The 71,783-nt window shown below is 48.8% G+C and overlaps 1 long non-coding RNA gene and 1 other non-coding gene across 2 annotated transcripts; both read right to left on the bottom strand.

Annotated features, from left to right (window-relative positions):
- Nucleotides 1-21,867: 21,867 nt before the first annotated feature.
- On the bottom strand, nucleotides 21,868-21,970 carry LOC131811966 (U6 spliceosomal RNA). Its single transcript, XR_009346205.1, has one exon. It is a non-coding gene; the product is annotated as a U6 spliceosomal RNA (small nuclear RNA).
- Nucleotides 21,971-36,069: 14,099 nt separating this feature from the next.
- On the bottom strand, nucleotides 36,070-47,380 carry LOC131811570 (uncharacterized). Its single transcript, XR_009345997.1, has 3 exons — nucleotides 47,245-47,380; nucleotides 41,875-41,997; nucleotides 36,070-37,144 (listed from the first exon to the last, which is right to left on the bottom strand). It is a non-coding gene; the product is annotated as an uncharacterized LOC131811570 (long non-coding RNA).
- Between the last annotated feature and the right edge of the window lie 24,403 nt (nucleotides 47,381-71,783).

The following is a 71,783-nucleotide window of genomic DNA, read 5'->3' as shown; positions in this document are numbered from 1 at the left end:
GCCCCACAAGGAGGGGGCTGTGCTATTCTCCTGTTTGGAGCCTGGCACGGGGCCTCCCCTGCACACACACACAGTCCCTGCTGGTCGAGAAGGGAGGGATGGAGGAGTCGTTTGAACATTAATGAAAACATCGGGGCTGAGGACACCCTTCCCATGACGGTGCCGAGAGCAACCAGACTGCTCTCTCTGTCTGATAACCCTGTGGCTTGTTGGCGGCCTTTTTGTAAATTTTTTGAGCAGCTGGAAGTCTGGGGTTGGGGGATTGCGCTGCCTGTGTTCCTGCATCTTCTACGAAGAACCTGCCTGCGTCGCGCCAGCAGGGCGCCAGAGGGCCTGCCCCGGCGAACTGTAGGAGCGCTACCTGGCCACCTTGCAAACGACACCCTTCTTCATTCTCGACATGCCCCCCTGACATGATGATCCGTTTCCTGGGGCTGCTGGGACACAGCACCACAACTTGTGGCTGAAAACAACAGACACTGATTCCCTCACAGTTCTGGAAGCCAGAAATCCAACATCAACGTGTCGGCAGGGCCGGGCTCCTTCCAAAGACTCCTGGGAGGACCCTTTCTTGCCTCTTCAGCTTTTGATGCTCCCCGTGCTCCTTGGCTTGTGGCCGCATCCCTCCAGACTCTGCCCAATCTTCACGGGGCCATTTCCCAAACCTCTGTCTGCCTTTCTCTCACACGGGCTCTCGTCATTGGATCTAGGGATCCGGGAAGATCTCCTCTTAAGAGCCTTAACTTGATCATATCTGCAAAGACCTTATTTCCAAAAAAAGATCACATTCACTGGTTCTGGGTATTCCGAGCTTCTGTCTCCAGAAAGGTCTGAGCGGTTCAAGACAAACCGTCCCGCCGTATCCCACACGGAATATGCAGCACGCCCCGGCACACCTGCAGCCCGCATGGGTTTTCGTTTCTGGCTCCAGGAAGCGTGCTGTGGAAAAGCAGGGCCTCTATTTTCAATTCGCTGGCCTAAAGCCAGGACACCTGAAGGGACCTTTGTACCTTCAGCCCCTCCTTCTAAAGTCCCCATCCCGATGCAGCCTGGGATAGGAGGAGAAGTCCGAATTCTCTGGTGGGAGGCCCGGATTCAAGTCCCTGGAGTGTCTCTGAGGCACCACGTAGCCTTAGGCAAACCTCAGTTTCTTCATCTGAAAAATGAGGATGACCACAATATCACAACATTAATAATCATTTCACCCGCCCTCTCCGGACCAGGAGGTGTCAATGAGAACTTAAATCTTCAAGAATTCTAAAGTATATCCAAAAATTCTGTATTATGGAAGTTGTAGAGTTAAATAGAGCCTAAGAGTCGGGCTGCCTGAGTTTGAACCTGACGCTGTGTGACCTTGACCCATTTTGCTGATTTTCTCTGCCTCAGTTTCCTCATCTTGTCAACCATTACTCCTAATTACTCATAACACTTTATAATGAAATCATTTTATAGAGTTGCTGCCAAACATTTAGATGAAGTGCTTGTTTTAAAATAAGCATGCGGGGCACCTGGGTGGCTCAGTGGGTTAAAGCCTCTGCCTTCAGCTCAGGTCATGATCCCAGGGTCCTGGGATCGAGCCCCGCATCGGGCTCTCTGCTCAACAAGGAGCCTGCTTCCTCCTCTCTCTCTGCCTGCCTCTCTGCCTACTTGTGATCTCTCTCTGTCAAATAAATAAATAAAATCTTTAAAAAATAAAATAAAATAAGCATGCAATAAATTGTCGTCGCCATGATTACTTTTACTTCCCATCCAACAGAGGGGACACAGCAGCGGTGGTGAAGAACCGTGAATTTGGAAGTATCACAGGGGTGACTGTGCGTGACTGGGTGCTTCTTTCACCTGGCGAAGGGAAACCAGGTGTGTGTAGACCAGCGGGGCCCAGCTGGAGGCAATTCTGCCCTTCCAGAGAATTGTGGGCAATGTCTGGAGACACTTTTGTTTGCCACGCGGAGTGGAAGGTGCTCTTGGCCTACGATGCTGCTGAATGCCAACAATTCATGGGACAGATGCCCAACAAAGAATCGACCAGCTCCAGGTGTCCGCGGTGCCGAAGCTGAGAACCCCAGGGGGTAGACAGACTCCTCATGTTTCTGTGTGTGTCCAGGATGGCACACAGCAGGCAGTGTTGGCAGAGAAGCCAACACTGACCCGTGTTCCCATCAGCAGAAGGAGGCCCCTAGTGCGGTCCTGATTATGTGAGGTATCCGCACTCAGCTCAGACTATTAGAAGGTAAGACTGACGCCTTCCCAAAGACTGCTGTGCTCCCCGATCGCGCTGGGTTCAAGTATAGCTGCTCCTCCTGTCCCTCCTCCGTATGCAACTCTGGGAACTGGGACCAGAAGATGCCAGAACGTCAGCAGGTCATTCTCTCATCGGCGACTGGCTCGCTGGGGGACCAGAAGTCAGGATGTGCTCATTTCTGACAGTTCTGTGAAAATCAACTCTGGATCAGAAATGAGTCTTTGGAGTTCCTGGAACATGAGATTATTCTTATGGACCCTTTGGATTTGACTCGTTAGTGGTGACGGCCTTCCTTGCTAGGCTCCAGGTGGGAACTGAACCAAACCACTGTCCCAGGACACACTGAGGACAAGTGGCTTGCCCCATGGGCACCTGCGCTGCACTGGGAGACCCGCTCGTGGCCCAGAGGAAGCAGTCCTGCATCTCTAGGCAACTCCTCTGTAGCTAAGACCTAGGCCTCTTTAGGTAGAGGACACTGCTAGGCGGCCGGCTGGGTCTCTGGGACGGGTTATGAGTTCTAGCATCGGGGTTCCGCAGTGGCCCCCCTCCTCCCCTCCTTCCGGGCCACCAGAAGGGACCACTTTCAATGGCTGCCATCGTCCCCGTCCCTGAGCTTCGGGAATGGCTCTCTGGGTAGCATAGGGCTCCCCTTCCTCACCTCTGGGAGAGACGAGGCGGGATGTGACACGCTACACGCTGGACGCAGAGCCAGGATGCCTGCTCTACCATCCATATGTGCTGGGAGTTCGTGCACCTCCTGTATTAGCTTCCGGGGGTGGTTGTAACACGTTTCCACCAGCTTGAGGGGCGTAAGACAACAAAATGATTTAAGGAGCCCAGACGTCCAAAATCAAGGCATTCGCAGGGCGGTGCTCCCGCTGAAGGTTCCAGGGCAGGGGTGGGGGGTATCTGCCTTGACCCTTCCAGCTTCTGGTGGCTGCAGCCATCCGCGGTCTGCCTCTGGTGACACGGCTTGTCTTCTGAGTGTGTCTGTTCCCTGGGTGATCCAGGATGACCGCCTCATCTCAAGATCCTTAACTTCCTCACCTTGGCAAAGACCCCCTTCCCAAATACGACAACATTCACAGGCTCACGGAGTTATCCTGGGGGGCGGGGCAGGGAGGCATTTTTTAGCCAATCGCAGTCACCCATTTCCTCTGTCCTCTTCTGGAAAATGACAGGCCAATGGGGCTTGAGTGACCCTCTGGCTCGGAAATTCTACCTGTGAGCCTGAGAGAGGGGTCGGCTCCGCTCCAGAGTCCCAGATGGATGGATGCTTTTCAAAGCACCTTCACACCTGTTATTTCGCTTCGTGCCTCAGACCTCCTAATGAGGCCCCTAGAGGGGCTAATGTGAAACCCATCTAATTGACAAAGCAGCCGAGGCCTGGAAACTCCCGACTCACGCTCTCCTTGGGTTATTCAGCAAATGAGAGCCAGGAGCAAAGCTCTTGGTTCCCCCCAGGGCCATCCTCCTTCTACGGTGGAGACTCTCACCACCGTGGTGCGCTTTGTTCTGGAAGCCAAGGAAGGCATGAGTCAAAGCCTGCAGTACAGATGCAAACCCGCCCAGAATCCTTAACTCACAAGCATTTAAGGTGGGGTGTTAGAGGGGCTACATTTGAATTCACTGTGGCCCGGGGCGGCAGCAAGTTCCCAGGGTCTGGCTGCGCAGGGACCGGGTCAGAGACCTCTTCTTCCCTGTGGGAATCTTCCTAACAAGCGGATTTCCCCCAGACCCAGGAACTGAGAGGCCATTAGGGACGTTGGCATAATTAGAAAGACCTGCTTTGCCTCCAGATGAGAAAGACTTCAAGAGTCTTAGGACTGATCAAATTCAGGGATGGGCAAGGGGTTGGGGGTGGGGTCCTTTTGCCGGGGTGGGGGGAATAGGGGGGGTAGGGGTAGAACACCCACCGCTGCCTTTTTAATCTAACTCAGAAATGAGGATGAGGGGATAATTACAGCCAAGTAATTTTGGAGACCTTGAGAAGGAACAGGCAACCTCAACGCAAGGTATCATTACGTTCCTGACTCGTCAGGAAGAGGTGGGGGAACCAGTTAGGAATGGGCTAGGTGAGAAGCGAGAGTACCGCCTAAAGATCCCGGGAGGGCGTGGTGGGTGTGGGCTGGAGAGGACCATTATTTATTTATTGCTTTTGTTAGGTGACTGGGTGCTATAGGGGATGTGTGTGTCACACAGGCGGAGATAAACCACCCAAGGGTCAACCCTCAGTAGGTGGGTGGAAGTTTAAAATTCTCCCCTCCTCTTCCTGCCACCTTCCTCACAGGCCTAATATGGTGCCAGAAATCCCCACCATTAGCGACTGCACCCTGCGGGGCGGGGGACGGGGGACTGCAGAAGCCCTGCGTCTAGGAGAAGGCATCTGGTGACCCGGGAGGAGGAAAGCAATTGCTGGTTCTACGATAGTATACCCTGATTTAGCTCCTTTCACCCAGTCCTGGCCACTGGAGCAGCAGAGACCTGGGGGCCTCCTGGTGTGCTCGGTGGGGAAGAGCTTGACCCCAGGCTGCTGGATCTCTGCTGGGTGCATCTGTGGGAAGCCGGGGGTGGGGGTGGGTGGAGGTTAGGGGGGGTGGGGGGGAGGTCAGCAAGATTGGAAGGTGGGGAGGGAAGGGTCCGTGCACACAGACTCCAGCCACCAAATGGTTTACAGATTCCGGGGAGGAGATAAGACACCACCACCAAGCAGGTGTTTAACCAGCTCTCAGAGCAAGGGAGCAACTTCAAGGGCCAACACCAGTCCCAGCCACCAAGCGGGGGGGTGGGGGGTACTCTTAACCGTTGGCGGTTCACGGGTCTCTGAGAAACCGAGGAGAGAATTTCGGAACCCCTCCTTTGAACGACGCACTCCCCTGTGTACACCAGGCATGCACACACAATACTTTGCATGTGTTTCCGGGGGCCGCTGGTCCCTGCAGCCCACGCCAGGACCTCCCGGTCGGAGACACTTCTTTACACCTTCAAAGACCTTGCTTTCACTTCCTCAGTTTGAAAGTTCTCAGCAACCCTGGGAGGTCAGTGCAGCATTGCCCACTTCCTCAGATCACAAAACAGAGACCCAGACAGACCAGCTGCAGGTCTTAAAAGCAGCTTGTGAGTGTCAGAGCTGGGGCCAGGACCCCTCCCTGCACAACTCGAGGGGACCCCACCTCATCCGACTCTGTGTTGTGCTCCAAGAAATGTCCTTTACAGAGAACACGAGGAGAGTGGTTTCCCTCTGGAGCCGGGCGATGCGGCTGCCTGGGCCAGCCCAAGCCCGGGTCTTCTGAAACCATTTCTGTAGAGCTTGTTTATAAGCAAATATGCAAAAGGGCCAACTGAGTGATAGAGTTAATGAGTCCTGGGGGGATTGAGACGGGGATGTAATTGCTGAAGTTTTGATGGCTAAGCTTCCAAATGGGAAACTATTTCTAAATCCCCTATTCATCTAACAAATCTGTATGTGGAGCACCTCCCAGGTAAATTACAGCTCCCTCACTTGCCCCGTTGAGTAAAACCCAAACACTCTGCAATGGTCTCCATGCTCCAGCAGGGCCTCTGTCTTGCCTTCTTCCTCTCCTCACCTCTTGCCACTCGCTTCCTGATGCGTTACACTCACCGACCGTGATCTTCTGTCAGTTCCTAGCTCTTGCCAAGCTTTTTCCACCCCAGGGCCTTTGCACTTGCTGTTCCTCCTGCCTTGGAATCTTTTTGCCCTGGCTCTTCCCATGGCTGGCTCAGTCTCATCCTTTAGGTCTTAGCTTGAAGAATGTCACTTTCCCAGAGAGCTCTTCTTTGACTTTATCTAAGAATATCCCTTCATGATTCTCCAGCCATCTGTTTCTTTCTTCTTAGCGCTTATAACAATCTGTAGCTGTTTCATGTCTTTATTTGCTTATGTACTTATTATCTGCAGCTCCTCTGACCATCTACAGTTCTATGAAGGTGGCAATCTTGTTGTCTTTATATTCTCAGCCCCCCGCACATAATAAGGGCTTAATTACTGAAGAATGAATGAAAAGTATGTTCAGAAGCAGGATTATTCCTTAGCCACCACTTACCCGTACTTAGTGCAGTAATACAACCACCATTTGGCTCCAGAGTGGAGGGTGACCCTGCCCTCATCTTGAGCTGGTGGGATCATGTCTTGCCAAATGGTGGGGCCACCCGAGAAACCAAGATAAAGGTCCTATCACGGCAGTTTTGGGAAGCAAGAAGAAATGCAATGTCAGGGGGAGGTCATGATGCTCCTAGCTTAAGACAGTGATGCTAGCTTTAAAAAAAAAAAAAAAGGTCTTATCAATCAGATCCGTCATCTAAGGAAATTGCCCTATGGACAGTTTGGTGACAAAGCCTGAAGAATGCGCAGTGGGCAACACAAGGGTGGCAGGGGACTTTTGGAAATTGTATTGCTTTCTCAGGAAAATGCTGCTGGCTTCTGGAATTGCAGTTTAATTAAATTCAGTTGGCTGGATACCTTCAAAGGCTGTTCCAGGTTCTTACCAGCCCTCACAGACACAGGCATCTTCCAAGCAAATGTGGGAGCGGGAGAGGGGTGAAGCAATCCCTGGCAAGATAAGGCAGGCACCCTCCAATCACGGATCATACCCCCCAGGCGTGCGGCGGGGGCGGTGGGGGGGGAGCAGCCGAGGGACCTGAGCGCCCCATCCTTCCTCCACCCACCTTATTCTGCCACCCAGGGACCATGAAGGGTGAGGCAGTGCTCTCTGCACAGAGGTAATGTGGGGCATCGGGGCTCTCAGAGAAATGCCGAAAGGGGCAGACAGACCCACGTCCCCTGATTTCTCAGACCCTCTTCTGATTTCTTCAGATGTGGACTCTCCCAGGGTGACTCACCTCTTACCCACGGGGTGGAGCCTACAGGGTAGGTTTCTCAGGGTTGATCTTTCTAGAAGAGAGGTTTGGGCTGCTGCCAGACTGAGCTGACCTTTGCCACGCAAGTAGCCCAGGACTACACGAGGTGCACACACGCCTTCTGTCTCATTTGATTTTTGTCAACAGTGTCTGGGGAAAGGTCTTGTTCAACCCATTTTCCAGATGAGGAAATCGAGGCACAGAAAGGCAATCGTCACTTACCCAAGATCACTCAGCTTCTACCCCCAGCGGTGTAGGTGGGGATGGTTGAGCTCATGCATTCGGCACTATGTCTTGATCACCTATCACTATAGATTATCAGGCACTATTTTGGGCTCCATGATAGGATTTTTTTAAAAATGCAGGCCTTGACCTCAAAGAGTTTACTTTTTCATTTACAGTACAGATTGCATCTGACATATCCATGTGTGTATTTGTCTCTTTCCCTGTTAGGCTACACACTTTTTAAGAGAGGGAGCCTCACTTCAGCTTCCCAGAACCCCTTGGGCTGTTTGGTGAAGCCTATGATCCCTTTTCAAAACCCTGCTTTTCAGTGCATAAAATAAAGCATACAGGATTGCAAAGGAAACCAATTATTCCATAACACAGATATCAAAACCTGAAAAGCCAACTGTGTGAAGAAGTAATATATGAGCTTCTTTATTATGTCCGGAGTAATAAGACCTCATCACTAGTCTATCTGTGCGGTTTCTAACTTTTCAGAAGCACAAATGATATTTTGCAACAACTGTTAGTGATAGGGAAGGCTCTGAGTGTGTGAGGGCTGAAGTCATACTACCATGGTTTGTTACCTGCGTTCCCAAGAGAAGAAAATACTGCCTTTCTAGGAGAGGTTACTGGAAGTAAAAATGGTATTTTTCTTCCCAGCTCTATGCATGAACCCCTGAATTCTAGCTATGCACCTACAAAGAGTTGTCCACGCCAGACTGATGACCCTTGTGAGCCAGGGGCATTTCCCCAGCACTGTGAGGGCCACAGTAACTCAGCCGGGAACGACACCTCCCATGGTCGCTGTCCTAGCTCCTTCTGATTGAGGGCAGGACTGTCTGGGTTTTCCAAGTTATCGGGGACTGTTCGGTGGTGACTTGCGGAGATCAAGCCAGAAATAAAGGCGGGAGGGCACCATGGTCCAGCGGATGGGCCCTGGGGGCACTAGAGACCAGATTCACATGCAGATGCCCGGGCTCACTCTTAAGGGTCAGGGCTCAGAGCTCTCCGCTGCACAATGGGGCTGACGATTGTGCCCTGGCGGGGTTGCTGGGAGGACCCAGGAGATCAGAGATGGGAAGCAAGGGTACAGCGCCTGTGCGTGGAAAGCACTCAATAAAGGAGCCGTCTGAGCGCCCCTCTGCACCTTCACTGCTTCTCTCTCGTGCCCGTGGAGTGCAGCAGACGGTGTCTGGACCCGACCTCTCCAGACTGCTGCTTCCGCATCCCTCTTGGGATCCCACTCCAGGACGTGCCTGCGTACAGCTGGGAGCACCTCCCTGTGGGAGCCACAGAAAAGTTTCTCTCTTCCTCCCCACCGCCCAGCCCAGCCCAGGCTGATGAAGTTAGCAGTGCACACGTAACCACTGGCTCGATGGCTTTTCTTTTCTTTCCCTTTTGTTTTGTTTTTGTTTTTTTTTTTTTTTAAATTGTCCACCAAAGCCGAGTTGCTGAGTGAATCGTTAAGGGAGCGAATTCCAAGAGCGTGAGCTTCTCTTGTTTCCCAGGACAGGTTTGGGCCAAGACAAACCCCGTGATGCCAACAGCAGTCGCTAGAACAGTGCAGCTTAAAGCTGACTTCTCGGCAAGGCTTTCGGGGCTCTGCTGGAACTTTCTCCTCCCTCTCCTTCCACTCCGTGATTAAAGGAACCACATATAACTTTCTCCTTATGTCTCATTCCTCTTCCTCCCCCCTGTGCCCCTCTGGAAAGGCTCTGCAGAGTCCCTCCGAGTTTCTCAAAGAGCCCCGGAGCTGTGGCCTCTTGATTTATGTTCGCTTGGCAACGTGAGGTTGAAATAGCCCCACAAGCCTGAATAACTGGAAACTGGCAGTGGAGGAGGACCGGGCGGGTAGGAGGGTCTGGTAGTGGCTTGTGCTTTGCTCTCCCCCCATCAGACCAGAGCTGTGGACCCCAGAAACTGCGTGCCAAAGGAACATCAAATCAAGAGACTGGAGTTTGAAAAAGAGGTCAAGGTTGTCCAAAGAAACTCAAACTATCAATCCTTTCTGGGTGCTGGGCGACTCCTTGGGTTTTCTCCTTCCACAGATCCCTCCTCCTGTTCCCTGTTCATTTTCCCGGAGGGGAACTCACAGAAATTTTAATCTCGCGATCTGGCTCATTGCAGACACGCTCTCTAAATTTCAGCTGAATTAAATATTTGTATAAAAGAAGTTGGGAGTCCACTCTTTTGAATTTAGTTCTGTGACACATTTTGCCTGAGCATGCGACTATGTCTTTCACACTCCCTACGAGGTTGTGTCTGTTTCCTGAATTCGATCTTGAGTGATCTGAGGGTAGTAACTATTCTTCCCTCCTTCTCCCCTTCCACAAATATTTATTGAGCACCTACTAGATGCCATCATCCTCTCCTCTCGCCTCCCCCCCCCCCACACACACACACACTAGCACTGGGCTTGTCTGTGTTCTGCTAGCTGCTGGAAGGACAGACGAATGAAAAGACAAGAGTTTTAAGTGGGATTCCAAAAAGTAAGCCAAGATCTTCAGTTTTCCTGGAAGGCTGTGCATGCAGTTAACATCTCAGAAATGGGAGCCCAGGCAAGCATGAAATGGGCTGTGACTGGCTATGAATAACAATCCCTGGTTGTCGGTCCCAGCTCAGCCACCATTTTTCTGCAGGGGTCTGGCAATAATTTATCTAACGTTTTGGGCTATCGTGGTCCTGTCTGTAAAATGAAGGCAAGCTCAAGATTTCTTTCATATCTAGAGTTCTGTGTTCTCTAAAACCCTTACCCCCAGATCCAGTGATATGAGACCCTTCCACAACCGAATTAGGAGACCACCAGACTGGCTTCCAGCATATTCACTTCTCGGACCATCTCTTCTTGGTCTGATTGGAACTTCTAGTGTCTTTTCTTGTTCAAGACTCTAGAGTGCCTCTCAGCTGTCTGTCATATGCAGTGTACTTTCCTCTCCTTGGCTTTCAAAAGATAAACAGTCTGTTCACAATCCACAAATCCGCCGTATTTCTCAGCACTCAAAACTTGGAATCCCTGGCCCAGGCAGGCTGCTTTTCTCCTTGACCCTGATCTGCCTCCAGGCCTTTACTTATGTGCCCGTCCTGTTCTGTTTCTGATTTTAAATCATAGTGATTTTGTACCATCTCTATTAGAGTCAACAAACTTAAAATTGATTCTGAATAGATCATCCCAAAATAAGAACTTATTACACAAAAGAAAAAAATTAGCCAAGTTCCACATGCAAAGACAAAGAGATGCAAACACCTTGGCTTACTTCTTTTTGGTTTTTTGTTTGTTTGTTTGTTTCCTTTTTAAATCTGTGGAGGAACCACAGACCTTACTTATTGATTGTCTCTGGCTGATTGACTATAGGAGCTGCCTCTGATCGCTCACCATCCTCTGCCTGTGGTGGGGGCCATCCTGTCACCGAGCCATTTTACACGCCTTTAATTACTTCCTTGGGCTAAATTCTTAACAGTAGAATCACTGGAATTAAAGGTCTTTTGATGATGGGGGGTGGGGTGGCAGAAGAGGAACCACGTCGAGATCCAAATCCTTCGGTGGGTCCAAGGACCACGCTGAGTGAGAAAGTGACAATCCCCATCTTCTTTGGAAATGGGACAGTATAACAGGTTCCCAGGCACCCTTGCTGTCCTGCCTACTAACATTCCGACCCAACACCAAGCTTCTGAGACCTCGAGACCTGGATCTCTAAAGGTAATATACTAAAGGGGGAAAAAAAAAAAGAAAAAAAACCCACCAACCTGCAGGATATCTTTAGCCAGGACTGAAGACTCCAGAGCTAAGCCTCTCCTGAGTCTCCTCCAACCCACTGCCCCCCCCCCCCCGCCCCTCTCCTCGGGTGATGGAACTATGCACTTGGGCATATGTGATTGACTGTGGTATTAAGAAAATATGTATGACACAATGTTTTTTAGCTTTTTCCAGAGATATTTATATCACACAAATGGCATGTTGGGCTCCCCCCTCAACCACTAAGAATGAATAAATCAATTGTCCTAATCAAGCTAATGGAGAGGATGTGGACTAGAAAAATGGGAGTGAGGGGGCTCTCTGCCTGAGCCTGCCGCCTCCTGATCAGAGGGGCCCTCGCAAAGCTTCTTCAGGTCTCTGGGCCTCTGTTTCCCTGTCTCCAAGATGGGCATGGTGTTATCCGACCACTAATGACTTCACAGGAGAAAGAGCTCCCGAAGCATTTGGAGTTTCTTGGAAAGAAAGTAGCAGCATGAATTTTTTATCCTCAATTTTTAGTTCCTTGGAGCTTTGCAGAGGAGGGGAGCTGTAAACCCAGAGAACTCACCACTACATTCTGGTTTATTAGGTTTTTCTGTCTCGCACGATCCCACAGATCTGACCTTAAGAACAACTCAGAATATGGTGGTGGGGGAGGGGAATGCAGTTTGTTGTGGTCGTTGTCATTACATAAAAATTAATGTCTTGGCAAAGGCAGGGATCACCCTGTCGTGCTGAGGTCATGTTTACACCAAACAAATATATTTCAAGTTCCTAAACCTTCGGCAGCACTACAGGGCTGGACCAACATTGTTCCCAAGCAAGACTCAGAATCCCCTGCCAGAATCACGATGGCTCTGAAGGGAAATGTTAGTTGAGTACTATTTTTGCAGCCAGAACCCCATCAGTGTCCAGATGCCTTATGGACAAAGCAGGTTTTCCAGTTCCTGACTTACTGAGGCCTGTTAACTCCACTGGACTGTGAAAAAAAAGAAAAGAGAAATTCACAAGGACATAGGACCCAAACTTGGATCTCATTCCTTGTTCATCCTTCCATTCACCAAATATTTATTGAGCAACCTAGGATCTCCCGGGGACGGTGCTAAGTGCTGGGGTTGCAATGGATGGCAAAAGCACAGCTGTCCCTGCCTGGGAGGCGGGGAAGCTGTGGTCAAGTTGAGAAGATGGACATTAATTGGTACACATAGAAGGAAATGTAAAATTACCAATACCAAATAGGGGACAATGAGCAAAGCTAAGGGAGTGAGACGCATCCCAGGCGGTGCGGGGGGGGCCAGGGGGGGAGTCTGTTCTAGCCTTGGAGAGGAGGAAAGGGGGAAGTCACCGCAGATACCAAGGTCCCTCTTAAGTGCAAGAGAACAGCACTTCTGAGGATATGACAGGCAAAAGGATAACAGTAAGGGGGAAAGACCTGAAAGATGGAGCTAGGCACACCCACTGGGATGGCCAGAAAGGGGGTGGGGGGGACCCAACAGGAAAATAGCAAGTGTTGGCAAGGAATGGGAAAACCTGGAACGCTTGCACTCTGCTCGTGGGCATGTAAGACGGCGCAGTTACGCGGAAAGTGGAAAACAGTCTGGCACTGATGCAACAGGTTAAATACAGAATAACCACAGGCCCCAGCAATTCCGTTCCTGAATATATACCCCCTGAAACTGAAAGCAGATGTTCAAAGGAAAACTCGTACACAAGTTTCAGAGAGGCAGTATTCATAACAGCCCAAAGCTGGAAACCAGCCTAATGTTCATCAATGGATACACGAAGGGTGATATATCCATACACCATGGAAGATTATTTGACCACAAAAAAGAAGTAAGTTCTGCCACTGGCTACCGCATGAAGGAACACTGAGAACATGATGCTAAGGGAAGGACAAAGTCATAAAAGACTATACATTGTCGGGTCCTATTTACATGAGATGTTCAGAATAAGTAAATCCATAGAGACAGAAAGCAGACTGGGGTGGCTGCTTGGGGTGGGGAGGAGGTGTGGGGTAGGAGTTGTCGGAAGGGGATGTGAGCCCTAACGAGTAAGGGGTTTCAACTCGGGCAATGGTGGAAAAGTTCAGGAACAGATCGTTGTGAGGGTTGTACAACAGCATGAATCTAATGTCACTGAGTCACACACTTCAAAATGGTTAAAAGGTAAATTTTTCATTACATGTATTTAATAATAATAATAATGACAGTAATAATAATAATGTGGAGCTAGGGAGGGGGGCCAGCCCGCTGGTGAAGTGGCTGGATAATGTTTTCACACTGACCACAACCCACAGACCAGCCTGGCTGCGGCTGGGGAACGGACGGGCATGGGCAACAGTGTGAGAAAGGAGGCCAGTGAGGTCCTCGGGGCAGTGGTCCAGGAGAGAGATGGCTCGGACAAAGGAGCACAATGCTGGTGGAGAAAAGTGGGCAGATCTGAGGGATATATAGCAAATAAAGAAGCAAGAGGGTTGGTGAGGGCTTGGACACACACTCATTCCAAACAGACTGAACTCTGCCCGCTCACATACATTTGTGCACTTATTTATGGGGCTTGGAAGAAGAAAATATGCATCCTCATAGGAACGCTGGAAAGCATGCTGGAAGAGGGTCCTTGGATTCGGTTTTTCATTCAGATTTTTGCTGCTGGACCTGGAGTACGTAACTTCATTTCTTTGTGCCTCTGTCTTTTTCCTTGTAAATTCAGGACCCCAAGACCCTACCTACTTTAGAGGTTGCTAACCGGAGATGGAAAGGGATAAGCATATTGGGACAACAGCACCTGCCTTAGTTATCTCCTGGAATTCTTGAGAGACCCAAATGGGCTGCTACATCTTTCAAAGAACACCAGTCACTGAAGGAAGCAGCCCATTGCTGGGGCTGAGGTCAGTTTTTGGAGGCAGGTCCCTTGAAGAGATTCTCCAAAAGCGATGATTTTATAATAATCTTAAAAGTAATATTTTACAAGTTATTAAGGCTATGATAAAAAGCCAGAGGGCTCTAGGAAGCAAAGTCCCCCAAAACGTCAGTCCTTCTTCTGCGCTTGCCCCGCCCCCTTCAGAGCGGCCCCGCCCCCGGCTCAGCTCCACCCGGACCCCGCCCCCCGATGTTAGCGCGGGCCACGCCCCCTCAACTCCCAGCTACCAGGGGTTGAGGCTCCCACCTGCGGGGAGGGTTTTGGTACCCCGGTGGAAGTGACAGGGCATTTGATGGGCGGAGATGGGAAGGCTGGAGATTGGCAGGATGAGAACTGGGGAGACCAACCTGCCCCCCAACACCCCGTCGCCGCTCTTCACTAAACCCCTAGTTGAGGGCCTGGGCCTTTCCAATAATGTTAAGTACTTATTTAATGCACGCCCGGCCCCAGAGTTCTTCATTTGTCTTTCTGTCCTTCATATGCCAATGTGCTTCCGCCTCGTGTCTGTCTACGTTGACGTGCCTGGAGAGGAGGTTGCTTCCCAGCGGCTCCTGTTCGACCCCCAACCCAGGGCCAAGGGCACAGAGAGAGCTGAGGCGGAGCACGAGGGGGAGGAGAGAGAGCACCATATGACAGGCTTCTGGAAACAGATCCCATGCCAACTTGGATTCTGTCCTTCTCTAATAAAAGGAACTTTTTGCTTGTGCGTGTGTGCGTGTGTGTTTTTCAAACACCCTTTAAAATTTTTTTATTTAAGGAGGCTGGTTCCTAGCCCTCTGATTGTAGGCATCACAGTGCAGCAGCGAAGCGGAGTCCGGAACACGCGCGCGCGCAAGCTCGTGTGCGCGCGCGCGCACACACACACACATACACACTCTCTCTCTCTCTCTCTCTCTCTCTCTCACACACACACACACACACACACACACACACACACACACACCCTCCTCCCGAGGTTTTCCCGAATGTATCTACTCCGGTTACAACTAGACCGCGGCCCCTCCCCCACTTCTCCTTCCCCCTTCCTCCCCTCAATCTTGGGAGGAGCATTCTCTGTGTCTTCCCGAGTCCCCAAGGGGGACCTCCTATGTTGGAGTGGGGTGGGGGGAGGGTCCTACAACGAAGACCAGAAAGAACAAATTAGATAATCAAAAGAATTATAGTAATTGCTTTCACTTTCCCCGAGCCCGCTCTGCGGATGCTCTCCCCCGCCCCTTCCCTGGCTTTCAGTCTGTCGGGAACGCTCGGTCTTTCCGACCCCCACCCCTCCCCCAGACTCCTCCTCTCCTCTCCCCTCGCTCGCGCGTTCCCTCTCTTCCTCCGTTCGCTGGTGTGCTGGAACGTTCAGCGGAATATGATGAATGATCACCTGTCACGGCTTGTTTATTATAATGCAGGCAATCAATTACACATCCCCAACGCTGGCCGGCCCGCAGGAAATTTATATGCTCAGCACAAACCAATGTGAAAATGGAATCTCATTTGCCAAATGTCTTTCTCCCCGTACAGCGCGATGATTACAGTCTGTGTTTGTTTCAACAGTCGCGTACAACTGACAGTGCCATCATTTACTGCCTGGCTCAGGTCACGTTACTCTAAGGCTTTATTTATTGTGTTAGGATGGCCAGCACAGGAAAAGGACAAGGGTGTCTGTCAGGGATGCCACCATGTTAAAAAGTGGGCGGGCTGGGACGTACTGCCCCGTGACTCTGCAGCCTCAGCCACTGCCCTCGGCCCCTGCTTCTCCAGGCCAGCTGCACCAGCATCCTGCTGCAGGGGCTCCTAGGCCCCCTGGAGGAGGGAGCTCTGGGTATCAGAGGCTCCACAGGTTCTGGGGCTCAGCTCACATGGACCAGAGTTGTAATTCTGCTTCTGCTACTGCTGCTTGAGTGTGGTCTGGGATTCAACCTCCTCATCTGGAAAAGGGGAGCCTTAATACCCAACGCTGTATTACTTAATACTGTGGTGTCTGAGATATCACAGTGTGGGTAAATGTTAGTCCTGGTGACTTCAGATCACCCTCTAGCCACCTTAAGACCTGCTCCCTGGGATGCAGGGAGGACAGGTCCCATTAGAAGAGACACCTTGGAACTCGTGTCCTGTGTTAAAATCTCCCAATCTCTCCTTTCTGAGACTTGGCTATCTCAAGATCTTAAGTTTCCCTTCCAGGTGGAATTTTGCACTTTTGTTTCCTCTGCAAGGAAACAAAATAAAACGGGGAAAATGAAGTGGCCATTTCACTCTATGTCTATTGCCATCATTGTGAAAGTAGGCACAGCAATCCCGATCTATCGGCTGTGTGACCTCCCTTCACATCCCCGAGCCTTGCACTCCTGCCATGCAAAGTGAAGAGAGTAGCCCCTAAACTGCCTGCCCCCGTCTTGCTGGCAGGATCCCGAGTGTCCATGGGTGTCGACGGTGCCATGCAAGCGAGAGCATACCACTGTCACCTCTTTCTGTCGGGCGGTCTGGGTGGCCTTCTGGGTTTTGCTACACAAGGTATTGGCCCACATTTGTAGCTCATGCAACACTTGGCATAAAGTAAGAGATCAGTAATGGGGGACAGGCAGATTCTCACAGGTGTATTCGATGGTTCCTGCATCATATGTTTCTTTATTATTTTATGTATTCACTTAATGGCTATCCTCAGCCTCGTCCGTATTTGGCACATTCTGAAGAAATCCATTCATATCTGTGGCTTTAACAGATGAATGAAAGAATGAATGAATGAATGAATGAATGAACGAACAAATGGCTACTTAAATTAATTCATCAAGGGGGCAACCTCTGTTGTGAAGGGGGCGGGCCCTGGTGAAGGGTTGTTTACAGGTATCCTCACCATTCCTGATCTCACGGAATCAGGCTGTTCCACACATGCCCAGCCTTGTCTGGGTGCCCAGGGTGATGCCTACTGTATTCAGACAGTGCCAACTGGTGACAGAGCACGTGCGTATCCTTCTGGCTGCTCTCATTCACCCCCAGACCAACATCCTCTGAACAAACTCCCCATCGTCCTCCATCCCATGTTGCCTTGAAATCTCCACGCCTCCCTCAGCGATCTCCACGCCTCCCTCACCGGCAGGCGGCTATACCTCATTCATATTCGAGTCCCCAGAATGCCTAGCAAGGTGCCCGCCTAAAACAGACGCTTTGTAGTCAATCAATAAAGATGAGCTTTTCTTCGCATTGATGTATGGGATACAACTCAGAATTCCATTACAGCACGCTGAGTCAGGGGGGAAATGTTTTGGGCTCATATTTAAAAAGCGAAAAAAATTAACATCTGGGTCATATATTTTGGTCAAGTCCTTTGGATTTGTGGAAGGGATTTTTTTCCTATAAGTGTGATTATTAGTCGCCCTGATTGTGACAAATACCAGAGGGATGGCCCAGAGCTCTGCCTCCCCAGCAGGGTGGGTTGTAGAGAGCCGGTATTCCCTCCGCTGACTTGCTTCACTAGTTGACTAACAGACCTTATTCCCTGGCCGAGCCGATAATCTCCGACCAATGCCAGCTTCCCAGCATGGAGAGGAAGCAAGAGCAAAGCACTGTGGGATCCTGGGGGAAAAGCAGCCCGTGTCTGCTGCTGCTTTGACAGCTGAGGCTCCAAGAGGGGCTGGCAAACAATGGGAAATGAAACATTTGAGTGGTTGCAAAAAATTCCGTGGGAAATCCCCCCACTGGTGGTATTTATATGCCACGGCTGTGACAAGGCGAGCTCGGGGCTTTCGATTTCAAGGGTTCTTGAGCAGACCACAAGGGTGTTCTGAGGCGGCATTCCCCAGGAACAGCTCTCCTGAGCCACAAAGGGCCAGTCTGTCTGTCCAGGGGATATCTGGCCACGTGCACGAAGTTGGCCGTGAACTGCGATAGACTGACAGGAGCTCACCCCCCGCTGCGGAGCTCAGTCCTCTGAACCTTCTGCTCGAAGACAAATGCTTTGCAGCAGTTCCCCTAGATTTTTCCCTGGCCTTAAAAGCCTGGGGGGTTATACGACTGGGGGTTTCCCTCAGGCTCAGCCCTCCTTCCCGAACTGCGGGAACCTTAGCCCACTGCTGACCTCTCCTTTCTCACTGAAAAATCCAAAATCAGGGCCTCATGCACTCCCCCCACGGCGTTTTCTGGTTAATATGTGGCCTTCCCCTGCTTTCTCCATTCCTGTTTGTAATGGCCTTTTGCCTGTCACTCCCTCCAGCCCCACACTCACTGAGAGAAGAAAATGGACTTGCTTTGGTTCGCTTGGAACTAAGACATATTCAAGACCGCCCACCATTGCTCATGTCCTGCTGCTGTGATGCATGTGTTTATAGACCCACTTAAGGTGAGGTTTAGAGCTTTTTAGAGACACTTAGTAGATGAGAAAACTGAAACTTACAGGGATAAATAACTGTATTGGTCAGGAGGTTTCAGCTGCAAAGTGACAAGCTCCTATCTTAAATGAACTCAAGCCAGATCAAAAACGTAGTGGAGGGGCACCTGGGTGGCTCAGTGGGTTAAGCCTCTGCCTTCGGCTCAGGCCATGATCCCAGGGTCCTGTGATCGAGCCCCACATCGGGCTCTCTGCTCTGCAGGGAGCCTGCTTCCTCCTCTCTCTCTGCCTGCCTCTCTGCCTACTTGTGATCTCTGTCAGATAAATAAATAAATAAATAAATAAATAAATAAATAAATGACGTAATGGATTATATAACTGAGAGGCAAGAGTGGTGTTGACTTCAGGCATGGCTGGATCTAGGCCCTCAATTTAGGCTTCAGGGATTTGCCTCTCTTCGTCTCTTGATTCTGTTTTTCCCTGTGTTGGTTTCATTTTTAGATTGGTTCTCTCCACCTGTTTTACGTTTTCCTGAAGTCAAATCCAAGCTTTCTCCTGGTTGCCTCTGTAAAAGTCCCAGGGTTAGCTCTGGTGGGGGCTGACAAGTTCAGCTGCGGCTGCTAAACCAATGACTATGGCTAAACCAATGACAGAATAATCTGATCGCCCAGACCCCAGCCATGTGCTCACTACTGAAGCATAGCAAAACCAGGCACATGGATTAAAAGGGAGTGAGTCCCCAAAGAATACCAGGGTGCTCTTACCAGAAGGAGGAAAGAATGCCAGGTGGGCAGAAAAGACCTGATGTCCTCTGCTCCCATGTCATACCGCCACTAAGGGACAGGCACACCTGCATGCAGATCTGCCCTTTATCTTCTCTTTGCTTCTGGAGACCACCTCGGGGACCCCCTAATGCTCTAGCCCAATCTGCCACATGAATTCCTTGTAGTCGCCAGGTTTCAGAATGTGCACCTTGGGAGCTGGGGGAGGGAGGAAGACAGTGGAGGGGAATGAAGAGGATGGGTGATAGAACTCAGAGGGGGTACCTAGAGGACCCCTCCTCTGGCCTTTTGTCTGTCGGTACATTCAGTTCCCTTGAATGCTTTCATTTAAAGATATAGCTCCTCGTATTTTTAATGCTTAAAATCAGTACTTTTTCTGCAACCCTTGCCCTCTCATTCATTCATAAATGAGGAATAATAGCTCAGAAAGAGGCAGGAACTTGACCAAGACCACGCAGCAGTGTAGTGCATGGTGAATCTGAGAAATCACTCCTCTGGGGCGCCTGGGTGGCTCAGTCGGTTAAAGCCTCTGCCTTCGGCTCAGGTCATGATCTCAGGGTCCTGGGATTGAGCCCCGCATTGGGCTCTCTGCTCAGCGGGGAGCCTGCTTCCCCAGCCCCCCCCCCCCACCCCTGCCTGCCTCTCTACCTGCTTGTGATCTCCGTCTGTCAAATAAATAAATAAAATCTACAAAAAAAAAATAAAAGAAAGAAAGAAAGAAATCACACCTCTGTCTGACCACCTCCTGCCCTTTCCACCTGCATCTCTGCAGGTGGGTTAGAGATCAGGGGATGGAGAGGGCCACATGCACCCCTGCCCTACAGGACTGATTTATTAGTCAGGGATGCAGATCTTAACACTAAGGGAGCACTTTTCCAGAGCGCAGCAGAAATAGGGAAGCTATTTGCAGCTTTTTTCCTAGTCTCTGCGTGCAGGCAGGCGCTGGGGACTCACTTTGTAGGTAGGTTCCTGCCAGAAGGGAGAACAGCCAGATTCCTGCAACTCCCTCCTCATTCTGGGAGGTTACACCACTGTTCCAGAAGAACCCACGTGAGCAAGCCATGTGCCCCTGGTTAGGGTGTTTACAAACAACTAACTGTTGTGCTCCGTGTTCTTGGGTCTGCAGAGCTGGCCTCCATGCACCGGCCCGGCTGCGTTTTTCAAACACACTTTTGGGCAGCGCTGACCACAGCGATCAACACAGCTAACCTTTCGCAGCGCGGATGTTGTTCCCGGAACAGTGCGCTAAGGGCTTGTCAGGTGTCGTTTCATGACATCCTCCCGTAACACTGCAACAGCAGGTGCTATGATCACCCTCATTTCACAGGTGAGGAGACAGAGCTGCAGAGAGATGAATTAATTTCTTCGAGATCCTCAGCTGGCTTCAAACTCAGGCAATCAGAGTCAAGGGCAAGAGCTCTTAGTTAGATGGCTACACTGGACGCGTAATGAGGGCTTCGGACAAGGAAGATGTGCATTGTCGCCGCACCCAAACACAGACAGACAGACAGACAGACAGAAAGTTCTCTGCCTCCTTCCGCCCAGCCCTTCCTTCCAGCACCCAGGCGCTACCAGCCAAGTCTGAGGAGCACTGTGTGTTTACACTGCTCCCGCACTCTCTGCAGGCGTCCTGAGCAAAACACGCACCCGGGATTCCAGGGAGAGAACTAGCCTATCACAGGGTGGGCACGGCTCATCAGGTGCCGGCGGAACACGGGTAAGTCAGGTACGGAAAGGCACGCGGTCTCATTACTTAGCCTACCTTGCAGCAGCTTATTGAATTAGTGTGATTCGTAACATCTTCAGCTTGGATCTCCTCCAGGCCAGCCAGCTGGTGCATTCAGCACTACTCAGCTCGCCTTAACTCAATTAACTAAGCCGGGCTGAGCCGGGCTGAGCTGAACTCAACAAGTATTTCTTAAGCACTGAGCTGGCTGCAGGGGAAAAAAAAACAACAACAACAACAAAGGAGGGCAAGATGCAGACTCTGCCAGACTTGGCCCTTGAGGAGGTGCCTTGCGCTGCTCATGGCATAATACAGCGCCATCATTTCCAAGGACCGCCTGCACGATTTTCCCCACATCTGCACGCCCCCTGTGCTATGAGGTACTTCACAGTCTTCTGTAAGTAAATTAATTTTTTCTTCAAGTAAACGAATTTCCTTCCCTGAACTTAATTTTGTAATTACTCATGGAGAGAGGACACAACATAAAAGCAACCATTTCGAGGTGAACAATTCGGGGTCATTTAGTACCTTCGCAGTGCTGTAAAAGCCACCACCCCTGCCTGGTCCCCAAACACTTCCATTCCCCCCACCCCACCTCTGCAAAAATAAAACCCAATTTCCTCGAAGCAGGTGGTCCCCATTCCCACCTCCCCCAGCCCCTGTCAACCACTAATCTGCTCTCTGTCTCTACGGGTCTGCCTCTTCCGGATGTTTCCTGTAAGTGGAATCATACAGTGTGTAGCCTTTGGTGACTGTCTCCTTGGCCGTGATCATATAGTGGTTAGTACTCTGCGTTGTGGTGACTGTGGTGACTGTCTCCTTTCACTCAGCATGCTGTTATCCAGGTCCGTCCGGGATGGATCACGTATCAGTACTTCCTTGCTTTTTGTGGACGAGCAGTCGTCTAGGGTACAGGTAGACCATATTCTGTTCCTCCATTCATCCGTTCTACAGGCATTTGAGCGGCTCCTGCGTTTTGGCTGTTGTGAGTAGTGCCGAAAAATAAGTGTTTATTTACTTATTTATTCTACAGAGAGTGACCTAACAGGTGAAAATCTGGAAGGCTTCACCAGTCTGGGTGTTAGCCTTGCGCAGGGGCCATGCTCATCTCTGTCGCGTTCTGATTTTCATGTATGTCCACCAAAGTGAGGACTCGGCAAGTTTATTTTATAAGGAAATGACTGTAAGTAGGAAAGCTCTATTTCTCTAACCGAGAGTCAAGCAGATACGCAAGTGTTAGGAGTACAAATCTCACCTTTTGGAGCGCACCGACTATCAGCCCCGGCACTGTCAGGTACAACCAAGACAAGTCTGAGCGGGTGCTGGATGCGGTCGGGGCCTTGAGCTTGCAACCTGGCTTTGCCATCTGAGCGACTCAAGGCAAATGTTCGTGTCCTCCCCCGGCCTCAGCTTCCTCCTCAGTAAACTGTTCATACTGATGAGCACTTTCTTCTACGGTTGTCCCGAGAATGAAAATCGCGGCTATAGGGCTCAGCACCGCCAGGCACACAATAAGTGCTCAGTCTACACAAGCTGGAGGGAGGAACACAGTCCTAGACACGGCGGCAGTAACTGTACTGGGAGCTAACAGAGCGCGTGTTTGCCACGTACCAGGAGCCGGGCCTGCAGTACGTCGGGTAGCGCCTATGACATTCTAAGAGCCAAATATTATTAACCCCTCACTGTCCTCTTGTAGGTCAGAAAATAGACAGAGAGGGGGGCAGGTAGCTGAAGGTCACACAGCTAAAGCCTTTCTGGGAAAGTTAAAGGACAACATGAGAAGTGACCAGGAGCCCACTGGAATGTCAGGGCTGTCCCTGGGCAGCGGAGATTCCCTGTAACCTCAGCGGCTGGGCCCTCGAGGTCCTGACCTAGCAAGTGGCAGCGAACGTGGCCTGGGGACCCCCTCCCCGCTGGGTTCCTCCTCGCTACATAGAGCAGCTCCTTCTCAGGTCGACCAAGACAAGGCCCCCTGACTTCACATCTTGTCTAGGTGACTCACCTCCCTCGCTTAAGGGCTTTCCTGACCTCCCTGTACCCCATCATCCCCCAGGGTCCCCACCAAACCGCCCCTTGGCTCTGCAATCTCTCTCCCTTTCCACGCTGAGCTCTCGACACTGGCACGCTGCCTCCTACTACTTACCCATCGCTGGTGTAAGAATTAGCGTTTTGTAAGCTCACTTGCACCCTCTATACCTTCAGCGCCAGGGATATGCATGATTTACAGTTTCGGTCCGCGTGGGGAATCCTATCCCATGTGATGGTGATACTAGCATCAGGGTCATCTTGGTTTTCTGGGGCTGCCGTGACATACCGACCCATATTCATGTCCTCCCACAGATCAGGAACAGTAGCAGTACGAGGAGGAACCCAGCGGGGAGGGAGTCCCCAGGCCGCATTTGCCCGGAAGCCTGAAAGGAAGGTGTCCGCAGAGCCTCTTTCCCTCCCTCTAGGGGAGGTCCTTTCCTCGCCTCTTCTAGCTCAGGAGAACCCAAGTGTTCCTTGGCTTGTGGCTACTTTGCGCCAGTCTCTGCCTGTGCTCATGTGGCCTCACCCTGTGTGTCCCTGTGTGTCCTTTTCATCTAAGTAGACATGGATTTGGGAGAAACTCTATCCGGCCCACTACAGAGACCTGGAAATAGAAGATGTGCCTGAGATTCTTTGTGACAGGTTTAATGGGACCAGTGGGTCCACACATGAAAGGGTCTCATTTTCCTCCAAAGACATTAACCAGCCGCATTTTTACAAATCTTCCTTTCCCAGCCCTTCGTGGCATCATGGCAGAGCCTACAGCTTTCTGGCATGCTTACAGGACTCATCAAGCTAGTCCAGGTCAGACCAGTTTGAAACATTCCACAACCCTCCAGCTCAGCTTTGCCCCCCAGACTTGAGAAGCCTGGTGTGGATACAGCTTCACCCCGGCTCCTTCCTAAGGCTTCCTTGTGCTTCTGGTTCCCAAAGTGCACCAAAAAAGACAATTCCCTGGACAACGAAATTTGGCCAGTGCGCATTAAACCAAGTTACCCAGATGTGTTCACTTTCGACTCAGTGGATGTGTGACTGCACATCAAGAGGTGGTCGTCTCCAAATCCTGTTCAGTCCAGGAAATGACTTTTCCATAGAACATCCTTCTACTCTGGTGTTCCCCAGAGCACATTCTGGGAAATACTAGACTACATGAAACACTGTAAGATACAAAATCTATCCACAACTGTTATGCACGCATAGCAAGGGAAGATGAGTTTTGAGTAAATACACCAACTCAGGAACAATTTTGTGATTTATTCAGAAAACTGGCTTCCAGATCACTGTGGACAAGACCCAACTTGGTCAGAAGATGCGATCCCTCGGCAGAGCCACGAGGACAGCTCAGCTGGCCAAATGTTATTCTCAGAAAGGATCAGAGACGAAAATGCTCTGATTTCCCTAAAGCCCTGTTTCAGCAGCCAGGAGGGTGTAACCCTCACACTGAAAAGCAAATTTCAGACAAAATTCAAGACAAATCTCCATTAGAGTATAGTCCTACAATGTACGCAATTATGTTATGAAAATTCAACTATAGGCAGTCGGCAGAATAGTAAAAATAACAATAATAACATAATAATGAGAGAAAAGACAAGAAAAATGAATTTAAGTGCCAAGCACCTGCTGTTTTTTTCCCCAGCTTGGAACTGGGGCCTGTTCGATAAGCCTCCGCTCCTGAGTGCCTCTCTGCCCCAGCATGAGTCCAGTACTTATATATCTACTGTTTTCATGTAATATGGCCTCTAAAAGCTGACCAACATCTTCATCTGATGCTTAACTGAACAACTGACAACCTTCCCCAACACGGTCCACATCCTGGCTGTGCCGGAGAAAACATGGCAGCCTCCAATTTAATGTCTCTCCCTCACAGGTCATTTCTGACCACAGGAATTGGTGTTCCTCCCAAGAGTTGCACGGATTATAAGCTGCCTTACGACATCCGAGATGACTCCCCCAGAGTCTCAGAACTGAACAGAATCTGGGTTTGCCCATAGTGTCAAGGCAAACATTCTCTGAAAGCCAGGACGAACCCTAACACTGGGTTCACGAGGGGCCACCATGAAGTTGAGCAACCACGCTCCACCCCACTTTCCATTGCCTTGACACCCATTCCCCTTGGGGGAAAAAAAAGCCCTAAAGAAAACATTCTTTTTAAAAGATTTTATTTATTTATTTAATAGAGAGGGAGAGGGAGAAAGCTCAGTGGGCATGGGGGGTGCAGAGGCAGAGGCAGAAGCAGGCTCCCCCTGAGCAAGGGGCTGGACATGGACTTCCATCTCAAGGACCTGGGATCATGACCTGAGCTGAAGGCAGATGCTTAACTGACTGAGCCACCCAGGTGCCCCAGAAAACTTTTTTTTTTTTTTTTAAAGAAAATATTTTTAATCTGATTGAGCTGTCTAAATGAGGTAACTCTTTGATCCTCAGTGGATAGAAAGGATCAGTTTATCCCCCTTAGCCAGCAGCCCGCTGAAGTTTGAGGCTGGGGGTTCCCCAGGCTGCTGGGGAACACAGAACCAGTTCTCGCTCTCTCCCACCCTTGTCCCCCTGCCCACAGAATGGTGTCCAAACTAAAGGACCTTCGTCTGCTGGACAAGGACAAGTGGAGCCGCCCAGGGTAGGGTCTGGTGCTCACTCATCTGTGGGTCTGCCCAGCACTGAGCACAGATAGTGGCACAGAAGCCAAATGGAGCTCAATAAATGCACAGCAACTGGGTGAAAATGTAGCCTGTATAAAATGCAGGTACCACAGGCGCAAGTCTCAGCACAGTCTCGCGTCAAAATTAGAAAAAAGAATTTTTTTTTTTAACTGGAAAACAATGTAATTCTTTGTCATATTTATCAAGGAACACACACACACACACACACACAAGTTCTGTTCATAATGCAAAACAAAACTTATGACCTTATATCTCATCTTTTATGGCAGCTGGCTCCCAAATCTCTCTCAAATTCCCCCAAATTTTCCTAACCTTCCCGTGTCCCTCTCCAAATATAGCTTCCACTCTTTCCTAGAAGGACAAGGCAGCTGGTTAAAAGCACCATCTCTCGGGCTCATCTTGCTGGGGTCAAATTTCTGTTACCTTCTAACTGGAGCAGGTATGTGGCAGGTGGTAAGTACTCGAAAAAGGCAACTTCCTATTTAAATCCTATTGGTTTCTCCAATATATTTTTTAAATTGGTCCCCCTTTCCCATTCATGCAAGAAGAAATGCCTACTAGTTTTCCAGGGCCTCCCAAACAAACGGCCAGAAACTGGTAACTTAAAACAAGATGGATTTCTTCTCTCACATCTCTGAAGGCCAGAAGTCCAAAGTCAAGGTGTTGGCAGGCCTGTGCTCCCCCCAGAGCTCTAGAGGAGACTTGGTCCTTTGCCTCTTCCAGCTCCTGGCGGCAGTTAATATCCCTGGATCTGCGGGTGCCTCCTTCCAACAACTGTCTCTGTCTTCCCATGTCCTTCCCCTGTGTCTGTCTCCTCTGTGTGTCTCATGGGAGCTTTTGTCATTGGATTTAGGGCCCACCCAGATTATCCAAGATGATCTCATTTCAAGATGCTGAACTTAATTCTATCTGCAAAGACACTTCTTCCAAATAGCGTCATATTCACAGGTTCCAAGGGATCGGGATGTGAACATATCTTTTTTGGGTAGCCACCATTCAATCCACTGTGAAATGACACCGGGTCCTTCCTCTTGTGGGTGGCGGGCAGGGAGAGGGTTAGATGCTCCTGTAATTTAATTTTTTTCTTTTATCCTTGTCATGATGAATAAATCAAGTCGACAGCCAGCAGCGAGTACTTGGGAACTAGGAAGGAAAGAGAAGCAGGTGGCAGAAAGTCACTGCCGACTTCTCTTTTTCACTGATGCTCACCAACTCTTTCAATGATGCAAGTTTGCAGCCATAGGATACCTGACTGCAAGAGCTCCTGAGTCCTGGGGGTAGGAGGAATGGGATGCACCAAGCAGTGAGTTTCAGCTACAGGCTGGGACCCTCAGGCAGATGCGTCTTAGGACAAAGCACCTTGACCTTTCCATAGAGGGTGGTCAGCTGCATGCCTTCCTGGCTGGGTAAATTAGTTAGTTAGTTATTGATACCCTGTGTTAAGATTCGGGTTAGTTAGTTATTGATACCCTGTGTTAAGATTCCAGCTTTGGCTGCACTGAAGGGATCCAGGAGGCAGTGACTTCACTCGACTCAAACTGCAATCAGCCAGCCTCTTGGCTCATGTGTTTATCTACCCAGAACTATTTTTGGTGTGTGTTCATAGACAGCACACACCAAAGTATTTGGTATTTGAGATGCAAGCGTGAAGGATGATTAAAGTTAGCTGCTAATGAGCGTGCCTAGAATAGATGTACTGTGTGTATGTGTGTGCGCGTGTGCTTGTGCACTCCATGTGTGTGCTCTGTTGAGTGTCTGCAAAGCAGATGTCTACAGATCTGCCCTCAGGTGACCTTGCTAATGTCCTAGATCAGCTAAGATGTCAGCGGATGGCAAACAGAAATGGATAAACACGGCCCTGTCTCAAAATACTGCCTTATGAAACATCCCAACTCCCCTCCCTAGGTTCTACTTATCATCATCCAATGCCTAGCTCATCCCACCTTATCAAGAGCCTTGCTTGACCCTCCTCTGAACTCCTAGAGCAGAGGCAGCAAACGGGCTGCATCTCCAGGACCCACTTGAGTCAAAGTGGCAGGTTACCTGGAGCACCATGGTGAGGAGGATACTGAGAATTGATCTGAGCCAGGACACGTGATGCTGTGATGGTTTCCTGGGGCCGCTGTAGCAAAGTCCCACCATCCGGGTGGCTTGAAACAACAGAAATTTATCCTCTCATGGAGCTAGATGCCTGAAGTTAAGTTGTAGGCAGGACCATGCTCCCCCCAAAAGCCTCTAGGAGAGGACCCTCCTAGCCTCTTCCAGCTTCTGGTAGCCCCAGCATCCCCTGGCTTGTGGCTGCTCACTCCAGTTTCTGCATCTGTCTCCAGGTGGCTCTCTTCCCTCTGTGTCTCTGCATATCATTCTCCTCTGGGTGTGTATGTGTGCATATGTGTGTCTGAGTCCAAATGTCCCTCTTCTTACAAGGACACCAGTCGCGGGATTAGGGCCTGCTGTAATAATCTCATCTGAACTTGATTACATCAGCAAAGACAACTTTCATGGTGCCTGGGGTTAGGACTTCAACATATTTTGGGGGGAGGGATATGATCCAATCCAAAATGGACACCATGAGCAATTAGGAGTGTTTGTCATGAGTGAGGGAAGGGAAAGGGCCACCAATTTCCCAAATGTGCCCTAGAGCACTTACTGCTGGTATCATTTAGTTGAGAAGGCCACTATGACTACTGTTAACTAACTATGCATCCATCTATCCAACCATCCATCCATCCACCCACCCACCCATCCATCCAACCACCCACCCACCCACCCATCCATCCACCCACCCATCCATCCATCCACCCACCCACCCACCCATCTATACATCCATCCACCCACCCATCCATCCAACCATCCACCCATCCATCCATCCACCCACCCACCCATCCATCCATCCACCCACCCACCCACCCATCTATCCATCCATCCACCCACCCACCCATCCATCCACCCATCCGTCTAATCTTTCTACCTATCCTTCATCATCTATCTATCCGTGATCTATCATCTATACCTACCTATTTGCCTTCTTAAGTAGATCAGCTTCTCTGGGAGCACAGATTACAGCTGTCTTAGACCATTCAGGCTGTTATAACAAAACGTCACAGACTGGGTAGCTTCAAAACAACAGAAATTTGTTTGCTCACAGTCCTGGTGGAAAGAAGTTCAAGATTAAGATGTGGGCATGGTTGGGTGAGGGTCCTCTCCTGGTTCACACATGGCACCTTCTTGCTGTGCCCTTATGTGGTAGAAGGGACAAGGGGACTCTCTAGGGCTTCTTTTATAAGAGGACTAATCCCACTTATGGGGGCTCCACCTTAGTGAACTAACCACCTCCCCAAGGCTCCACTTCCTAAAACCATCACCTTGGGCATCAGGATTTCAACATATGAATTCTGGGGGTAGGGTGGAGGATGTGGGGTGGAGGGGAAGACATAAACATTCAGACCAGGCCACTAGCTTAAAGCCTTTATATTTTCTCACTGTCTAACCCACGATCTACTTGGAGGAGGTACTTAATAAATGCTTGTTCAGTAATTAACCTTCATTGTTAAGACTCTGAAATTAGGTTGGAAGAAAGGTCTCTCTGAAATGCAATCCACTAAGGGCTACAGAGGGTAGAGCTGAATGCCCACTGAATGCCGAGCTGAATGCCCTGGGCGTGCTGGTCTACCCTCCGTCTTCCCAGCCCCTCCCCACGTCCCGGACATCTCATCTACCAAATCCTACATGTGTAGCAGGGTGTCCCCCTCTAATAGGACAGCCCTGTAATTGTTCAGTGAGATGATAGCGCCAGGCTCATCCATCAAACCCTCCTCTAATAGTTTGGTTTTCCTAATGGAATGCCGTGTCCTAAAGAAGAAGAGAAGCATCATAATGTGAGGTTTTATGTGGGCTGGCTTCTAGCTGTGAGCTATGGAGCTGAAATGATAGTTAAATCGATGGAGAGGCACTAAGCTATCGCCTCTGAATCTGGGCATCCGTAAAACCCGATTATTGACAGCCCTGAGTGGATGTGTTGCAGGCCGGCTCTTCTAGCCATGATTGGGGCTCCCTCTCTTTTTCTGTGGACGGGAGCAGCCCGAGAGAAATGGAAATATAATGGCCAGCTGATTGTTTTCACAGTCTGCACGACAGACCGCCCCCCTAACAAGACTCTAGGTCAAGTGCTCTTCTCCACTCTGTGGATCTAGTGGGGAGAAATTAGCTCTCAGTGGTATTCCCAATTACGGAGAAAAGCCCTGGTCTGGCTGTAATGTGTCTGGCAGTGGACCAAGAGGCAAGAAGCCTGTCTTCTCCCCCAGCCTCGCTGCACGACCTTGGGAGGTGACTTCGCCTCTCAGCGTCTCTGCCGCCTCATCTGTAACGATTCACCTTTTATTACTTCGTAGTTATGCTCTGGGATAAATGAGACAAGGCTCTACATCTCTTGGTCCCCCAGAAAGTCTGCAGTGAGGTAAAGACAAAGGGAGAGCCGTGCGTTACTAACTTGCGGGATTTTTTTCTTAATAACAGCAAAAATGGATGGCTTTATACAACTGTTTTGTTTTGTTTTGTTTTCCTGAGGAGCCTTGAGGCACTTTGGGGCTCTTGTATTATTGCCCCATCCTTTTACGGAGTGTGCCCATTTCTTAGCAAACTGAGCGAAGGCTTGAAGCGAGCCCCATTGATGGGCTGGAACTAATTCCTCCTCCTAATCTACTGTGGTGTCTTACCGCCCCTGCAAAGGTCCCCGGGGGACACTCAGGAGATACTGACTCTGACATGATGATTAAGCCCCATCTCTGTGTTCTCCGCCCTCCCTCCAAGCCAGCTCTGCTGATTTTCTTTTACATCTTTACAAGCACCAAGTGCTTTCCAATCCCAGACTAGGCACACCTGTTCTCCCCTGTGGGGGAGGTTCTTCCCACACCTTTCTTCTGGTCTTTCCTTACCCATCCCTCAGCCTCCGGCTGTAATGTCACCTTGGCAGTGAAGTCGTCCAAGGCCCCCAGGCTTTGTCAAGTACCCCCATCCTATGTTCTCACAGGCACCGTGTTTTTCCTTTACAGAGCAGAGCACCCATGTAACTAAATGTTAGTTTAGGACCGTGAACTTGATGACAAGTTCCATGAGGACAAGTACCCATTCGTCTTGTTCATTACTCTGACTCCAGCACCACGAAGGTACCCAGCGAAAATCTGTAGAATGAGTGGATGGTTGAACGATGGATCATGATGGGACAAAGAGACAGAGAGATGGACAGATGGATAGAGGGGAAAACGGATGCTGGGTGTGTGGATGTAAGGTAATGGATGGATGGACACATGGACGGATGAATGATGGACAGTTGGACAGACAGAAGGATGAATGGATAGATAACGGATATAGTATGTATGTGTATGAGAGTGATGTAAATTATCAGTATTCATCACCAAGAGAAAGTTCTCAGTTTCAAATGTTCAGAGAAGTTCATGGATTCAGACTTAGCATACATGTCAGTGGGTCCATGTCTCTCTGAGACTCTGGGTAGACCCTTCTTTGCCTCGTCCTAGCCTGACGGTGGCTGTCACCCTTGGTTTCCTTGGCCCGTAGCTGCACTGCACCAGTCCCCGCCTCCACGGCCCCACGGTGTTCTCCCTCTGTGTCTGTCTTCACACCACGTTCCCTCTTGTTCAAAAGACACTAGTTCCATCAGATTAAGGGTCCACCTACTCCAGGATGACCTCGTCTTACCAAATCATACCTGCAACACTCTTGTTTCCGAACAAGGTCACAGTTTGAAGTTCTGTGGGTTGGGACTTGAACATATCTTTGGGGGGAGGATTTAACTCAACCTGTAACGATCCATTAAACGGCCACCCCTCACCCAGATGCGTATCCTAGAGACACTCCCGCATGGGATAATAAGGAGACCATGTGCGAGTACGGCGGTGGCCACGAGGTTTCTCACAGCAAGGACCAGAGGCGACCTGCCTGTCCGTGACTGGGGAAATGGACAGACCAAACGGGACACGTGCAGAGGATGGACAAATACGCAGCAGGCAGAAACCATACCCTGGATTTGCATATATCACCATGGATAGATCTTAAAAACAGTGTGTGAGATGAGAAAAAGTAGAAACTAGACTAAGATTTATACCACAATACCACTGACATAAATCTGAAATATTTACCCAAAGAACAACATTATGTATGTTTCATAAGCATTGGAAAGTGGGTTGGAAGGATTTATTTTGAAGACACTGGAGTTGCTGCCTGTGGGAGGCAGTGAGAAGTGGTAACAGTAGAGGGAGGCAACAACGAATACGGGAAGGCACGGGAGGTGGGGGGGGCCTGCACAGGAGCTGAACGTGCGGCACAAACCAGCAGTACGATCCCCCACGTGTGTGCATGGGGTCCACCTTCTCCAAAGAGGGGAGAAACCCGGGAAAGGATTTGTGAGTGACGATTGTGCCGAAGGCTCTGAGGGGTTCAGGGTCCAGCAAGCAGGCACAGCCGGGACACTCAGTCTGCTCCGGAACATCAGCAAAAACTTGGCAGAGATAACGGCACTCCCAGGGAGTCTCGAACAGGATCTGGAGTTGTGCGGCGCAGCAGTGGGGCAGAAAGGTCCAGAAAGAAGAACCACGTATGTACGAGTCCCAGGGAAAGCCCCGCCAGCCCGGACGTGTCAGCCTGGGGCCAGAAGCACAGTCCCCAAGCCGACACTCTACCCTCCCTGTCACCCCTAAGGAAGGAGAGGTGATCGTGCTGGCCCCATTTGTGTGTGTGTGTGTGTGTGTGTGTGTGTGTGTCCCCCTCAGGCACCTGTTGGGACCAGGTGGCAGAGAGGAGTAAATGACCCAGGCATATAACACATCAGACACTTCCACAAAGAATTATGGTTTTTCTTATATTTCAAAAACCCAGGACTTTGCAAGTCTCTCTCTTTTCCTCACTTCTGATGCAGTCAGGGCACAGTCTCTTCTTTAAGAAAAACAGCACTGAGGCCAATGAGAAGTGGCAGCTGACTCCAGGCTGGGGAACAGACGGAGGCATGGGGCCTGGGGAGGACCCCGAAGGGGTGGCCCAGCCACACGGGCAGCTGCCGCTTAGTTTTAGACAACACCTGCTCCCGCCTGATTGCGGTCCCAGTCCTGACAGATTTTCCCTTTCTCAAGAGAAGCCATTAATCTGAAACCTTTTCGTTTTACCTGTTATGATCTAATTTAACTAGAAGGAGGGACCAAGTCACACCCACCAGGATGGCTATGGTAAAATGCATGAAACAGAAAGTAACCCATGCTGGCTAGGCTGTGCAAGAACAGGAAACACTGTGCAATGCTGGTGGGAATGTACAATGGCTCAGCGACTGTTGGGAAAGTCAGAAGGTTCCTCGAAAAGTTAAACGTGGGATCACCATATGACTCACCAATTCCTCCCCTAGGTCTGTGACCCCAAGAGCTGAGAACAGGTGCTCAAAAGAGCACGGCCGCACGTACGTTTGAGGCAGCACTCTTCATAAATGGTCCCAAGGTGGAAACAAATGTCCATCAACCGATGAATGAACAAGGGAGTGTGATTCGGCCATAGCAAGGAATGATGTACTGACACCTGCCGCAACACGGATGAACCCCGAAACACTGTGCTAAGGGGAAGAAACCAAACACAAACTGGGTCACATGCTGTAACGTCGTTTATAAGACATGTCCCCAGTAGGCAGATCTAGAGACAGAAAGCAGATTATTGGTTACCAGAGGTTCGGGGGACAGCGGTGGGGGGGATGGGCAGGCTAGGGAACAGGGATGAGTGAATAACGGGTACAGGGCTTCCTTTTGGGGTGATGAGAATGTTCTGGAACTAGATAGAGGTGGCAGTTGCACAAGATTGGGCATGTATTAAATACCACTGAACTGTCCACTTTAAAATGGTTAAGTTTAGGGGCGCCTGGGTGGCTCAGCAGGTTGGGCCTCTGCCTTCGGCTCGGGTCATGATCTCGGGGTCCTGGGATTGAGCCCCACATCAGGCTCTCTGCTCAGCGGGGAGCCTGCTTCCTCCTCTCTCTGCCTGCCTCTCTGCCTACTTGTGATCTCTGCTTGTCAAATAAATAAATAAAATCTTTAAAAAAATGGTTAAGTTTATATTATGTGACTTATACTTCAGTTAAAAAAAAAAAAAACTGAACTGGGAAAATTAACTCAGATATTCAAGGGGAAAAAAAAGTGGCCAAATGAAACAAGCCCGTAGGCTGACTCTGAGGCCCGGGGTGCCTGTGTCTAAGTCCAGGCTGGGTCATACGGTCAGCATGAGCCCCCATGGACAATCTCACACAGAGGTGCGGGTTAGGATCCCCGTTCTACTGGAAGGACACGGAGTCTCCAAGGGCTAAAATGACTGGATCAGGGTTGCATGCAGGAGCTGAGGCTGGCAGCCAGTGTGGTGTCCAGGCAACTGATTCCGTGCTCCATGTGGTTGGAGCCAAGAGCCTGGAGAAGCAAAGAGGGGAGACAGCTAGGAAGCAGGTGGTGGTGGGAGGTCTCGCCTGAGCTAGAAGGTCAGACAAGATCCGTGCATCAAGATTCCTTGGGACCTGTCACCTCCTCCCTCGCGGGGCCCCGAGTCCTCCCTGTGAATTTAAGATGATTGAGCAAAGCCATGTTGAGCACTTACTGTGCACAAGACTTGTGCTATGTGTGGAAATAATAAAGACGACAAGCGAAGCCTGTTCCATCTGGGACATTCTCTGGTGCTCACAGTGACTCCGTGAGCGGAGGCAGAGCTAGCATGTCCTGCGTGCACTTCACTTACACAAACTCAACAACAAGCAGCTGGCCAGAAAGGAAGGGAAGAAATGCATTCACTGAAAGCCTGTGGACAGTGCCACCTGTCACATCCCTAGGGGACTTGCCACACAGGAAGCACAGAAATGGGGCATAGGGAACTGTGTCCTGGCCCTCTCCAAGCTGGGGAGCCTCTCCTAGAATGAGTAGCTCTCTCTGCACCACGCCGGACTCCAGAGCGGGTTTCTCAGCCTCGGTACTGTGGACAGTCTGGGCTGGATTGTCACTCATCATGGGGGGCTGCCCTGTGTAAGGAAGGATGTCAGAGGCCTTTAGAGGGTTGAGAACCATTGCTCTAGGTTTAACATGCATATTTTTCATATAACAGGATTCCAAGACCCAAGAGCCTTGCTTCGTGTTCAACCTCGGGAGTGAGATTAGTGCAGCGAGGGGAAGAAGCTTCTAGGTCATCACAACTTCCGGAGGCTGATGGTGATGCTGTTCCTTTGGGAGATGGAAGTAGAAGGGATTTTCATGCATCGTTTTGCCTGGACTTACCCAGGCGTACCCAAAAGCGCTGGAACTCTAAGGCGGTTATTATGCCATTGCCTGGTGGGGAAACAGGATCGCAGAGAATCCGTCACTTGCTCAAGGCCTCAGAGCTGAGCAGGGATAGAGATTTGAGTCCAATCTGTTTTACTTTAAACCTCTCCCCCCCTTTTTTTTTTCCATCTCCCTATTTTGCTTCCAGTTCTGCAAAAGGGGCCTGAAGGCAGTCAGTGTGCCAGAATATGGGCTCTTCACACATTCTCTCTACTGGAGGTGGTGCTGAGCAGTCCTCTGCCCGCCTCCTGGTTCTGGATAGGCCACAGGTAAATGCAGATTCAAAAAGATACTCATTGACCTGCCAATGACTTGGGACTTGTCTGGTTACAAGAGACAGAAACCTAACTCAGACAAGCTTAAACCAAAAAGGCAAAGTATTGGCTCATAGAACTGGAAAGTTCAAAGGGTGACAGCTTCAGGCATGGCTGGATCAAAGGGCTCAAATGGTCAGGACTGTCACTCCATATTTGTTCTCCTCTCTGCTGGCTTCATTCTCACCCAAATTCTTCCCTCCTGTATACTAAGAGAGCCATTGGCAACGCCATGTCTAAAACTCGACCACTTAGAAACCCTGCAGAAAATTTTTCTCCATTCCAGTAGTTTCATCAACATCCCTGAACTTGACTCGGGCTGTTCCAGCATTGTTGGGTCCCTTGCCCATGCAGGAACGAGTCACTGTGGCCAGAGACCTGTGGAACTCTCTGTGATGGCTACCTGTGCATCTGAAAAATTTGAGGGTAAGACAATTCCCAAATCTTCCTGAAGAAGATCAGGTGAGAGGGATGGAAACAGGCCTGCCGGGTGAAACAGAGTCGTTCTTCGCCCTCGTGACATGTTCAGTACACGACGTCCTTTATCCTCATGACCAGAATAATTGCCGAGGCTCAAAAAGATTCAGAGAGTCTCCGTGTCATGGCCAGCTCCTCACTTCCAGATACAGAAACAGTCCTCTGTGCGGGGAGGCACCCTGCCTTTGGGAGATGGAGCTAGGACTTGAACCCAGGCCTGGGTGACCCGAAGTCCCCCACTGACCCGCGCCTCCCCCAGAAACCCCTGTCCCCTGGTGAGCTGCAGGAACCCTCCTCAGCTCTTTGTTCAAGTCTCTTAATTCACAGAGCCAGTCAGCGAGTTCTTTATTCCCACAAACGATGCTATTAAACAAATAGCGCTGGGAACTAGAGGCTGGCCTGGGAGCAGCCGCAGGTCCCCCAGGCCTGCCGCAGGCTCTGGCTCCCAAGGCACACGGCAGAGGCTCCAGGAGCCAAGGCCGCCGTGGAAGCGTGTCCGGGGCCGTTTTGAGCCAAGATGGCAGAAGAGCAGCTCAGGCCTGGCGCTCGAGCTCCTTGGGCCCCGTGCCTTCCTGCGCGCTCCAGGGACCTCCTGGAAAAGTCCCCTGCCCAGGCCGAGGTGGCAGACCTCCCCAGGCCAAAAAGCTGAGAAGCCGGGGTTGACACAGAGGCCTCTTTCTGTTGGGTCAGTAAGCAGCTGCGGAGGATGCGTAGGACGGAGCTAAATTTACTTGTTCCCTTCTTTCCCGGAACAGCGGCAGCGACGCTCGGGGTGCAGCTGTCTCGCTCTCCCGTGAGCCTTCTGCAGGCACCGGCTTGCACAGAGCCGGGCTCTCGGGGCCGCGGATTCCCTGCCGGCTCCTGCCCTCCCCGCGTGCGGCGGGCAGGACGGGCAGCGTGGGGTTGGCCTCGGGTGTCCGCGCGTAGGAAAGTCTGGAGCTGCCTCCCAGACCCCCCCCCCCCGCCCCGGGGGTGAGATCATCCCCTTGGAGAAACCGACTGAGCAGCAGATCACAGAGCCCCGGGCCTGGGGGAGGCCACTCGCAGCCACACCCGCCCGCCCGCCTCCGCTTTCGCTGCTGAGCCTAGTGGGAAAGTTGGAAGGCCCCAGCCCGAGTGGGGAGCAGGGGAGCGGCGGGGGCCACCGGGGCGGGGCGTCCCAGACACAAAGCCGGGCTGCTTTGGCCCCATGCTTTCCATGATGTCTCCGTTTTCCGATCTGAGGGCCACCTTCGGCCAGGCCTTCGCCTGCTGCTCCAAAGGGTTTCTGACAAGCGCTTTGTGAGACTCTCAGAAGGTGCCCACGGGTGGGGAAGTGAAAGGAGTAGGGACGGGGAAGAAACTGCTGCTTTATTTCGAGCCTCGCTTGAACGGCTTCTTGGCGGTTACTGCTCCCGTTTTGCTGAGTCAGAAGCATCCCCCAGCTGCTCACCGGAAACACAGCTGTTAGGCGAAAATAACCACAGAGCCGAGCATCGTGCACCTTCCAGAAAAGAGGGCAGAAAACCTCAAAACAAAAGAGAAAAATACGAAACAATGAAAGAGGCACCGTCGAGAACTCGCTGCAGCTCGCCCCCTCACGCAGCCTGGCAGCTCCGAGACCCAGTCGGGCTGCTTTTCCACTTGGTTGGGTGGGGGGGGGGGGGGGGGGTGGATCAGTGCGCCCTCCCAAAAGAGAGGTGGCCAGGTCCTAAGCCCTGGAAACTGTGAATGTGACACACCTGGAAAAGGGGTCTTTCTAGATGTAGTTAACTGAATGATCTCAAGAGGAGATCATCCTGGATTACCTGGGTGGGCCCCGAATCCAATGACAGGTGTCCTTGTGAGGGCGAGGCAGGGGGACAGCAGACAGAGAACACACGGAGTCATACAGAGGGCAAGGCGGGTGAAGGTGGAGGCAGAGATGGGTATTATATGCGGCTCCAGGTGGGAGGAACATTGAGGATTTGTAACGGCAGCCGCAGGAAATTAACAGAGCACCCCCAGGTTCCATTTGCTGGGTCCTGTTCCCAGCCACTCCTCTTCCCTCGTCTGGACGGAAAACGTTCACAGCATCTCACTCAAGAGGTGTCTTACACAGACACTGAGCTTCCCTTTCCTCCGGGCTTCGTGATTATCAGGAAGGACTTGAGGACTCCAGGGACTAGGCAGGAGAGCTGGGATGCCGGGTCTGGATAAGACTCCGTGGCAGGCCAGGCGTGGGACCTCGGCCACCAGCCATCATTCACACTGCTCCTTAGAAAACAGGCTCTGGGGGTTGAACCCCAGTTTTGCCACTTAACTAGCTGTGTGGTGTGGATTGAGGTTTTCAACCTCTCTGGGCCTCAGTTTCTCCTCTGTACAATGGGGAGATGCTCTGAAAACCAGCCTGCTGTGAAACAGAGATGTTGAAAAGAATAAGTATTGGGTGCCTGGGCTCAGTGAGCTGAGTGCCTGACTCTTGATTCGGGCTCAGGTCATGATCTCAAGGTGGTGAGATCGAGCCCCACATCAGGCTCCAAGCTCGGCAAGGAGTCCACTTGGGATTTCACTCTCTCTCCCTCCCTCTCCTCATGCTCTCTCTCTCTAAAGTAAATAAATCCGTCTTTTTTTTTTTTTTTTTTTTTTTTAAGAATAATTGTTGTTAGTGCATAACAGAGACTTTAGGGAAATTGGGGGACAATTGGCAGAGGCCAAAATCAAATAAGGAGAGAAAGCCCAGAACTGACAGTATGGTGCCAGATCTCCAGGAGGAGCTTGGGGACAGGAGACCCCATCTGGGTCATGCAAGGCTAGGGGCCAGGACTGGGAAACTGGGTCCTCCATGAGGTTGGGGCTTATAGGAGCCTTCCCCCGCAATGGCTGTAAGGTTTGAGGTAGTACATGCAAAGCCATACTTGGGTAAGGCTGTACCTGATAGCTCTTACAGTCCAGGGCTTTACAGAAGTGTCATAAATGTCTGTTGGTTTGGGCAGCTCAGCATCTGCAACACCAACTTTTGATGACAACATCCCAGTTTACCTTTAGGAAACGACCCCTATTCCATGGCTTTATTCCAGAGGAGGATATACAACCCAGAACCAACCAATTAGAGTCACAGATTAGGTCACAGGTAGGCATGGGAGTGAACAGTTGCTAAGACTCCTGGGAAAGAAAACTCTGCTTTCCCTTGGCTCTGCTATGTAAGTGGGATATGAGCCTGAACTACTGGAGGTTATCAGTGCTACCACCTTGAGAGATGGTGTACCTGAGGATGACTTGAGAACCAAGAAAAGCTGAGATGAGAGACAGATTCCTGATGACATTGAGAACCTGGATCCAGCAGTACCTGAAACCATCAAAACTTCCCAGTTCCATGAGACAATAAATATTCTCCATGTGTAATTTGAGTTGGCTTCTTACGAACAAAGGCATCCTGACTCCCACAGTATCATACGTGATAATCTCAGCAACACAAGGAGGAAGGCATTTTATTATGTCCATCTTATGAGAAGAAACTGAGGGTTGGAGACATTTACCCCCTTGTTCAAATCCCACTGCTAGTAAGTGGCAGGGCTGTGATGTGGTCCCGTTAGTCATGGGAAGGCAAAAGATGTTGTAGTTGGTACACTGAGGCTTTTGTGTCACACCGTGAGAAAGTCACAAAAAATCTCAAGGCCCTCCTTGTGTGGCTCATCTACAAAATAGATGAGTTGGCATATTTTTAATGTTTTCAATAGACATCTATATATTTAACTAAATATATAAATAAATATTAAATATATATTTATATACATAAAGATTACTATGATAATTAACCACATGTTTTTTGTCCATAACTAACAGATGTTAGTGTTTTGCATACTTGCTACAGAGGCAAGATAATTTCTGGAAATCCACGCAAATCGTTAGATATTGATTCTAGATTCTGAAAGGCAGACTGAGTTTAGGCAACTTAAAATAAAAAACAAAATTACAAATTCTCTTATCTTTGCTCACATATTTAAAATTTCCAGTATTCATCATTCCTTGTGTAGATCTGAGTTTCCACCTGGAATCATTTTTCTTTAGCCTGACAAAGGACTTGTAATATTTCTTATGGTGCAAGTCTGCTGGTGACAAATTCTACCACCTTTCATTTGTCGGAAAAAAAGCACTTTTATTTCACCTTCATTTATTTCTAAGGATAATTTTCACTGAATATAGACTCTTCGTTGACAGATTTTTGTTTGTTTTTTGTTATTGTTGCTTAATTCAACATATTAAGGATATCATTCCATTGTCTTTATCACTTGCATTGTTTTTAAGAGGGGAATCAGTGATATCCCTTATCTTTGTTTATTGAATGTAGGATTTCTTTTCATCTTGGCTGTTTTCAAGATTTTTCTTTCCATTGCTAATTTGAAGTAATGTGATTATGATCGCTTTGATGTTCTTTTCTTTGTGTTTACTCTGCCTACGATTTGTTGAGCTTCTTGGATCGATAGCTTTATAATTTTTATCAGTTTTTGGAACATCTTCAGCCATTATCATTTAAAGTATTTTGTTCTACCTTCCTTTCCTACTGAGGCTCTGACTACATGTAGGGTTGACCATCTAATATTGTCGCAGAGGTCCCTGATGCTGTCGTCCTTCCCCCCCACCCCCCAGTCTTTTTTCTCCTTGTGCTGCATAAGCTTGTGTTACTATGTCATCATACCCATTATTTTGTTTTCTTCTGTAATCTTCAATATGTTAATAAACCTATCCAGTGAAGTTTTCGTTTTAGAGATTGTGTTTTTCCTCCCCAAAAGTTGCATTTAGTTCTTTAAAAAAAAAAACTTCCACTTCTCCTTATGTTCATGCTTTCCTTTAAATCTTTGATCATATTCGTAATAGCTATTTCAAAGTCCGTGTCTGTTAATTACATCATCTTTGTCATTCTGGGTCAGTTTACACTGACTAGTAGTTCTCCTGGTAATGGGTCACATCTTCTTGCTTCTTTAGGTGTCTAGTAATTTTATGTTGGATGCTAGACATTATTAATGTTATCTGGTTGAATCTAGATTTTTCTCATTTTCCTTTGGAATTCATTTGGCAAAATGTAAGTTACTTACTATAAGTTTTACTTTTTTTGAGGTTTCTTAAAAAGCTTTGCTGAAGAGGACCTAGTGGAGCCTTTCTTCTTTCTCTCTCTCTCTCTTTTTAAGATTTATTTGTTTTATTTTAGGGTGGGGGGCAGAAGCAGAGAGAGAGAGAGAATCCCAAGCAGACTCCCTGCTGACCGCAGAGCCCAATGCAGCATTTAATCTCAGGACCCTTAGATCATGACTTGAGCCAAAATCAAAAGTCAGACACTCAACCTACTGAGCCACCCAGGCATCCCATGGAGCCTTTCTTCTAAGGCAAATTTAACCCTACTACTATGGTGCAACCACACTACTGTTTCTAAAGAATACCTTGGATGTTCAACAACTTACTCCCATTCTGGTTTGCTAAAACTTGATTGTCCGCCAGTCCTAAGAGAGCTCTGGGAATTATTCTGTTTATTCCTCCAGTAGTTGTTCTTTGTCATTCCTATAGCATTCCACTCAATGCCTGGGCAACGACATATCCAACCAATCACCCAAGAGCCTCCCAATACAGATTTCTGGTGCTGTTAATCTGTGCAGCACCTTCTTCTCTAGGACTTGGCCTCACAAAGTTTAGCCTCTTCAGTCTCCACACATGATAATCTATATGTCCTCAATTCAGAGAAACGTCCATGCTCTGCTTGGAATTCCCCTCCCTGTGCTGCAGTCTAAAACATACTTCTAGGCAGAAAGCCAAGGTGATCATAGGGCTCACTTCATTGTCTTGCTTTTTTCAGAGCTCACAGTTCTGCACTGCCTGTTGCTCAATGTCTGAAAACTGTTGTTTCATATATTTTTTTCAGCTTTCTAGTTGGGTACAGATGGAAAACAAGTCTGGTACTAGTTATTTCATTATGGCTGGGAGCAGGAATCGACTCTAACTAACTTAAGCAAAAAGGGGGTGGGGAGGAAGGGAGTGGTGGGGGGGAGGATGGAAGGAAGGGAGGGTGTGTTTCAGAAGGGCTTGGGGGATTCACAGAGTAGAAGTAATAGCCAAATAGTTCTCAGAAAGGACAGAGCCCAGAGAAGTTCTGGAGACCCATGGGAACTAAGAAACAGTCTCCTTAGGGCACAGACACCTGCATGAATGAGCTCCAACCCTGTGGAGATTTTCAAGATTCAAATTTCTGGGAGAATATATTTGGCATAGCCATGATCACGAGCTTACCTCTTGGCCAGAGGAGGGCAAAACACTCTGTTTAAGGATACTACCAAGATGATATCCAATGAGGGAGCATAGATCACCCAAACAAAACTGCGTTGTTCTTTCCAGAAGTAAGGAGAATGGCCGCTAGGCAGGCAAAAACAACAGGCACATTACACAACATTCAGTAAAGAACAAAATCTTTTAAGTAGGATTGGCTTTTAAGTTCAGAGCCTTGCGGGGTTTTTTTTTTTTTTTTCTTTTTTGCTATTTAACCACTAAACTGCAGAGCTGTCCTCCTTCCCCTGACATCTTTGCCTTTCCCTACAACACAGAAACACTTTCCGCATGCCAATTCCACTTTATGGACAACATGTAGACAATACGAATTTTGCATGAGGCCAGGAACTGGTTTAGGGATCCCTGGGAAGAGATTCTTCTCTGAGCCTGCCAGTGTTCAAGGAAGACTTCCAGTGAATAAACTCACTTGCGGGTGAAAGGCAAGCATCAACCTGTGTCCTGGGAATAGAGCAAGAAAGGAAACATGTCTATTCGGCTTCCCGTACTTATAACCACCCGGAGGTGGCAGCTCCTTGCCTGCAAGAAAATGTTTGGAGTTTCAAGAGTGAGTACAGGGTGGCTGCAGGCTAGTTCATCAACAGCTTCATCCAACTGAACACAGAGACAAATGTATCAACAGGTAAGGGAACCAGATGTTCTCTGCTTAGATTGTTCTGAGGAAATTCTGCCATCCCCACTCTGCCTGGAGGCTAATCAGATACCGTGTGTGTGTGCGTGCACGTGCACACGCAACTTCTACAAAACTCACCACCTGAGGTCCTTCAAGTTTCATTACTTTCCTGTATAACCATACCCATTTCAGAGATGGGAAGCCTGAGGGACAGTACGTGGAACTGTGAGTCAGTGATAAAGCCAAGAATCATGTTGGTGGCTACACGGTAAAGCCCTCCTGGTTGCTGTGAGTGGGGGAGAGAAGACCGCGGGGGAGGGGAGAAAGAGAAGGAGGAAAACAAGTCTTCAAAGACACCTGGGTTTTTGGAGACTCGGGTGCTGGGAGGTGCCATTTGTACACAATCAAGACAAACTGAAACCACAGGGAAGTGAATTACCCTCCCATCACACGGCGAGGCTCTTTCTCCAGCTTTGTGTTTTAGCCATGGCCCTTTTATCATTCAACTTAGAAAGAAGTCTTTTCATTCCTTATGGGGCTTTTTTGTTCTCAAGAAAGAAATCATGGGGGCCACTTGGGTGGCTCAGTTGGTTAAGCATCTGCCTTTGGCTCTGGTCATGATCCCAGGGTCCTGGGATTGAGTCCTGCATCGGGCTCCTTGCTCAGCCCACCACTCCCTCTGCTTGTGCTCTCTCTCCCCCTGTCTCTCTGACAAATAATTTTTAAAAATCTTATAAAAATCAATCAGTCAGTCAATCAATCAATCATGGTACTTCCATCCTGATTGAGAAGGCTGAGACAAGGTAGTAAAACTATTTCCTGGAGGGGTCTTGGGGACTTGTGTCTTATTGATAGCTCCTACTATAAGGGCTGTAGGAGGAGAAGAAGATAAAACTCAAAATGTTTGGAGGAAGAAGGGTAGACTTTGGGGCCCGTCTTCCAGGCCAATGGGAGAGATATAGGGATGAGGACAATCTTCTGCAGAAGTGCCTAGAGCCTGTGAGGTCTGTAAAGGGACAGATGATCGTGTTCATAATGCCTGAGCCATACTGGGTGTTCATGAAATTATCTGCTGAAGGAAAGAATGATGAAGTGAGTGGATGTGAATCCCCAGTCACTTCTACCCTACACACTCTAGGGCCTCCATGCCCCTGAGCATTTTTCCACCCTTGGCTGTCCTGGCATCACTCTACTCTACAAGGCGGTGGATCTTAAGATTTTGCAGGCCATGAGCTCTTCCGAGAATCTGATGAGAGCAACCAACACTCTTCTTAGAAAAGGCACAGATAGACTCCTACGCACAGCCGTGTACATCTCTTCAAATGGAGAGCAAATGCCTGGGTCCTCACCCATAGCTTCAGCCTGATGATCCCTTTCTTGCTCTTCTCTCTTCCTCTTCCCAAAGAGGTCATTGGCTCTACTGGGTTCCCACAGCACTTTTTAATTTTAGTTCAAAACTACCATAGTTAGTTTGGTCACACATCTGTCATTTGGGCAGGGCTTGGGGCAGTCTGCTCTGCTCTACTCAGAGTTCCTGGGAATCATCAGAAAACTCGCTCGCTCACCTGGCTGGAGGTGGATTCTGGAAAGACCTGGGCAGTTGGGAGCTGATCCCCAAAGCTGGGGAGTCCTTGGGAAGTTCTGCCTGTCTAAACTGATCTATCAGTCTCCCTGGCACACATTTTGAACATAGTCCATTATTACTTAACACACAACACTGTGGTGCTTATGTGTGCCCATGGAGTGTGGTAATTACATCTGTTTTAGAGCAACACTAATCCTTTAGGGACAAGGACCACAGCTTGATTCATGTCTATTTCCCCATGGGCCTAGCAGGACCTTGCACATAGAAGGTGTTTAACATATGCAAGTTGGAATCAAACTCAACACCCTCAAAAACAAATAATCCAATTAAAAATGGGTAGAAGACATGAACAGACATCTCTCCAAAGAAGTCACCCAGATGGCCAACAGACACATGAAAAGATGCTCAACATCATTCATCATCAGGGAAATGCAAATCAGAGCTACAATGAGATACCACCTCATACCTCTCAGAATGGCTAAAATCAACACTAGAAACAACAGGTGTTGGCAAGGATGTGGAAGAAGGGGAACCCTGGCGCAGTACTGGGGGGAATGCAAACTGGTGCAGCCACTCTGGACAACAGCATGGAGGTTCCTCAAAAAGTTAAAAATAGAGCTACTCTATGACCCAGCAATTACACTACTTGGTGTTTACCGAAAGAATACAAAAATACTAATTCAAAGGGATACATGCATCCCTATGTTTATCTACAATAACCAAGCAAATGGAAGGAGCCCAAGTGTCCACCAACTGATGAATGGATAAAGATGTAGTACATACCCACAATGGGATATTGCTCAGCTATATTAAAAAAAAAAAAAAAAGTGAAATCTTGTCATTTGCACTGATGCAGGTGATCTGGAGAGTATAATGCTAAGCAAAATTAGTAGAGAAAGACAAATACCATGATTTCACTCATATGTGGAATTTAAGAAATGCAACAAACCAGCAAAGAGTTAAAAAAGAGAGGGAAATGACAGATGCTGGCGAGGATGTGGAGAAAGGGGAACCCTCTTACACTGCTAGTGGGAATGCAAGCTGGTGCAACCACTCTGGAAAACAGCATGGCGGTTTCTCAAAAAGTCTGAAATAGAGCTACTTTACGACCCAGCACTACTAGGTATTTACCCTAAAGATACAAACATAGTTATCCAAAGGGGCACGTGCACCCAAATGTTTATAGCAGCAATGTCCACAGTAGCCAAACTATGGAAAGAACCTAGATGACCATCAACAGATGAATGGATAAAGAAGATGTGGTATATATATACATGGAATACTATGCAGCCATCAAAAGAAATGAAATCTTGCCATTTGTGACAATGTGGATGGAACTAGAGGGTATTATGCTTAGCGAAATAAGTCAATCAGAAAAAGACAACTATCATATAATCTCCCTGATATGAGGAAGTGGAGATGCAACGTGAGGGGTTTGGTGGGTAGGAAAAGAATAAATGAAACAAGATGGGATTGGGAGGGAGACAAACCATTAGAGACTCTTAATCTCACAAAACAAACTGAGGGTTGCTGCGGGGAGGTGGGTAGGGAGAGGAGGGTGAGGTTACGGACATTGGGGAGGGTATGTGCTGTGGTGAGTGCTGTGAAGTGTGTAAACCTGGCGATTCACAGACCTCTACCCCTGGGGCTAATAATACATCATATGTTTATTTTTAAAAACAATTTTTTTAAAGAGAGAGAGAGAGAAACAAGAAACAAACTCTGAACTATAGAGAACATCTTCCCAGAGGGGAGGTGAGTGCAAGGATGGGTTAAATGGGCGATGGGATTAGGGAGGGCGCTTGCTGGTTGAGCCCCAGGTGATTAAAATAAAAACTTAAGGCACGCCTGGGTGGCTCAGTGGGGTAAGCCTCTGCCTTTAGCTCAGGTCATGATCCCAGGGTCCTGGGATCAAGCCCCGCATCTGGCTCTCTGCTCAGCGGGGAGCCTGCTTCCCCATCTCTCTCTCTGCCTGCCTCTCTGCCTACTTGTGATCTCTCTCTCTCTGTCAAATAAATAAATAAAATATTTTTTAAAAAATAAAATAGAAACTTAAAAATATATATTTATAGGCTAGTTAGAATACATATGTCGGTGTGTACTTTTTTAGTATTACACCCCACTACATTTCAAAAACAGGATTAAATTTAGCTTATTTGCATATGTCAATATAACAAAATAAAAATTTCAGAACAAGGAAATGGGGGCTAATTCAAAATAAAAGGTAGAAAGATACGTCTTGAGCATCCTGGTGGTAAGAAGAAAGAACAAACTATAAACAGTTACTCAATTCATGTGTTAGATATAAACACAAGGATTGCTCAGGAGTTGTTCAGCTTCTTCTAGAATAGGCTACATAAAATTACAGCCTCCTTGCAGTAAAAATTAGAGCAAGTTTATGCAACAAATTCCATATAATGTCCCTCAATGCAGGTAAAGGGAAGTTCAACACAAGCAAATCTGCAAGTGGCCAAAGACAAGGGTGTGGTTCCCTGAGAGTTCTTCCTAAGCCAAAATATAAGACTGTCTGGTCCAGGCTTTTTCTAGAGGGTGGACAACGGAATACCATTCCTGGAGCCTTTCTACCCACAAGGGGTTCTGTGGTCAAGAAAAGGTAGGAAAATCACCCATGTCTTCCTCTTGGAACTTCACAATGAACACAGGCTTTTTAAAGGTTCTGAGAAGTCCCGCAGTAAAGAAACCCAGCATTTCCCAAGCTTCTTCCATCACTGTCGTGCAAGACCCTAGGCACAGTCTTCTACTTAGGGACCTAGGTTCACTGCTCCTGCTATGTAGTGTTTCTTTCTCTTAAGAGCATATGGGACTATCAGATTGCTCTTCTTAAACAAGCTATGCCAACATTCTTTCCCTTTGTCTTTTCTTGAAAGGATCCAGGAAGGAAAAAAGGTAGTATCTGCAACTTTTCTGCTTAAAGTACCTTCATTTAAAGTCCTTTTGACTTGTTCTTTGTTATAGATATGACTCAAAAAAAAAAAAGTAGATTAGGGAGAAATTTGTCCTTCCAAATTTCAAATAAAGCAGAAGACAGGTGTGGCTAACTGTCACCCAGAGTCCACGACTTCTACCCCTGGAATAATAAAAAGGGGTCAGCACCCACCTGTCCCTTGCTGGTCCCTTTGGTTCTCCATAACCCTGCTGGCTAAGTGAGCAGTCCTCACTCAGACCAGTCAGAAACCAGAGTTGCACCTTCAGCAGATGGCCGGGAGCAGCGAGGGCAATAACTGTCTATTTGTTTTGGCGTTGCGTATGAAGAGAAATAAAGGGTGTGTGTCACCCTTTGTCCAGTTCCTGTCTCTTGGTACGCTAGCATTTCCATCTCAAAAGAATCAAAGTGCGATCTAGTTCAGAAAGGGAAAGCGCGCCTCATTTTGGCAGGCCGTAGAACAATCCCAGAGTCTTTTCTTCACAAAGCACTTGTTAATATCCTACTTAATATTCCATGGAACACACTGTACAGAATTGATTAAATAGATGGAGGGGTTGCAGAGACTTCAGATCAATGATTCTCAAACTAGATTCCAGGGAGCACTAGTGGTTCTCACAGTGTCGCAGGGGCGGCGAGAGAGAGAGAGAGAGAGAGAGAGAGAGAGACAGGACAGGCCCTCTGCATGCTGACTGCTGAGCCCCCAAACCTAAGTTCATCATGGCAGTTTCTCTTTTCTCTCTCTAATCATGTGTTTGGCAGGGGAAAAGGCTGGAGGTTGTGGGGGAGAGAGTGACTGTTACTTAAAATTAGAAAATGTTTGAGAAGCACTGCTTTAAACAAAGCACCACATATATTACTTCTCACAACTGAGATTCTGATAAGAATTAAAAATCAAACAGTTTTAGTTATATTCTTAGCAAGAACCTTTTGATTTTTTTTAATCAAAAGCAGTGCCGTGGAAAAACATACAATAAACAAAGAAAATCTTTGCAGCCCTATAATTAACAAAGAGTTAATATTCTTAATTTATAAAATGACCCTACAAATTAATAAGAAAAAGACCAATCACCCAAGAGAAGCATGGGCCAAGGCTTCAGAATTCACAGTAGCAGAAATGCAAATGGCCAATAAACATATGAAAAGATGCTCAGGCTCACTTGTCAGGGAAATGCAAATGAGAACAATGAGATACTATTTTTTACCCATCAGATTGGCAAAAATGGAAAATATGTGTAGCATCCAGAGCTGGCAAGGGTGTGAGGAATCTAGTTCTCTCGAACACCATCGGGGGGAGAGGCTGTAAATTATTATAGCATCGTGGAAAATCAACTGTTGGTATTTTTTAAAATTTAAACTGTGGCCCAGCACTCTCACTTCTGGGAATATATCCACCAGAAATGAAAATGTCAGTACATAAAGACATAAATATATGAAGAAGTTTATTGCAGCATCGTTTGTAATAGTTAAAAAAAAAAACCTGGAAACAAGCTGAATGCACATTAATAGAACAAAGGTTGAGGAAATCAGGATCTATTTACATTAAGGAATGCAGTGTAGCTATTAAAAATTATAAAAGAAAATTATATAAATTGACAGAGATATGCCGGCAATACTTTGCTAGATAGAATAAAAAGCAAGTGTGATCTTATTTTTATTAAAAAAAAAAAAGACCCAAAAAAAAGTCACAGCCTCTCAGTAGGTTTTTCTATGTTTTTATAAATAACGGAAACAGTGGGGAAACATTTATACCAAATTGTTAACAGCAGTGGCATCAAGGGAGCTGGATTGGAGAGGGGCAGGGAGACTGTTAATTTTATTTTAGACGCTTCTCTGTTGTTTGAATGGTTATAAAAGATATATATTACTTTCATAATTCAAATGATTGGAATTTTAAAAAGCAGAATTAGGAAAGAAAATTCAAAGCAAATCAAATTACTTTGAGAATCACTGGAAGAAAGGGTGGGGCTGGCCTCTGGTGTGGATGGAATCTTAAAGCACTAGACCCAAAGGGGGTGTCTGGCTACGATAAGGCACCCCAACTATACATGAGGGTGGGCTGAAGGCGAGCCTTTTAGTAGGGCCAACATCTTTCTTGAAAAACAGTCCTGACTCTTCTCTAATAAACACGGAAGGATTAAACGAGGTCCCAACTATGTTAGAGAACAGGGGTCAGCAATTTTTTTCTGTAAAAGAAAAATAGTGCCTATGTTAGGGTTTGTGGGCCATCCTCTCTCTGTCATGCGACTCAGCCCTGTCGTTGTAGCATATCAGTAATCATAGACAATATGTGTATGAATGTATGTGAATGTGGCAGTGTCCCAATAAAACTTTATTTATAAAACAGGTGGTGCCTGGATTCAACCTAGGGGCTATAGTTTGCTGACCTCTGCTATAGAGTATGGGCATGATTATATTTTAAAAGGAAACTTGGGGTGCCTGGGTGGCTCAGACGGCTAAGCGTCTGCCTTCAGCTCAGGTCACGATCCCAGGGTCCTGGGATGGAGCCCCACATTGGGCTCCCCGCTCAGTGGGAAGCCTGCTTCTCCTTCCTCTGTTGCACTCTCTCTCAAATAAAATAGATAAAATCCTTAAAAATAAATAAATAAATAAAAGGAAACGTTTTCATGGAAGTATGAATATGTGTATTATAAAAGTATACAAGTCCAGTGAATTTTTACAGAGCGAACACAAGTTCATAATGACCACCCTGGTGAAGATGTGGAAATTTACCAATTCCACAAGAGTGTTCCTCGTGCCCCTCCCTGTTATCCCCATCCCCCATCACCAAAGATAGCCACTGATTTTGCTTTCATCCTCACAATTTGTTTTGTTTGGCTGTAAATTTAATGTAAATGGAATCCATGTAGCTCTATCTTTCATTCAAAGACATATGAGTGAGATTCCCCCCCAACACACGATTGCGTGGGTTTGTCCAAAGTCATATCCCATATATAGTGTTGCAATTACGCACCATAAGAATATGCCACACCGGGCGCCTGGGTGGCTCAGTGGATTAAGCCGCTGCCTTCAGCTCAGGTCATGATCTCAGGGTCCTGGGATCGAGTCCCGCATCAGGCTCTCTGCTCAGCAGGGAGCCTGCTTCCTCCTCTCTCTCTCTGCCTGCCTCTCTGCCTACTTGTAATCTCTCTCTGTCAAATAAATAAATAAATAAATCTTTAAAAAAAAAAAAAAAAAAAAGAATATGCCACACTTTCTGTATCTGTTCTACTATTGGTAATATTGGGGCTGTTTCCAGTGTGGGGCCTGCTATAGACTGAAGGTTTGTGTCCCTCTGAAACTCATGTTTAAACAAACCTAATCAGTGTGATGGTATTAGGAGGTGGTGTCCTTGGGAGGTGATGAGGTCATGAGGGTGGAGTCCTTAGGAATGGGATTAGTGCCCTTATAAATAATCCCTAGAGAGATCCCTGTCCCTTCCACCGGGGAGAACACAGCAAGAAGATGGTCATCTATGAACCAGGAAGCGGGTCCTCACCAGACACCAAATCTAACAGCATCCTGATCTTGGACTTCCCAGCCTCTGGAACCAGAAGAAATAAATTCCTTTTTTTGTTTTTTGTTTTTTTTTTTTTAAGATTTTATTTATTTATTTGACACAGAGAGAGAGATCACAAGGAGGCAGAAAGGCAGGCAGAGAGAGAGGGGGGAAGCAGGCTCCCCACTGAGCAGAGAGCCCGATGCGGGGCTCGACCCCAGGATCCTGAGATCATGACCTGAGCCGAAGGCAGAGGTTTTAACCCACTGAGCCACCCAGGTTTTTATCAGCCAAATTCCTGTTTTTATCAGCCAATCAGTCTGTGGTCTTCTGCTATCACAAATAATACTGCTACGAACATTCTCGGCCGTGTCCGTGGTGCACACATTTACACACTGCTAACGAGCATATTCGTAGAGCATACATCCTATATTCAGCTTTAGCAAATACTGCTAAGTAATTTTCCAAAGTGTCTGTAGTCATGGACACTCCTATCTTCAGGATATGAGCGTTCCAGCTGCTCTAAGCATTGCCGACACCTTGGTTTCCACAGGTTTCTTTTTTTGTAACTTTATTTTTTTTTTAAGATTTTATTTATTTACTTGACAGACAGAGATCACAAGTAGGCAGAGAGGCAGGCAGAGAGAGAGGAGGAAGCAGGCTCCCCGCTGAGCAGAGAGCCGGATGCGGGGCTCGATCCCAGGATCCTGAGATCATGACCTGAGCCTAAAGCAGAGGCTTTAAACCACTGAGCCACCCAGGCGCCTGCTTTTTGTAACTTTAGCCATTGTTGTATGTGTCTGTGTATAACTCATATACAGTAAATTCAAAAATCGTAGGTGTCCACCCAAAAGTTTTTACATGTGTAAAAATTCCCATTGTGGTTCGTACTGCATTCCCTTAATCACTAATGTTGCTGATGCTCTTTTGGCCACTTGGATTTCTCTTTTGTGAAAAGCTTATTCACGCGTTTTGCCCATTAATAAAAAATTGGGGTTGTTTGTCTTTTCCTTATTGATTTACTGGAGTTCTTTCAATATTCTGAATACGTGAGTCGTCTGTTGGCATCTTTACTCCAACTATCTTCTCCCACTCTGTGGTTTGCATTTTCATTGTCTTAGTAGAATCTTTCGATGAACAGAAGAAGTTCCAGTGACGTCTAATTGGTCAATTACTTCCTTTATGGTGTGTGTGTGTGTGTGTGTGTGTCCTGTTACAGAAATATTTGCTAAAGAAAATCTTTCTCTACCTACAACACTTCTGACATCAATTGTGTGGGGTTTTTCCCCGCATTCCAATCAATTCTCCAACTTTTGGGACACGAACTGGGTGTCCTAGAACTCATTTCTGACACTAACGACACACAGTTAGCCTCAGATCTGAGTTAAGGGCTCCGTCCCACAAGACAGTATCCCCTTGGATGCTTGTCACAGTAATGGGTGCCTAGGGTACACTCTCTGCTGTCTGACGTGGCTACAAAATCTGGAGTTACCACAAGAACACCACCTCCCCAACCTCTGGTTTGATCATTTGCTAGAACAGCTGAAAAAATTCAGGGAAATAATGATTTATCATTACTTCGTATAAAAAATATAGATGAACGGGGTGCCTGGGTGGCTCAGTGGGTTAAAGCCTCTGCTTTCAGCTCAGGTCATGATCTCAGGGTCTTGGGATCCAGCCCCGCATTGGGCTCTCTGCTCAGCGGGGAGCCTGCTTCCCTTTCTCTCTCTCTGCCTGCCTCTCTGCCTACTTGTGATCTCTCTCTCTGTGTCAAATAAATAAATAAAAATCTTAAAAAAAAAAAAAGTATATAGATGAACAATCAGATGAGGACGTACACCGGATAAGATCTGGAAAAGTCTCAAGCACAGGAGATCCGGTCCCCATGGAGCCACTCTCCAGAACAATGACTTGTTCACCACCCAAGAAGTTCTCCAAGCCCACAGTCTGGGGATGTTTATGAAGGCTTTATCAAATAGGCATGATTGACTTTTAAATCAATTGCTAGCCTCACTCTTCTCCCCAGAGGGTAGGCGGTTGGGGCTGAAAGTTCTAAACCTCTAATCCTGGCTTAATCTTTCTGGTGATCACCCCCCCAACCTGAAACTACTTGGGGACCCACCAAGAGTTGGCCTCCTTAGAACAAAAGATGCTTCTATCACCCAGGAAATTCCAAGGGATTTAAGAGCTCTGTGTAAGATGAACCTATCACACCCATCTCTCAGGAAATCATAAGGGATTTAAGAGTTTCTGTCAGGAACCAGAGGCAGAGATGAATATATCTTATCATGTCACAGTCGCCTGTCCTAAAGTCATGAAGATATTCTATGCTATCTTCCAGAAGCTTTATTGCTTTCCTTCATACGTTTAGTGTCTGTAACCACTGTAATAACCTCAACCAGGAATGTTAAGAAGTAGGCATCACCCAGTGCAATGTTTTCAGTTGCTCATGGTCTTCTAGAACCTTGCCGTTGGCCATCAAGACATGGAGTCTACTTCCCCTTCCTTTCAACTTGGGCTGGACCCCATGACTGCTCTAAGCAACAGAATGTGATAGAAGTGACAGCATGACCCCCAGGGACAGGTCATGGAAAGGGATGTGGCCTCCATCTGGCTTGCTCTCTGTCTCAGGACACTTACTCTGGTGCCTTGACCACCGTGTAAGAAGTCCCACTGCGCCAAAGCCACCCTGTTGGAGAGACTTTGTGCAGAGACCATGCTGAGATAGAATGTGCACCCAAGAAGACCAGCTGCTCCAGCCCTCAGCTGTCCGTGGCTTCCCAATCCCGATGAACATAAGTAGCCTTCCAGATAGATGACCTCCGCCAGAGCCACAGGAGACACCTGAACGAGAACGGCTCAGCCAAGCTGCTTCCGAATCCCTGGCTTATAGAAGCCATGAAGGAGAATTAGCACCTGTTGCTTTAAGCCACCATGGTTAGGGCTCACTTGCTGTTCAGTGGGTAATCGAACAGCAGGAAAGAAGAAAGCCGCCCGTCTTTCCAAGCTCTCATTCAGCACTAGTCTCACCGGAAGGACGATAACCTACGGACTGGGGTAGTTTTCTTTCCAACCCCACGCTTCTTTTTAGGTGTGCGTCTTCAACCCTCGAAGGCTTTGGCCTTCTATTTTCGAGGCTTATTTTAATCTACTCAGTGTCTGTATAAATGGAAGAGCACATTCCTAAAAAAGGGAAGGCTCTTGGAGATTAAACAGATGGGAACAGTAGAAGAACAAGTCCCCCTTGGCAACTCGTGAGAAGTGGTGAAGTCTTGGTGTTCATCCAGGGATCAACTGGGGGATTACTTCTCGAGCCTTGGTTAGAAAGAAAAGACACAGAGTGGGCCTGGGGGAACACTCAGCCCATCCACAGGAGAAAATGAGGCTGATTCCACAAAGAGATCTCGCTCTGCCGTCGCTGTCACTCAGCTGCTGGCTCTGGCTGTCTAGCAGCTCAAGTCAGAGAAAAGCCTCCTTAACTGGGCCCCAGGTCTAAGCAGCCTCTCTGATCCAGCCCGAGGACTCACTCTGCTTTCTAGAAGCTTCAGCAACAAAGCAGGCAAATTACAGTGGCTGGTTCACTAACAGGACTGCCCTTTCCTTGTTAAACACTCGCTTAATAGGCTAATAATGGCAGTAACACCTACCTACCTCTATCCACATGTTATTTACCTGTCTACCTGTTTATTCCGCACCCCTGCTCCCCTGACAAGCTACAGGCAATTGCAGACCTGGGTCATCTGGTTCCTGGCATCTCCCCTTCACCTAGCTCAGGGGTTGGTACAGAGCGGGGCTCTGAATTACGTCCTCAATGAATGGATGAACGGAGGGAGTTAGTGAATCGTGGCCAAAGCGATCTTGATGAATATCCACTGAGCGTGGGCGCTATCCATTGTTTCAGGTGCCTCTTCAGCCCCTGCCAAGAGAGGAGCGGTTCTCTAGGTCTTACAGAGGTAGGGAAATTTGCTCACAGATCTCAGGGTCACTGAGGGGCAGAATCCCATTTCAAACCCAGCCCATCTGATCCACACACCTATGCTTTTTGACCCGAAGCATGTTCTTTCCACCAAGAGGCCTGCGGGGGGGACCGCCCACCCTTTTTCCTCTGGAGATAAGAGCGTTTTCACAAGGACAGTGGACCAGGCCTCACAGCCCCGCACAGAGTCTCTGGCTTGGGTTAGGGGGTTCTGTCCCACATCTGTGGCCTGGGAACTCAGGGAAAGGACAATTAAATTAAAGAGGTCACAGAAAAAAGAGGAGGGTGGGACACTGGTGGCCGAATCCAGAAAGGGCAGATTTCAATTTGCATAATAATTTTGTTAGCAACAATGGGCATCCAGGACATCTATTTAAAGGCTGTAATGTTAATTTAATGGGAAAAAAGCTAATACAATTCCCCCAGAATTTTTCAATTAAATTAATGTGATGGGCTTTAATGGATAACTTAAGTAGAGAGCGCGAATAAGAAAAATATTGCATAAATTATACATACATTTATATACATGCTGCCTGTATATATAATCTCGCTGCTCTGGAGGTTTTGACCTTATGCTTAAATCTGGTAACCAGTTATAAATCTGGCAACCAGTTATAACTCTATTTCAATTAAAGTGACCCTTTTATCATCCAACGAAGGGGAGGGCTCCTCCCTGTTCAGTTTCTGCACACCTCCTCCCTCGACAACATACCAGATGATTCGGGTCTTAAAGTAACAGAGGACTTACTGAACAGTAAGCCAAAATGACACACACGCGCACAAAAAGTCAATGATAGGAGAAGTCTAGCGATGCAAAATCTCATTCCTTGATCCCTGCCCCCTACAGACATCTAACAGAGCAGTAAGTAACATGGACTGAGTTTCAAACATCACTTTTTTTTTTTTTTTCTGAAGCAAGTATCTATCCATTCGCTTATCTCATTCAGCAAGCGTTTCCTGAACACCCACTAAATGCTGGCACTGTCTCAGGTGCTTCCAGGAACACTGTAGCGAACAATCAGACACGATCCCTGGCTTGTGAAAAATCCAGGCATACATTCAGGTGAGTTCTTCATGCTTCCGTTTTATCACTTGTAAAATAAAGATAATGATCATGGTCATCCCAAGTCTGTGTCCGAGATGGCCTCTGAGAGTCTCACCATCTGGCGTTCACACCTTTGTGGAGGACTCTCTCTCACAGAAAGGTGCCCTGGAGAATGCTGCAGAAATGGAGAAGTATGACCTGCGAGGTCAAGGTCATAAAAGATATCGCAGCCCCTCTGTGCACGCTCGCTCCCTCTCTGGGTTCATTAGCTCTAAGGAGAGTCAGCCACTGTGTTGTGAGGATCCTCGAGCAGCCCTGTGGGGAGGTCCATGTGGTGACAGACAGATGCCTCCCGCCAGTGGCCAACATCATCTTGCCAATAGCCATGTGAGCGAGTCACCTCGGAGCCGATCTTCCAGCCCCGGCCAAGCCTTCAGATAAGACTGCAGCCCAGCCAACATCTCAATTGCACCCTCCTGAGAGATCGGTCAGAACCATCTAGTTCTGCCATGCTCAGATTCCTGACCCACAGGAACTGTGTGAGGGAATAAATGCTTATGGTCACATTACATTTCTAAGTGTCAGAGTAATTTACAATGCACCAATAAATAGCAGACCCGATTTTCTCCCTTTCCAGCTGGCCTTGGGTGGAATTGTGATGGAGGCCAAGTGGGCCCAGACATGCTTCCTGGCCAACTTTGTGCAGCACATGCCCCTTTCCTCAGTCCTCACTCTCTACTCCTTTGCTTAAGCTTTTAGCTGATGCACAGGCTCCAAGATTATTATGGCCACTCTCAGAGGTATTGTCATTTTAATTAAAGTCTTCCGAAAATCAAAAAGGATTTCAGACCCAAAGAAATGAAAGTCTCCAGGTGAAATCTTGGGAAACAGAGTAGCTGTTAGGTGATGGGAACATGCAGGGATCCTTAAATCATGTCTCCTGGGGTCCTGTGCTTTTTACTCAATTCCAGCAGCCAAAACAGAAAGGGCACACGAGTGCTAACACTGACTCATTTCCAGTTTTTAGCATCAATCTTTGTTTCCATAGGCTATTTTTCCTCCCTCATAGGCTATTACAGTTCACGAATTGCTGATAGAGAAAATAAAACGCTAAGTGAGGTCTTCCATTGATTAAACTCCAAAATGGATCAGCAGCGAACAGCAGTGAAGTCCTGGCCACGCCAGTGCACGGAGGCAGCTGTGAATTTGCAGGGAGCCCCAGGTTTGAATCTTGGCCCAGCCACACACCGGCTGCATGAGCATGAGTGAGTCCACCGACCTCACCATCTGAGCCATCTGAGTGAAGTGGGGATATTAATAGCTGTCTCAAAAGAGTAGGAGGGAGCCTGGCGTGTAGCGGGAGCTGAATGCACGCTCGTGGCTGTTAGTGTACGGCACCCCACGGAGAGCGTGGCAGAGGCAGTGGGAATGAGCCTTTCTGCCCGGCATCCACCCAACTATTTAAGTGAACCTCGTAAGAGCTGAAGCCTAAGGGAGATGATGAGTCTGTAAGGCATGGCATGAGCATTCTGTCCAGCACGCTGGACTCCCAGAGGGCCCCCCAGCTATCAGTAAGCTCTGCCAGCCCAGGAGGGCCCTCGGGACTATTTCCCAGGAGCTGATTCCCTCTGACACTGACTGCTGAGTTGGCCCCTTTCCCAGGAGGCATGGGGACACAACAGCAAAGGGAATAAGGAAGCCAGAGCTCCTTAGGGGTGGAACGCAATGCTCTCCCTGGTGGGACCAACTCCCATCTGAATTGGAGGCAAGCTAAGAGCTTGAGTCTTCAAGAGCAGCCCATTTAGGAAAGTCATTACATGGCTGCCTCCAGAGCATCGTCTCCAGGTCTCTTGGGTTCTACTGACTTGTGAAAGTCAGGGTCAGAGAGCCGCCTCTATCCACAGAGCCGGAAGGATGTGACTTGAGGGTTACCCCAGCCGTCTTCACCATCATGTGGATAGAGTCTGTCTGCAGGAAGAGAGAGAGGGGCACACAACTGCTGTTCGTAACCGTTTCCTTCTCTTTCTGAACAGACACCTGCCCCCTTATCCTCCGAAGCATGGTCTGTCACTGTCTCCAATGACAAACAGTAGAATCAGAATGGAAGGCACCAGGCAAGTGAGCATTAACTCCTCTGTATTGCAAAAGCAAGCGAGTAGGCCGTGTGACAGAAATCAGATAGCCAGACAATGAAAGAATCAGTGAGCTACGTTTGCCCTTGATAGAAATGGTTCTTTGCATAGGAGACCGGGACTGAGCGGGGATCAGGACAGCATCTGTCAACTCACCCCGCCACCCGTGCCTCCATCCATCAATTCATCCACCCATCCATCCATCCACCCATGCGTCCACCCATCCATCAACTCATCAATCTACCGTTCCATCTGCTCCTCTACCCGCCCATTCACGCACCTACCCACCCACCTTCCCACGCATCTATCCATCCATTCATCTACACGTACAAAACGCATGTGCGCGAGCGTGCGTGCACCCATTCATCCAATGACTCACTCGTCCACTCAGCAAAGTTTTACGGAGCACCCCCCCACATCCTTGACCTTAGGAGAGATTCCCAATTCAACAGACATTTACTAAGAGCCTCCTCTTTGCCTGCTGGGCTAGATGCCGGCTTGCAAAGGCGAATAAGCCGGGGTCCCAGAGGGAGCGTGCAGTCTGGTCGTGGGTGGGGTGTGAAGGAAGGACTACGGAAACCCAGAAGACGCCCAACAGTCCATGGTCCAAAATGGCCCCCTGCAGTGGGGAGGGGCTGCCCAGAGCCCCTCAGTGTCCTTGCCCCGTCACCACTGTGTGTAACCGCAGAGTGAGTGGGCAGTCCACAAAGGGGGAACAGAGCTAGCTCACCACAGTGGACGCATGCACTGCACTGGACCAGTACCTTTTGGGGGGAACAGTGCTCTCCCATTTTCGGATGTCATGGGCTGGTGGAGCAGACCACTCTCACTGTTCCAGGCCTGGCCAAGCCCAGAACCAATTCCTCCTGGCTCGAGGCGTGGGTTCTGGGATGTGGCCAGCAAGCCATCCTTGGAACATTGGCCAGAGCCTGGGCAAAAAGGCAGGTTCTCCTTCGAATGCCGATGAGCCTGGAGTGGCCAGGCCTCATGCTTCCCACCTCACCTCGAGTGTGTTTCAGGATGATGCCAATACACAGGGAAGCAGCATGGAGAGCAGGGGGAGAGATGGAGTAGGGCATCATTTGACCTCCTGGTCCAGCTGTGTCTCCCCTGATACACGAGCCGGCAGATCCCTCTTTTGACTTCAATCGGTCTGCCGTGGTTTCAGTCACATACAGCCTGGAGTCCCCAAGAACACACGTGGGAACATTCAGAAATAAGACGCTATGGGCCTCTAGGAAGAGGACTTCTCTGCCGGGCAGCTGAGCCTGCGTGCTGGGAGGTAACGGGCGGGAGCTGATGGATGGATGAGCTGATGGGCGCCCTGTGGACCACCAGCCAGTTAGCCATGGCCTCGCACACAGCAGCTCCTATCAAGGACAGACATGACTTAGGGACTCTGACCCTAGAGTCCAGGAGAGAGCTGACCTAGAGCTTGGTTTCCGCCTTGCCTCTAATCTGCTACGTGATCTTGGGCTAATGACTGTCCCTCTCTGGGCCTCAGATACTTCCACTGTAAAGTGAAGAAATTATATCAGATCCACATTTCTTTCTTTCTTTTTCTTTTTCTTGAAAGATTTTATTTATTTACTTGACAGAGAGAGATAGAATACAAGCAGGAGGAGCAACAGGCAGAGGGAGAGGGAAAAGCAGGCTCCTCACTGAGCAGGGAACATGATGTGGGACTCCATCCCAGGACCCTGGGATCATGGAACTGATCTAAAGGCAGATGCTTAACCAACTGAGCTACCCGGACACCCTGAGATGCACATTTCTTTCTTTTTTTTTTTTTTTTCTTTTTTAAAGATTTTATTTATTTATTTATTTGACAGAGAAAGAGAGATCACAATCAGGCAGAGAGGCAGGCAGAGAGAGAGGGGGAAGCAGACTCTCTGCTGAGCAGAGAGCCTGATGCGGGGCTCGATCCCAGGACCCTGAGACCATGACCTGAGCCAAAGGCAGAGGCTTAACCCACTGAGCTACCCAGGTGCCCCAAGATGCACATTTCCTGAAGCATAATCAGTAAAACAGTCTTTTTTTTTTTTAAGATTTTATTTATTTATTTGACAGAGAAAGAGAGATCACAAGTAGACAGAGAGGCAGGCAGAGAGAGAGGGGGAAGCAGGCTCTCCGCTGAGCAGAGAGCCCAATGTGGGACTCGATCCCGGGACCCTGAGATCATGACCTGAGCTGAAGGCAGCAGCTTAACCCACTGAGCCACCCAGGCGCCCCTGGTTGTTTTTTTTAAAACTGAAATTGAAAAAACTATTCACATATGTGTGTGTGCTTAGGAGTTGTTGTGAGTTGTATGGTGTCCTCTCCCAAAAAAATATGCTGAAGTCTTCCGCAAACCTCAGAACGTTTCCTGATTTGGAAATAGAACAATCTCGGTGAGCTCAGTTAGGATGAGGTCATGCTGGAGCAGAGCGGGCCTTTCACCCAGCACGGCTGGTGTCCTTGTGAGAAGAACGCGGCACGGAAAGACAGACAGGGACACGGTTACGTGGGCCTGCAGGTAAAGATGGGAAAGATGCGGCTGCAAGCCAAGGAATGCCTAAGATGGCTAAAGACTTCCAGAAGCCGGAAGAGGCAAGGAAGGATTCTTCCCTAGAGCCTTCAGAGGGAGTGAGATCCTGCCAAATGGGACACACTGATTCTGGACCTGTAGCCTCCAGAGCTGGGCGAGAGAACAGATCTCAGTTGCTCGACACAACCTGATTTGTGATCCTTTGTTATGGCAACCCTGGGAAACGAATAAAGAAGTCAAGACACCTGCTAGTTTCTGTTTAACGTATTCCCTGTGATATCTACCCGGCGCACGCTTGCGTTAAAGTCTCTAGGTGGTCTTCCCACAAAGACCCATCCGGATGCCTCCCACCCAGCACCTCCAAAGCATCTCTGATGCCTCCTAAGACTTGAACATCTCTAAGAGTTGTCCCAGCTGGGACTCGGGATGTGGTTCACCTACTCACTCCAGAGGGAGAAGACCTGGAAGGCAGGGAACGTGGTTGGGTCTGGTCCAACTTTCAGACCACGTATATTATATGTATTTCAAAGAATATCCATACGTGGTCTCAAATTATTCAAACAGTACAAAAGCCGTACAGTGAAAATAAATCTGTTCCACACCTCTCCCCTAGGCCTTCACAAGATACAGTGCCCCCGCTCTCTTATTTATTCCCCGAGAGAGAATGCTGTGCACATATAAGCACAGAGACAGATATGCTCCTTGCTTTGTACCAATGGCTGTCTACTGTATTTATTGTCTTCCACAATGCTTTTGTTTTTTTTTCAACTTCACGTATCTTAAAGATCTCTGTATCAGCAGATGCAGATAGGGGTTTCTCAATCTTGGCACTATTGACATTTCGGGCTGCATAATTCTTTGTTGGGAGGGGTGCTGTGCTGGGACCAGAGGGTGCAGCAGCGCCCCTGGCCTTTAGCCATGAAATGCTGTTAGTGCTGAGCCTCCCCACCCCTGACCCCCGCCGTCAACTGTGACCCCTGAAAATGTCTCCAGACACTGCCAGATCTCCTCGGGAGCATGGAGTGGCCCTGAGTGAGGACTACGGATAGAGATCTAGTTCATTCTTCTGAAGGGTTGTCTGGTCTTCCATTGCGTAACTCACTGAACCAGTCCCTTGTCGGTGGCCACTTAAGTTGTTTCCAGGCTTTGGTCAATGTAAACAGTGTCGAAATGAAGATTCTTGTACATGTGCCTTTGGCACATAAGTCTATCTGTAGGATAAATCTGTGGGACACTGTCTTGTTTACCACTCGGTAAACAGTCGCTCAGTAAACATACAAATAGAAGAATGTGAACTGAAAGCTTCCAATTCTTATTCTTCACCACCAAGTGGGAGAAATTCTGGCCCTATTTGGAGGAAATGAGGTCAACACAGAAAGAGAAATAGCACCAGGAGATGGGAGTACTTAATTAAGTACCCTGATCCAACTGTGCCTGAAGCCAGTGACTCCTACATTTGTGCATCCCATTAGCCAATGTATTCTCTTTATGGCTTAAGCTTGTTCTAGTTGGGGTTTTGTAAGCCACAATGGAAAGAGTTCTGAGTATCACCAGAAGCGGTACTCCTCCAAGAAGCCTATCTGAACCCAAACCTCTTCTCTGGGCTCCCAAAGACCCTGTGCTCCATGTGCTCAGACAAGTGCTTCCTTCATGAGTCAGTCTCCCCTCCTTGGTCTCCTCATCCTTGTATCCTAGGCGCTTGAACCAGACTGGGTGTCCAAAGGGATCTGATGAATGCACGGGTACGAGCAGCATCTGAATCCCCGCCACAGCGCCTCTGCTAAGTGGGGACTCCATGAATCCAAGCAAAGAGCATTCTGGCTCCTGGAGGATCCTCCTAACTTGATTCAGGAAGTTCTGCCAAAGGAACAAAACAATACCCGCTCTGGGGCATCGGGTTGCCAGGGGAGGGAGGGGATTTTAGGAGGGGCCGCCTTCCAGGAATCTTTCTGCTGATCTGAGCCACTGGCCGGACGTCACTGGGCAAGTGGCCCAGTGGCCCCTGAGGTCTCTGTGCTTAAACTTCTCACTCTCTTCCAGAACAGGTTTGGCTTCCCTGGGAACCATCTTGCTTCAGAGAATCATGTCCCACCTGCTGCAAACAAAGTGCCCCATTTACATCACTCACGTTTATCAAATGCTCTGAGTGTCTTGGGCGAGAGCCGTCAAGTGAGTACAAAGCTTTATGGGCCAACACAAGGGACAAGAATCTCACTGAGTGGCTTCCAACCTGTAAAGTGGCCCACATCCACACACCAGCTCATACAAGAGCATCCCAAAAGACGGAGAGAGGAAAGCAACAAGAAGAACGTGTGCCTATCTAAGTTTGGGGCACTTCCGCTTTCATTCCATACCACTCCACGAGCACCTACGACGTGCCAGGCACTGTTCGAGGCACTTGGTGTTCCATAGTGAACAAACGCTTTCGTTCTGGTAGGGGGAGGCAGGCAAAGACAGAAATGAGTCACTTCCCATGCAAATTAAGTGTTATAAAGAAAAGAGAACATGATCGTGACCTAAGGAGGGACTGGGAAGAGGTGCTATTTGAGGCTGGGAAATCACTCTGTCACCTACCCAATGCCCACCATCATGGGCTGTCATTGTTACCTCCATTCTATGGAAAAGGAGGCTGCAGGTAAGCCAGCACAGTGACCTGCTGTAGTCGCTGAGCCCGTCTCAAGGGTACCTAGATTTGTCTTAATCGGGTATGGTAAGACATTCGGATGGGGAAGTGACAGTCACACAGGAAGAAGTTTATTATCCCCATGGGCCTCTAGAAACAGGGCAATGCCCACCTTGCAGGGTTGCACAAGGAAGCGCTAGGGTCAGTCAGAAGGCACAGGCAGCAGGGGAGGAACATGGGTAAGAAACTTTATTGCGGTTTTTACAGGAAGGGGCGAAGGAGGGTAAGCAGGCTCAGGATGGGATCATTTGAATAATTTCAGTGAGATCTTGGGCATAGGGGCTGCCCCTCCTTGTGTGCCCTGGGGTGGTTGGGACAGGTGGTGAGTGGCCTGGGGTGTGAGAGCCCCACAAAGGCAATGGTTGGAGACTTCAGCTCTGCAGTGGCTGGTCTGAATTTGAAAGCCACACTTCCCAGCAAGGTGTTCACTATCTCTAGGACCTACTAACTCTGGCCAGGGCAGTCCCTACAGAGTGGCCGGGTCTCAAGACATCAAGGTATCAGAATACAGAAAATAAAGGCACAGTTAATATGCAGACTCAGCGTGGGGGCTCATGCTGCCCGCCTCCTCACCCCGCTGTCCACAGTCCCCACAGGGACCAAGACCCTGGCTAGGAGGGACTCCCCACCTGAAAGGAAAACACAACACTTTGGCTTCACACGTGGAAAGAGCTTCTTCGCTCTGCATCACTGAAGACACTGTCTTGCCACAGGCTCATCAATCCCGCCAAGCCTGTGGACAGGAGGGTAAAATGAGGGACAGAAAGGCGCTTCAGTTGTGAGACTCATGAGAAGGAAAAAGAGCGTGGGCTGGAATACCCAAGAATTGTTTTTATTTTCTTATAAACTCTGCCTCATTTCCATTCAGAGCTTGTCGAGGGCAGGGGACAGGGGTGGCGTCCTTGATTAAAACAACAAAAATACTGTTTTCAAAAATGTAGCTGGCTGGTGCCCATGTTGTTTTAATTTGCTGGGACCAGATTGTCCAGCCCTCGTGGAGTTGATCCCAGACAGGCTCGTTTGACTTATTCAGAGAAAAACTCTGGTTGCAGCCACAAACTGTACCCCTCACCCTGGCCAAATATGTTGCAATCCTCGTTAAAGGTCCCAACAGCTGTTGTCCAGGAATCCTGAGCCCACCTTCTGGATCCATCTCCAGATGGTACTCACATGCCCTCCACATGCCACTGGCCGCAGGAGGAGACTACAGAGCTGGTCTAGGCTTAGCCTCAGACTAAAATAAGACAAGGTACAAGCATACTGTAGGTTCTCCATAACTGTCTGCTGAATGAATGAGTGAATAATTGGATAAATGCATGGGTGGAAGGATGATGGATGGATGGATGGATGGATGGATGGACAGATGGGCGGATGGATGGATGGGTGGACAGATGAATGGATGGATGGATGGATGGATGGATGGACAGATGGATGGATGGATGGATGGGTGGGTAGATGGATGGATAGATGGATGGGTGGGTAGATGGATGGATGGATGGATGGATGGACAGATGGATGGATGGATGGATGGATGGATGGACATATGGATGGATGGATGGGTGGATGGATGGATAGATGGATGGGGGATGGATGGACGGATGGATAGATACTTTTTTGTAGCCATTTATTCATCAATGTTTTGGGCTTTGTACTTGGTTCTATGGGCTGATAAAAAGGGTTTTGTCTCTTCCAATGACGTTTCCATCCCCATGTTAACTAGAACAGTTCTCCTCTTTCAAGGAGACACCTCCTTCCTCAGAAAACTTAAAAAATGCAACCACCATACAATGTAGCAATCCCACTTCTGGGTGTATATCCAAAGGAAATGAAATCACTATGTCGAAGCGGTACCTGCACCTCCATGATCACTGAAGCAGTATTCACAATAGCCAAGACCTGGAAACAACTTAAGTGTCCACTGACAGATGAATGGACAAAGAAGATGTGGTATATACACACAATGGAATGTTATTCAACCATAAAAAAAAAAAAGAAGGAAATCCTGCCATTTGCAATAACATGAACCTGGAGACCATTATGCTAAAGTGACATAAGCCAGACACAGAAACACAAATACTGCAGAGTATCACTTATATGTGGAATTTTAAAAAGTCGGTCTCGCAGAAGCGGAGGGGAGGACGGTGGTTGCCAGCAGCGGGGAGGACCGGAGAAATGGGGATGTGTTGGTCAAAGAACACAAACTCCCAGCAAGAAGCTGAGCAAGTTCTGGGCATCTAACAGACAGCACGGTGACCGCAGCTAACAATATTATGTTGTATACTTGATACTAACAGCGTAGAACTTCAGTCTTCTCACCACACATGCAGAAAATCGTAACTATGGGAAATAAAAATAACAGGTCCGCCTCTGTCTCGTTCATTTCAAAATTCTTTTCTCTCCCTTCTGACTCAAAACAAGCCCGGTAGCACAGCTAGTACAGGGAGATTGCAAATATAGTCTCTTCTTTGAAAAAGACCACGATCTCACTCCTCCCACCCGGCGGAAACTGGAGCACAGCTCAAGGAGACCTGCTGTCACAGGATCCTGCTTACGGGCACAAAAGCCGGGATATTTCAGAGCCAATCTGGGCCAGGGGAGGCCGGAGCAGCTCGGGAGTGCGGCTGAAATGATTCTTCCAGACTGTGGAGAGGAGAACGGTCTGCCTGCTGGCCAGCCTGCCCAGCAGCAAACAGGAAATCCCAGAATTTATAGATGACCCCGTTACAAGGCAAATGTTTTGGAACAAATTGTTCTTCTTTTAAATCCTTGTTTTCCACTAGTTTTTCTCTCTGGGTTCCCCCTCCTTTCCACCTTCCCGCTGCCCTTGCTAAACCGGGGCCACAGCGCCACCTGCTGCCCATCGTGGGCAGCGGGACTCCGCTGGGACCAGTCCTGGGTCCTCTCCCCGCGTTTCTGAACTTACAATGGGTGGGAGAGGGGTTTTCTGGCTCCTGTCCCAAGAGTCTGTGCTTAAGATCACGTATCGAGCCGTAAGAGAACCGCTCCTGCGGTTTTCGTGTGGCCTGAAGACTCCCGGCAAGCTCTCTCCCCATCGCCGTGCCCTGGGACAGCCATGGCTGCCCGGTGGAAAAAGCAAGGCGTGCGACATCATGGCCCGAGGCTGGGTCTCCACTCCCCAAAAACCAGCTGTGAAGCTCTAGCTGTGCCAGCCCCACAAGCCTCAGTTTCTTCTGGCCCAACTACAGCTCCTTCGCCAGGTGGTATGGAAAACAAATGAAGCACCCGGCCCACAGAAGATGCTTCGGCAACATTGTCTTCCTTTCTCTCCTCATGGGAATGTCGCTCATTGGGCAGGGGCAGCCTGGCGAATCTTGGAGGCAAAGGATGGACCTCGGAAAAATGGCCCGTTTCTCTCCTTCCGAAAGTGAGAGCCCCATCAAGGCCACACCCGCACCCAGGAAAAAGCACCCAGGGGAAAACCTCAGCAAAGCCCCTGCTGATGAGCTAAGCGACCTTGAGAGGGCTGCTTCTCCCTCCTCTGTCTCTGTTACTCACCTGTCCCTGGAGACAGTAATAGTAACCATGCCCCCGTGGGTTGCCAGGAGCACTAAAATGAGGGCACATACAGCATTTAGTAGAGGGATTGCAGCTAGTCAAGTCCCCCACGGTCTAGCCATAATACAGTCATTATTAGGAGAGGAACACTCTGCCTGACACATAATAAGCTTTTAATAAATACCTGAGGAATCAATGAATGAGACCACCAGAGAACATAGGTCAGGACTCTTCGATTGGTTACTGTCTAGTCCCCGATGTGCTGTGAGACATCGCTGCTGCCGTCTCCTTGTCCAGAAACCTTTTCTTTTTGTGTCTGGGGCCCTGTGCCTCAGACCTCAGTTTTTCCACCTGTCAGATGGGCACGACTCCTGTCTTACCTATTGATCAGAGAGCAGGGGATCTGCCAAGTAATGTACGTCCAACAGGAAGGAAGGAGTCTTTATTTTCATTTGGGGTGGTTTCCTGTATCCAGTGGCTTTGCCATTTTCCTCCAAAGGCTCTTGGGGCTCTCTGGGACAAGTGGGGTCCCTCCTGACACAAAGTGGTGGCCTTACGCCAAACCCCAACTCACGAGGGGACTCAGGTGAGCTTTTCGATAAAAAGGCTGGGCTCACGAGCTCTTCTGCTACTGACACAAGTTGAACACCCTCCAAGAAATGGGTCTCCTTATAGGAAAGCTCCTTCTCTAGCCCAGGGAGAGAGAATAACACTCAGTAGGTCTCCAGGAAGGCAACGAGTTAATGGGACACCTGGCGGGACAGTGGAGTGACATCAGGAAGCCAGTTTCAAGCAAGCAAACTTGAACACCATAAGGAGACCTTTATTCGGTGGGCCCTAGAGAGCCACAAAGCGCTCATAAGCAAGGAAGGAACATGTCCAGAAAGAGAATTCAGGCAGCCACAAGAGGTATAAATGCCATGTGGGGGGCTACACAGTTCCCCCCCACGCTACGTGGCCTAGAGTTAAGTGACCAACCGCCCTGGTGTGCCCGAGACACAGGGAGTCCCTGGAACATACGATCTTCATTTTAATGCTAAGAAAGTCCCCAGATGAGCTGGTCACCCTAATTCAGAGCGCACAGCACCTCCTGGGGCCGTGCAGGACAGTGGTTTTGAATCCTGCGCTCTAAGTTCTATTTTCCCGAAGCTCCTCACCCACTCTCAAAAATCATCTCTCTCCTGCTCCATGACCTCTCTGATCTCTCTCCTGCTCCATGACCTCTCTGATCTCTCTCCTGCTCCATGACCTCTCTGATCTCTCTCCTGCTCCATGACCTCTCTGATCTCTCTCCTGCTCCATGACCTCTCTGTTCTACTCCGCTGAGCAAGGATGAGTCTGGCAAGTTAACACTCAACATGGATCGCGCGCTTATCCCTTCGCAGCCCTATCCGTGCATTGAAACAAAGCCCTCCTGGAGACAGTATTTTAATCCAATGCAGTGGCTGATAGTAAAAATTTTTAGCCCGAGAGAAATGGGGGCTATTTTAGGGGGTAAGCGGGGAGTTGCCACGTCACCCACATCACATGCTGTCAGCAACGATCTGTTTTGCCTTGCACAGAGCCGGTTCTGTCTTCCTGGCTCTCAGCTCACCAGCCTGCCCTGCCAAGCAAGCCTGCAGGAGCCTGGGCTGCTCAAATATTCTGTAAATAATGCTGACTACAGAAGTTTATAGAGAGACTTACAGAATCATGGCAATAGAATCACAGGATGTCAGAGCAGAAACAGATGCTCGACATCACAGTGTCCAGGGTCAGAAAATACACTGCACTCCCGCTGCCACTTCCCCCTGCCATGCCCACGGCAGACATCACTAATCAATCATGACACTGTCTAGCTGGGCTTGTTTGTAGCCTGAGAATCCTTCGAGGCATGCCAGGAAGCAACTACCAATTATCTTGGATCTACTAATAATAGTAAGGTTTATTGAATACACTTAACTGTACTCCTTTCTCTGCACCTTTTCCATTATTGCCATTTTAATCACCGACTGTTTGCCTAGCCCTTTATATTCATGAGGGTTTCTCGACCTCGGCACCACAGACAGTTCTTGACGGTGGAGAGCTGTCCTGGGTATGGGAGGGTGTGGAGCAGCATCCCTGACCTTGACGCTAGCAGCAAGCAGCAAGCAGCAAACCACCCCCTCCCCCGCCCCACCCCCTGCCACCCACCCCGTGTGACAACTGAGCTATCTCCATAGTGTGTAGGGGTGGGGGCAGGAGCATTTGCTTACATATTCTCTCTCGTCTTCATCACACTCCACAAAAGCACTCTCCGAATTTTTCTTTCACGAGGGAGGAGGGTGTGGCTAAGAGAGAACCCAGGACAAGTTGGTGACAGAAGCAGGATGCTGGGAGGGGTGGGGTGCACCCACACACACACCCGCTCTTCCTCCGCCAGCCAGGAAATTCCGTTGGGTTCATTGTCTTGGGCTACAGAGTCCCCAGGGGGCAGGAATGGAACCTGTGAGGCTGAGAAAAACCAGATGCCTAAGGGATAGCCCCGCCGACATGGCAAGGGTGCTCGCGGTGGAGAGGCCCTGGTGTGGCATGATGAACGTTCCAGGCTCTTTCCCGTCCCCAAAAATGGCTCTGGGTGTGGAGCCGGCCCAGGGAAGAGGCTGTGCGTGAAGCCTGTTAGAGCCGTGGGAGCAAGGCTGCTAATAAGACTCCCCCTTCTTGCCGCCACTGACAGGCCTTTCCCCACTCCATGGGAAGCGCGTGAAGTCTGGCCTTGCCCCCAGAGATTTGGGATTGAGAACCTGACAGTTTGGACATACAGCCCGTGGGCAATGTTTCCCTTCTCCGGGGCTTGTGTCTGTGCCAAGAATTCCTAACAAAGGGGGAAAAATTAATTAATTTTAAAAACCCATAAAAAATGCTCCTGAAACCGAGTGGTAAGAAACTGTCCATTTTTCTCCTTGGTAGCGATCAAAATGTCTCGAGTTTCTACACACATATTTTACAGACGTTCCATAAATCTTCTCGTTGTGCTGCCTCCCCATAAGTAGGGTCCCCTGGGAAGTCATTGAGTTTCCTCACTACATGTATTCAAGAGAAAATTGGATATAACACTTAGAGAAGGCTGTGGCCAGGGTGGGGGGAGGCACGCAGGAGGGAGGGCGTCCTAGGAGAAGCCAGGCTTAAAGTTCAGTGCCAAGGACAGGGAGGTCCCTTGTCTTGGAAATTCCTGAAATTTCCAAACCGTCTTTTGCTTCTAGTGCACAAATAATCTCTTTGTGCTATGTATTCCCTTTATTTCTTTCCGACCACAAAAGTAATACTTTTTTTTTTTTTTTTTGGGCATAAAAATCTCAAAGGGTAGAGAAAGAAACAGGACAAAACAACACACACACACACACACACACACACACACACACACACACACATAACACCTCAAAGCCCCAGGTTTCTTGTTTTGTTTTGTTTTGAGGATTTTCCTGGGCAGTTTGATGGCACCATTTCAGCAATGGGGGTCCAGATTCTGGGTGTATGACAGTCAGTCACCCAGGGAGCTTGTTAAAACTGCGGGAGCTCTGAGCCGGCACCCCTGACAGTGGGAGTCTGTAGGTCTGGGAAGAGGGGGGCCCCCGGATCTGCATTTTTAATAAAGCCCCTGGGTGACTCTGATGTGGGCGGTCACTGGACCACACTTTGAGAAATAATGAGTTTCAGGTTTTTCAAGACCCTCGGCACATGAAGAGACGTGAAAATCCAGATTTAAAACAAAGATCGGGGGGTAATGATTTGTTTTCTGGAAGGGCTCGGCTTAAATAGGCATTTCCCTTAGTGCTGCTAACATATGATTCCGTTCACACTCGGTGATTCAGGGAGGCAGCCAGGACTTCATCTGTAGAACTCTGGGCCAATACGGCATACCGCCACCTTTTTACAGAGCAGCGTTGACACCCATCTGCTCAAATAAATTAACGTTTCCATCTCAAATAACTCATTTGGCTGGATCATCAAGGTTACACGCCAACTCAAAGAGAGAGGGGAGGAGGCGGTGCAGGGGGTGGGGAGGGGTAGGCGAAGCGCTCTGCAATGTGTAAGTTGCAAGCAACACCGCTGCATTTTTGTCGCCAAGAAGGAGGGGTGGCTAGACGAACACAGCTCCAGTGCAATTCCCAGGCATGCTGTTCCCGTCTCCTTGGACGATTCCTGCTGGCCCTCTGGGGCAGGTCACAGGCAGAGCTCAACGAGCTGATGGGGGCAGCCATCAGGGCGATATTCCCTGTGCGAAGACATCGTGGGGAATTTGTGTGGTTGTGCGTGTATGCGTGTGCACGTGCGTGTCTGGGGTGGGGGACAGCAGTGAGAAGTGGACAAGAAGATCAAAAAGTTCAGGAATAGGCACAGAGCCTAGAGCGGGAAGGGCAGTTTCTTTTTTTGAAATGCTTTTCATCTTGAGATAATTTTCGCTTATGGGAAAGGGGCAAGAACAGTACAGAGATCTCCTGCGCAGCCTTCCCCCAGATTTCTCGAACGCCAGCAGCTTACGTAACGGTTGTACGGTGATCCAAACCAGGAAGCCAACATTGGTACGTGACTAGGAACTAAAACTCGGGTCCCCTTCCGATCTCCCTAGTTTTTCCCCTGATGTCCTTTTGCTGGAAAGCAAGTACTTTCCCCGCCACACAGATCTGGGGAGGGATCCCGGCTCTGCCTTGGCATCGGTCCATCCACACCACCGTCTCTCGGAGCCCTAGCTTCTCCTCTGTAAAATGGGTGGTCACCACATCTACCCATTAGGGCCTTTGGGATAATAATGTGCAAGACCGTGCACCCAGAGCCGGGCCCAGAAGCAGGTGCTGATGGAGGTTTTTCCTTTCCGGCTCTCCTTCTGAGATGCTGCTCTGTCCTCAAGGACGGACCGGTATTTGCATACGTCCCTGTCGGGCCGGCTTGACTTACTCTCCTCGGCTGGATCCAGTGGCGAGGAGATGAATTAGGAAACTCTTACAACAACCTGTGTAAGCGGAATCTGCACAGTGGCGGCGGAGAGAGAGGGAGAAGAGAGGTTTGATAGACATTTCAGACACAGAATAAGAAGGAGCTGATGGATGCGGGCCGTGGAGACGGGAGGAGCCAACAGCTAGCAGATGAGACTTCTGAATGACTGGTAATCCCTGTGACCGAGAACAGCCAGAGGGAACCAGCTCACGGGAGGAGAGAGGCGAGAAGCCCTAATAACCCTCACGGGGCGTGTGTTGAGTGCCGGCTCCAAGCCAGCCAGGCACTGGACTGACGGCTTTCCCAGCACCATGTCCTGGATCCGCCTAAGAATCTCAGGAAAGTGATGGAGAAATTAAGTCCCTTGGCCGTGTACTTTCTG

This window comes from Mustela lutreola, chromosome 11, assembly GCF_030435805.1.
Source record: "Mustela lutreola isolate mMusLut2 chromosome 11, mMusLut2.pri, whole genome shotgun sequence".
Taxonomy (NCBI): Eukaryota; Metazoa; Chordata; class Mammalia; order Carnivora; family Mustelidae; genus Mustela; species Mustela lutreola.
This window is presented reverse-complemented; position numbering and strand designations above follow the sequence as displayed.